The sequence below is a fragment of the Chenopodium album genome, chromosome 10, assembly GCF_948465745.1.
Source record: "Chenopodium album chromosome 10, dcCheAlbu1.1, whole genome shotgun sequence".
In the NCBI taxonomy this organism is placed as follows: Eukaryota; Viridiplantae; Streptophyta; class Magnoliopsida; order Caryophyllales; family Amaranthaceae; genus Chenopodium; species Chenopodium album.
In genome coordinates this window covers 22,354,348-22,426,436 of record NC_137843.1, presented here as the reverse complement: position 1 = coordinate 22,426,436, position 72,089 = coordinate 22,354,348, and the positions used below count along the sequence as shown (strand labels likewise).

The 72,089-nt window shown below is 37.1% G+C and overlaps 3 protein-coding genes and 1 long non-coding RNA gene across 5 annotated transcripts; 1 reads left to right on the top strand and 3 right to left on the bottom strand.

The window, feature by feature from the left end:
• Positions 1-18,242: 18,242 nt before the first annotated feature.
• LOC145563802 (uncharacterized) lies at positions 18,243-20,599 on the bottom strand. Of its 2 annotated transcripts, none has more exons than XR_014094612.1 (4): positions 20,490-20,599; positions 20,104-20,314; positions 19,063-19,145; positions 18,243-18,651 (listed from the first exon to the last, which is right to left on the bottom strand). It is a non-coding gene; the product is annotated as an uncharacterized LOC145563802 (long non-coding RNA). The 2 variants fall into 2 exon arrangements; XR_014094613.1 differs by having other exon boundaries at positions 18,243-18,570.
• A 1,324-nt stretch (positions 20,600-21,923) lies between these two features.
• LOC145565053 (putative tRNA 2'-phosphotransferase) lies at positions 21,924-33,603 on the bottom strand. The gene is made up of 8 exons (XM_081625164.1): positions 33,587-33,603; positions 32,743-32,905; positions 31,830-31,919; positions 22,948-23,006; positions 22,739-22,860; positions 22,463-22,519; positions 22,210-22,322; positions 21,924-21,983 (listed from the first exon to the last, which is right to left on the bottom strand). Exons 1-8 carry the CDS (start codon positions 33,601-33,603, stop codon positions 21,924-21,926), a joined length of 681 nt encoding a protein of 226 aa, XP_081481290.1.
• An 18,417-nt stretch (positions 33,604-52,020) lies between these two features.
• Positions 52,021-52,401, top strand: LOC145565051 (uncharacterized). Its single transcript, XM_081625163.1, has one exon. The coding sequence runs from the start codon at positions 52,021-52,023 to the stop codon at positions 52,399-52,401; it is 381 nt and encodes a 126-aa protein (XP_081481289.1).
• A 9,752-nt stretch (positions 52,402-62,153) lies between these two features.
• Positions 62,154-63,341, bottom strand: LOC145565050 (uncharacterized). The gene has a single exon (XM_081625162.1). It carries the CDS (start codon positions 63,339-63,341, stop codon positions 62,154-62,156), a length of 1,188 nt encoding a protein of 395 aa, XP_081481288.1.
• Positions 63,342-72,089: the final 8,748 nt, after the last annotated feature.

The following is a 72,089-nucleotide window of genomic DNA, read 5'->3' as shown; positions in this document are numbered from 1 at the left end:
CGGCCTAAGGCACCGGTTTGAACCGGTTACAATGTGGGGGGTTCCAATTACCCCCCTTTTTGCCACCGGTTCAAAACCGGTTTTGGCACCGGTTAACCAGTGCCTTTATTTATTTTGGCCACCGGTTCAAAACCGGTGCCATAAACTGGTTTTAGCACCGGTTAACCGGTGCCTTAAATATAGTCCCGTGCAATTTTTTTTTTGGTGGCAGCAGTTTTTGGCACCGGTCAACCGGTGCCTTTTCAATTATATATATATATATATATATATATTTTTTCCTTTTTTCTTACAATAATATTAAAAAAAAACACCTTGTTATTCCAGCAATAATAACCTGTAATTCCAGCAATAATATTAAATAAAATAATTAATAATATTATTATTATAATTACTAATAATAATAATATTATTAAATATTATAATAAGATAAAAATAATATTAAAAACAAGAATTCATATATGTATAGATATAAATATTCCCAAATGCAATACAATAAAAAAAAGGTGTTATATATATATACAAATGATAGTAAGTAAATAATGAATAATAATATATAGTTAAAAAGTTAACATAAATTTACAGTTAAAATGACATTTACATGTTGAAGGTGATAAAAGACGCCAACATATCACGAACTTCATTAAGTTCCTTGATTGTCAACGGACCATCCTTTTGTACCTTGCAAAACTTGAAGTACAAAAAAATTATGTTAGAATTAATTAATTAGGCTAAACAATATGTATTTTATCAAATATGACCTATATGACTTCTATTTATCCCATTTCCTACATTTCTTATCAAATGAACTATTTCTTTCTCAAAACATGTCAATGTCACCTAGTTTTATGTGTCTAAGCCCTAAAATTGAATCAAAAGAGCATTTTATTAAGGTTTAAGACGCTTTTTACTCAAAATGGCCCAAATATGGCCTATATGACTTTACTTTGCCCATTTCCTACATTTCTTATCAAATGAACTTTATTTATCTCACAACATGTCAATATTATCTAGTTATAGGTGTATAAGGAATGAAGTCTCATCAAAAGAGCATATTAACATAAAATGGCCCAAATATGGCCCATATGACTTCTATTCAGCCCACTTTCTACCTTTCTTATCAAATGACCTATTTATTTCTCATAACATGTCAATGTTGGGTAATATTAGGTGTCTAAGGCTAAAAATCACATCAAAATAGCATTTCATTAAGTTTTACAACGCATTTTACTCAAAATGGCCCAAATATGGCCTATATGACTTTTATTTAGCCCATTTCCTACATTTCTTATCAAATGAACTATTTCTTTCTCAAAACATGTCAATGTCACCTAGTTTTATGTGTCTAAGCCCTAAAATTGAATCAAAAGAGCATTTTATTAAGGTTTAAGACGCTTTTTACTCAAAATGGCCCAAATATGGCCTATATGACTTTACTTTGCCCATTTCCTACATTTCTTATCAAATGAACTTTATTATCTCACAACATGTCAATATTATCTATTTACAGGTGTATAAGGAATGAAATCTCATCAAAAGAGCATATTAACACAAAATGACCCAAATATGGCCCATATGACTTCTATTCAGCCCATTTTCTACCTTTCTTATCAAATGACCTATTTATTTCTCATAACATGTCAATGTTGGGTAATATTAGGTGTCCAAGGCTAGAAATCACATCAAAATAGCATTTCATTAAGTTTTACAACGCATTTTACTCAAAATGGCCCAAATATGGCCTATATGACTTCTATTTAGGCCATTTCCTACATTTCTTATCAAATGAACTATTTCTTTCTCATAACATATCAATGTCACCTAGTTTTATGTGTCTAAGCCCTAAAATTGAATCAAAAGAGAATTTTATTAAGGTTTAAGATGCTTTTTACTCAAAATGGCCCAAATATGGCCTATATGACTTTACTTTGCCCATTTCCTACATTTCTTATCAAATGAACTTTATTTATCTCATAACAGTATAAGGAATGAAATCACATCAAAAGAGCATATTAACACAAAATGGCCCAAATATGGCCCATATGACTTCTATTCAGCCCATTTTCTACCTTTCTTATCAAATGACCTACTTTATTCTCATAACATGTCAATGTTGGGTAATATTAGGTGTCTAAGGCTAGAAATCACATCAAAATAGCATTTCATTAAGTTTTAGGACTTACCTCATCAAGCTGTTGACTGTCCGTACAATGAGTCACTATGTCAAGCATGAATCTCATCACATACAAAGCACAATCAAGTCCATTTTCTTGTTGTGCGCACTAGCATATGACGAACAAATCACATTAGTGAAACATGCAAAGGAAATTAGCAAATATTTATTAACATAGATTTTGAAGATAATCACAATATCATGTAAATTACCAACGGTGATTTCCATGTTGGACCCTGAGGAGCACGACAATGTAGCTTCTTCATAACTCTGTAGTAAATAAAGTACATTCAACTTTGATTAGTCATTTGACTACTAAATTAGTTATTATTATCAATAATCATCACTAGGTAGCTATATATATTTACTTTTGCAATATAGACTTCACTAGCCACTTCTCCGATGATCGAGCTGAATTAAGGTGATAAATTGTGTTATTGGAATTACAAATAAACATGAGGCTCCAATGCTCCCTAGATAAGTTCACAATAGACAAGCAAATTGATATTTAGGAGTCAACATAAAATGAGGACAAATCGATTGAATTTGACATGGTTAGACTTACTCTCTATAACATGGGGCGAATATGAACTTGTCTCCCGCACCCACTAATTCCCTGATACTCTGTTCAACATAGTACAACACGTCACGGGGGTTGCCTATGATTCTAGTAGTGGATAACTGCTCGGGGCATAACCACCCAACTTTACAAGGAGAATCAGTTTCAGTTAAGTGCTCCTGTAGTGCTCTACGTGCATGAACATTGAATAATTAATCAAATGAAGGATAATCACCAAAAATTTGAATAACTTGAAAAAAGTGTAGATTATGTGGGCATTGAAGTACCTCATGATTGTTTGAATGAGGGAAATGTTAAGCTTTGCACCACGTAGAAATTCCTTCACATCTTCTTTGCTGATCCATGCAACTGCATCCTCATCATAGTGGAACATTGCCTTAGGAAGTGCAACTTCCATGGGATCGACCAAATGACAAGCACGGTTGTGAAGAAAGGTCATGTCAGCAGAGAGCGATTGAAGAACAATGTCTTCAACAAGTGGAGTAGGTTGCATGGGTGAACCTTTCGAAGAGCGCAACTTCGACGCTTGTTCACTATTAGACCGTTGTTCACTTAGCTTCTTGTTAGGTTGATCAATGCTTTTAGGCTTCTCCACCCTCTTTCTCTTTGAAGTTTTTCTTCCATGCGAAATCTAATATAGTTTGAGAAAGAATAAGTTTATAAGTTGAGAAATGAAGAAAATAGGCATATTATAAGTTATTTTGGCTTAAAATGGTTTTATTTTGATGAAATGGACCGATGAACTTAGAAATGATCTTCTTTTAAGTAATTTCAACTAACAATCACTTATAAATATGTAATTATGAGATGGTTTGAGAAAGAATAAGTTTATAAGTTGAGAAATGAAGAAAATAGGCAAGTGAGAAGCCATTTTGCCCAAAATGGCTTTATTTTGATGAAATGGAGCCAAAAACATAGAAATTAGCTTCTTTATGTCATTTCAACTCACATTAACTTATAAATATGTAATTATGAGATGGTTTGAGAAAGAATAAGTTCATAAGTTGAGAAATGAAGAAAATAGGCATGTAAGAAGCCATTTCGGCTCAAAATGGCTTTATTTTGATGAAATGGACCCAAAAACTTAGAACTTAGCTTCTTTTATGTCATTTCAAGTCACAATCACTTATAAATATGTAGTTATGAGATGGTTTTAGAAATAATAAGTTTATAAATTGAGAAATGAAGAAAATAGGCATGTTAGAAGCCAATTTGGCTTAAAATGGCTTTATTTTGATGAAATGGACCCAAAAACTTACAAATTAGCTTCTTTTATGTCATTTTAAGTCACAATCAAGGATATATATGTAATTTTGAGATGGTTTGAGAAAGAATAAGTTTATAAGTTGAGAATTGAAGAAAATAGGCAAGTTAGAAGTCATTTTGCCTCAAAATGGCTTTATTTTGATGTAGTGGAGCAAAAAACTTAGAAATTAGCTTCTTTTATGTCATTTCAAGTCACATTCACTTATAAATATGTAATTATGATATGGTTTGAGAAAGAATAAGTTCATAAGTTGAGAAATGAAGAAAATAGGCAAGTGAGAAGCCATTTTGGCTCAAAATGGCTTTAGTTTGATGAAATGGACCCATAAACATAGAACTTAGCTTCTTTTATGTTATTGCAAGTCACAATCACTTATAAATATGTAATTATGATATAAATTCAACGACCGAGTGAGTTAAGAAAAAAAAATGGCTCAAAATATTAAAAAAAAAGTGCACCTTCCGCCGAGGCCGGAACAGCCGAGGGAGCCGCCGCCGCTGCCGAAACAGCCCATGCAGCCGCCGCCGAGGCCACAGCAGCCCCGGCAGCCACTAGCCGAGGCTGCAGCAGCCCAGACAAGCGGTGACGAGGCTGCAGCAGCCCGGGCAGCCGCCTGCCAAGGCTGCAGCAGCCCAGGCAGCGTGCTGGCGAGGCTGCAGCAGCCCCGACAGCCTGCTGCCTGGCCTGCAGCGGCTGCCTGGGGTGCAGCAGCCCAAGCAGCCAGCTGCTTCCGAGGCCGGAGCAGCCTGGGCAGCGGCTGCCGAGGCTGGAGCAGCCCGGGCAGCCGCTCCGGAGGCCAGAGCAGCGCAGGAAGCACCAGCCGAGGCCGCCGCTGCCTCGGCATCGGAGATGGGGGCCGGTGAGTCATGCTATTTCAGCGGTTTTATTTTCAGCGGTGCAGTTAGAGAGTGCCTAATGGTTATTTAACACTAAAAAAATGAAAATAAATAAATTACCTCGTTAATCAACCTCACCCACGCACGTGGCCAATCAACGAAGCTACCTATAGCTTGCCAAAGCTTTGTTATCTCAACCTCCTCTATCGGTACGGGTAGTGGGATGTCTTCGAATCCCTCAACCACCGAAGTGATCCCAACCGAGTAATGATATGGCCCCACCGTAGCACCGGTCGTCGCTTGCGCACTACCATACGCCACGAAACTCAATTGCACACTATTTGCATGCTCCGGGGGTAGAAGTGCACACCGGGTGTCTTCTTGCACCTTTACAAAAAAAATTTATCTAAATAGGTCTTTTACTACACCATTGATAATATAACGAAATTCATTAAGGCAGAGGGTTACAAATCACCTGTAAATCTGGATATTCATGTGGTGTTGGATTATCAATCTCCCTCGAGTCCGCATGTGTAGGAGTAGGAACGTGCAACAGTTCATCAATCATGCCACCTCAGATCTCAATTAACTCAGTATTTTAAAACTTTTAATAATCCGATTGAAATTACCTCAGGTAGCACATCTTCTCCATGTATCTCATCTCCTCCATGTCTATCACCTTCTCCTTGTCCTTTTGGTTGAGAACATGAGTTGACCGGTGTAGTTGCGAGGAACGGCAAAGTCGGTAAGTTCATTTGCTTCGCCCAAGCATTGAATTCACCTACTAACTCGTTGCGTATTTGTTCCTTATGATGCCATCTTGGCATCCAACTCCCCCGGTGAGTTAACAGTGGCTCGAGATCTACCCGATTTCGTGTATTCTGAACCCATCACCTTTTGCCATCCTAGCAATGACCCTCCCGAACCTAATACTCGTCATGGATGGTATGGCCTTTCCAAAGCCATGATGAAAGGGTCATTCTCCACACTTGGGACCAATTTTCCCTCCACCAGTTCTTGAGTGTGCTCAAGCTGTAGCAAAAGAAAAAAGGATGTCAGTAATACAGTTAATGGTTTGTATAGTGATTTTGATGCAAAAGCAACTTAAAATTCAACAGTTCATAGGTAACTTACAAGTTTATCTGCCATTTTTTTGGTTTCCGGACCCTTGATGACCCATTTTCCGGTTTCCTTATCAAACGTATGGAGAGAACAAAAGAAATCACCAGCACGACTCACCAAAGTAGTGACCGTGGAACTAGAGGGTTCCTTCGATGCCACTAGAAGCGATTTAGGGTATAAACCCTTTTTGATCCACTCAGGTCTCTTTTCAGCAAATGTCTTAGCCCCCATACGATGGGTGTACTCCTTCAATGCATTTTTTTTATTTTGCTTTCGAAGTTCCTACATAAAAACAAATGTTAGTATCAGTACTACAAAAAGAGTAAAGCTATTATTCAATTGAGATTAGATTTACACAAACTTACAATGGCTTTCTTTTGAGTCTTCTGAATAACGAACTCTTCCGAGTCTTCTTTTGACACGGTCGACCATTTTTGCCACGGGAGAAGGTCATCCTCAACAACTTTCTTCTTATTTGATTTCTTCTTCTTGTAGATCCATCCATTAGTCAAGGTGGTCTTAAAGCCTCTGAATCTTTCCGCTAATAAATATTCAAACACCCTTCTCTTCTCGGCATCATTAGGAATAGAAAACAGCCTCTGCAAGCACAAATACAAACCGATTATTAGTTTCTATTTACTAACAACCATAAGGTGAAGGTTTCTTAAATTGTCTAAATGTGCCAAAAACACACTTACCCTTGTATCATCCCAAAAGGTTTGAATCAAACCCGGAGGTACTTGCCACATTACAAGTGTAATGGGGATTTTCCGCTCACACATGTTAACATGATTAGCATATTGTCGACGCCATTTGCCCCCGGGTTGGTCGTTGTTGTCATACTCCAAGACCATGGGACCGTCCGGTTTCTTAAAAGTTCTCGTCGGACCCCCTCCCTTTCTTTGAGCCGATGCCTTTACCCCCCCTCCACCACCTGTGTTGTTTTGATCTTGTCCTTCGCCATGAGTTTCAAGAGTCGGGTTCTCACCAACAATCTCACATGCTGTATTTGCAATAGGCGGTGCACGTTCATCTGAAATTTCAAATTCTTCAAGCCTACGCTCAAACTCATCTTGAGCCTGATCCTCTGGCTCACCCAAGTCAACCTCCTTGTTCACATCATAAGGCTCATCCTCGTCCTCATCCCCATACTCGTCATCATAGTCATCATCCTCAATGTCCTCTACACAATCAGGGTCATGATCGTCCTCCATGAGATATAAGCACCTGTCAAAACAAACATAAAACAATGTTAGTGTATAGTAAAGTATTAGTGAAAATGAGTACACTTAGGCAATTTCAAACTACAAACATGTTAAATATAATGAATATGAGTTGTTAGAATGATTAAATGTTAGTTCATACACAAAACAAAGGACTTGGGTTAACTAGAAGCTCATTTAAGCCATTTTCACCTACTTATGGTCCTATAACCTTGTATATGCATGATAATGAGTACACTTAGGCAATTTCAAACTACAAACATGTTAAATATAATGAATATGAGTTGTTAGAATGATTAAATGTTAGTTCATACACAAAACAAAGGACTTGGGTTAACTAGAAGCTCATTTAAGCCATTTTCACCTACTTATGGTCCTATAACCTTGTATATGCATAATAATGAGTAAACTTAGGCAATTTCTTCCTACAAACATGTTGTGATCATTACTAACTTTTAATCATACTACCTCAATCTGAAATTCCTTCGTTGTGGTCTGATCGCATATAACCTGCTTCGTTGTCTATGTCATTTAGTACAACAGGTCTAGGAACAGTGAAAGGTGCAGAATCATCAAACGCATCATATTCTTCCTCATCCTCAACATCTCCGATGCTTAGGATTCTTCTTTTGCCAGCTAGCACTATAGACCATTTTGAATCGACTGGGTCAGTTACGTAGAACACTTGCTTAGCTTGAGATGCAAGGATAAATGGTTTTGCACTATCATTCGAGTGGCCAAGATCTACAAGAGTAAAGTCCTCATATTTGACATTACGCCTGATATTATCAACCCACTTACACTTGGAAAGAGCAACCGTGAAGTTATAATAATCAAGCTCCCATATTTCTTGAATTCGACCATAGTATGACAACTCTGCATCGAAAGGTGATTTATCCTTAGCACTTGCAAACTCCCTTGACGATGCCACAGGCATTACACCACTGTTTTGGGTGGAGGAAGATTTCAAATCATGACCCTCGGTCCAAAAAGTGTACCCATTGATGTCATATCCCTCAAATGAACGAATATCACCCCTAGGACTGTACGCAAGCCACCGTACTGTATCGGTCACATTAGTATCATCCAATTGACTCATTACTCGATCACAAAACCAATTAACAAACCTCTTATTATGCAACTGCATAAGTGCCCTTTCACCTTTCGATGGAAATTCGTCACGCAAACTAGCCATGTGCTCGTCTAAATATGGGTGCACATCTGAAACATGGTGCAACACATAAAGGTGTGCTTGTAAGAACTGATCTTGGTCAGGTGACATTCGTTTCGACCCAATTGTGCCATGACCATCAAGTCTACCTTCATGTCGAGAAGTAGGAAGACCAATAGGTTGAGCAAGGGCTATGTAGTCCGCCACAAAGTTACCTATCTCCTCACCCACGGTCCCTTGCATCATACTTCCTTTAGGATGAGCCCGGTTCCGTACTTTATCTTGTAATGTACCCATGTGTCTTTCAAAAGGGTAGCACCACCTCATGAACATTGGACCGCATAACTTAATCTCACGCACCAAATGAAGAATCAGATGAACCATTATGTCAAAAAATGAGGGTGGGAAATACATCTCAAATTTGCACAAAGTCACAACCACATCTGCTTGCAAAGCATCTAGTGTGCAAGGATCAAGCACTTTGCTACATATTGTATTGAAAAACGAACAAAGGCTTGTAATCGCTTCCCTCACGTGCTTTGGTAGAATACCACGAATTGCAATCGGAAGGAATACTTGCATCATAATATGACAATCATGGGATTTTATACTTGTCAGCTTCAATTCTCTATTCAAGGTTACAAATCTTTTCATGTTAGATGAGTACCCTGATGGAACCTTAATGCCGTACAGACATGCACAAAACATACGTTTCTCTACCCTTGACAATGTATAGCAAGCCGAGGGTAAATAATTCTTTTCATCCTTCCCTTTACCCTCAACTTTCTTCTTTGACGCATCTGTGGCCTTTCCCTTTCCCTTTCCCTTGCTCTCCTCCTTCCCTTTTTTCAAAACATTTTCATCTTCTTTTCTCGGTTCCTTCCCCTTTCTAACCTTTTCCTGAGGCCACAATTCTGGACGAATCCCCATCTCTTTCAAATCTAACCGTGCACCCTTTCCGTCCTTTGTTTTGCCTTGGATATTCATAAGCGTTCCCAAAAGAGCATCACACACATTCTTCTCTATATGCATCACATCAAGACAGTGCCTAACGTCATGTTCTCTCCAGTATGGAAGCTTCCAAAAGATTGATTCTTTCTTAAACAGAGCAGCTGAGACCACAGTTTTTTCTAATTTTCCAAACACTGTTCGTATCCCTTTCACCCAAGCACAAATCTCAGCACCATTCAATGGTCTAGGCGCAGTATCCTCTTCCACTGTTCCATCGAAAGCCTTTTTTTGCCTACGGTACGGGTGATCACGCCTAAGGAACCTTCGAGTCCGCAAGTAGACATCTTTGCGAGAATGAGTAAGGTATATGCTTGATGTGTCATCAATACATATAGGGCATGCTTTTTTCCCTTTGACCTTGTACCCACACAAGTTGCCATATGCAGGGAAGTCATTCATGGTCCACATAAGGGCTGCACGCAATGTGAACATCTCGTTCTGATGAGCATTGAAAACGGAAACCCCTTCATCCCACATCTTTCTCAAGTCGTCAATAAGCGGCGAAAGGTAAACATCTATGTCGTTTCCAGGTTGCCTAGGTCCCGTTATTAGCAATGAAAGCATTACATACTTATGTTTCATGCACACCAAGGAGGCAAATTATAAATCACTAAAAGTACCGGCCATTTGCTGTGTTGGGTACTAAGAGTGCCAAATGGATTCATCCCGTCCGTGCACAAGCCAAGCCTTAAATTTCTGACTTCATCACCAAATTTCTCAAACTTCAAATCAATGTTCTTCCACTGTGGAGAGCCAGCTGGATGCTTCAGCATTCTGTTTTTCTTTCTTCCCTCTGCATGCCACCTCAAGTTTTTAACGTCTTTTGGTATTGAGAATAGACGCTTAAACCTTGGAATAATGGGAAGATACCACAACACCTTAGCAGGAGGTCCCTCCGAACCAGGATTGCAACTCATGCGCTTGTAGCGCGATAGCTTGCATCGTGGACACTCCTGCAATTGTTCATACTTATTTCGATACAGAATACAATAATTAGGACATGCATGTATCTTCATATACTCCAAACCAAAGGGACACATGAGCTTCTTTGCGTAATAGTAAGACTTAGGAATTTCATTCCCATCAGGCAACATATCACTTAATGCGGTCAACAAAGAAGTAAAACTAATGTCCGTCCACCCATGCTTCGACTTAATGTTGAAAAGTGTTAGCACGACCGATAGTTTGGAGTATTTTTTGCACCCAGGATACAAAGGCTTTTTGGAAGCCTCCGATAATAACTCAAACACTCCACCTTCAACACCATGCAACATCTTATCCACGTGTTCATCCTCGACCTCATCCGCCTGATCATCATCGGCTCCATCCTCACCATTATCAACAATATAGTCATTATTCTCGTATTCCTCGTCCACATGAATCTCACTGCTTCTAACACGCACAACAATCCGATGAAGATCCCCACTGTACTCTCCAGCTTCTCCGTGCCAAATCCTCACATGGTATTTATGCCTAAACCCACGACATAATACATGATCTCTAATGATTTCAACACTATCGACGACATTCACATTATTACAATCAACACAAGGACAATAAAGGCCTTTGTCACCCAGTTTGCGTTGATAAGCTAAAGCCCTCTCGCAAAACTCTTGAACCCTATTCCAAAATTCCAATGTATCACGTCTACCATACATCCAACCACGATCCTTCTCCATTTAGTAAATTATCTCTAAACATATATAGCAACATATAATGAATAATGTGTAATTGCTACATATTTTATGTAAATCAAATTCAAGTACAAAACGTGAATATACCATTCATATAGTGAAAAATGCATGTTTCCAAAGGGTCCTTATCACTCCAACCTAACCCATCCTTGAATGTCTACTCTCACTAGTGAATGTATGTCAACTTTCCAATTTTAAGGAAAATCCGACAGCATTTCCCCCTAGTTCTCCAAGTACACGATGTAGATAATTAATTACCCACATATGTACCCAGAAAACATGGTGAGGAAATGGTAAGCCAAGATGTTCCTTAAAATCAAAAAGAAAACATACATTCACCACCTAAGTGAGAGTACACATTCAAGAACAGTCCCAACCGGGGACTATTCAAAACTTTCTCCTAATGAGAAAGCCTTGAACGGGTATCTAGGCATATGATGATGCAAGTATTCTATATATTGTTGTATTTATTTGCAATTAAACAATACACAAGTTGCAATATCATGAATAAACTTTTATTAAATGGATAAATAGAAAGAAATATAGCTTAGTAAAGTTTATAAGTCATACCAATATAGCAAGTACAATGGATGTACACTTATGAACTACCCACTTGAGCTCAATATGTAGTCCTCAAGCTAAACTCATGCTTCAATTCACATATGAATCTATTAAAAAAAAACAAAAATTAGCAACGTCACTAATTCTCTAATATATTCACAATTCTCTAATGTATTCACAATTCTCTAATTTATTCACAACTAATTAAGTGGCAATATCACTATTTCTCTAATTTATGCACAATTCTCTAATTTAATCACAATTCTCTAAATTATTCACAATTCTCTAATGTAATCACAATTCTCTAATTTATTCACAATTCTCTAATTTAATCACAACTAATTAGTAGCAAGGTCACTAATTCTCTAATATATTCACAATTACCCATTAAAACAACCTAAAATTACACATTAAAACATACCAAAATTCAACTAATTAAGTAACATTTTTACTAATCTGTATTATATTCAAACTTACTCATTAAATCAACCTCAAAATAACCCATTAAAACATACAAAATTTTCAACTAAGGAACAAAGTAATGCAAAATTACTCTAATCTATAATATGTATTCAAAATTACTCTAAACATACAAAATTACTCTAAACATACAAAATTACTCTAATCTATAATATGTATTCAAAATTTCTAAATAAACAACCAATTTAAAAATTAAAAAAATTAGGGTAAAATTATATACATTCCTTGACATTAATTTGCTTAACAATAATTGTTCAAAATGCTATTGAAAATAATAGAATTACATATTTCAAAATAATTGTTCAATTTTTAACAAAAAAATAAAAACTTACCCTAAACTAGTTGGAGGTGGAAGAAGCTAAGGGGAGGAGAGATTGAGTACGACCCTCGGTGGTGGAGGTAGCAGCGGTGGTGCGCAATGGTGGATGCAGCGCGACGGTGGAGTGGTGGAGGCGGTGCGCGACGGTGGAGCTTCTGTTTTCGAACAATGCTGGTGGAGGCAACAGCTTTGAAAGAGAAAGAAAGGGAAAAGAGAAGGGCAGGGGAGAATTGAAAGAGAAAGGCAGTGGTTTTCGACACCCCTGGTGGCCGGTGAAGGTGGCGGCTGTGGTGGAGGGAAAAAGGGGGAGGGTTCGTTTCTCTGATGAAACAGTGAAGGAAGTCAGGGAATTGAAGCTAGGGAAATGAAAGAGAAAGAGAGGAAGGAGAAGTAAAGGCGCGTTTTTTTTAAAAGGCACCGGTTCATTTGGCACCGGTTCAAACCGGTGGCCTTTACATTTTTGCCACCGGTTCACACTGAACCGGTGCCAAATGTCTAGCCCGACTTAAAGCTGCTTCAATCTTAGCCTTTTTGCCACCGGTTTGCCTTGAACCGGTGGCAATATAGGGGTGCCCTTTGCTGTTTTTCTACTAGTGTTTGCAAAGGATGCATTATGCATGTCATGGACTATACTCGTCTATTTGATTCACGTGTTTTAAGAATAAGTGATGATAGATTTCAATCAAAATCTAATGAAATGCTGGAATACAGCTAGAAATTTCTAATTCCTAGTAGAAGGATGAGAGAAAGTACTTAGTGTATGGAGATGAATATCATTATTAAAATTTAGAAGTTGCAAGATTCATATTTATGAGAATGTCTCATGAATTATACTTACTAAACCCCTTCCATAACCAAGGTGTGAGAATCACACTAAGGTTCTTGGATTGAAGCAAGTTATGTAATTTAAGTTGTATATGTTTTGAGAAAACATATTACATAAGTAATACATCAACTTGCAGAATTATGTTTATCAATTGAAACAAAATTTCAATCTTATTTAATTATGGTTTTGACATTAAATAAAATGTCCAAAATAATTATAAATTAATGGGCTCATCAGGTTGATGACCTGATGAATGAAACCCCACAGGTGAACTAAGGGCTTGTTCACATTTACTTAATTTCAGTTCAGTTCAGCTCCAATCAGTTTAGTTCAGTTCAATTCAGCTCCAATCAGTTCAGTTCAGTTCAGCTCCTAATTTCCCTCTCTCATAAAATATTCATTTCAGCTCAGCTCAGTTCAGTTCAGCTCCAATCAGTTCAGTTCAATTCAGCTCAGTTCAGCTCCAATCAGTTCAGTTCAGTTCAGTTCAGCTCAGTTCAGTAAATGTTAACAGGCCCTAAATTCATACAGTTTTTGAGTTCCTAGTTTGAAATCATTAAATTGGACATAAATGATTTCAATGACTAGCATGTAAGATTGATTGGATAGCGTAGTTTCATGGGCTATAGAGGCATAGTGATGCTCGGTCAATCACTTGGATATGCATGAATGATGCATGATCAAACTATTGACCTATTATGAAGTTCAAGTATAGAGCTTTCGGATATATTAGTGGATTCCTTAGACATGATTGGAGCATATTGATTTCACTCAATGATTGATTTAACTGTGGAACATTCAAACGTCTTCCCGTAACTGGAGATTATAAAGAGTGTTTCCTAGTTACTTAAAGAGTTGAGTGGGAGTTTTGGTTTCCACAAGATTGGATTGAGTCTACCTATTTATTAGGAATGTGTCATGGCGCCTTGTAAAGGGAGAATTAAGAGAATGTGTGGCTGCGCTCAAATGTATTACTCAGTAATAATTTATTTTGTAATTCTAACTCAGATTTCAAGAAATGATTTGTAGTGTAATATGATTTCGACATGTGATGTAATCATATTATCAAATCGACATACATTGACTTAAGGAATTTGAATATTGCACACTTGTCTCAGACAAGTAGGAGATTGAAGGATTTATGTCTTCGTCAAGTGCAATTACTTGATATATAATGGATCAAATTAGGGAGATAATTAAGTTCGTTCTTTTGGGTTTTCGTTATCTGTTGCTAGACGTGATCAATGATATTTGGGCTAGTCAAATAGTCCAAATACCAATAGAATGGATCCTATAAGGTCACACAAAGGGTGATGGATTGAACAAAGAAAGAAGCCCATTATTGGGCTTCATGGAGTGGCCGGCCATATAGGATTAAAGGGAGAGTATTGTGGTCTTGGTTTGGACTATAATTATACATATGATGTATAAATAAAGACCTTGCCTAGGGTTTGACATAACACACTTAGCAGTTAATTAAGAATAGACTTGCTAGCAACCAAGCCCTACTCACATGCACATACTCTCTCCTCTTCCCTCACGTCCGCACACGCCGGTGGTGCGTGTGGTGCACGGTGGTGCACGATGGTGGTCGTGGTTGTTCGTGGCTCGGTTTTCTCCTCCCCTCTCCGTAGAAGGTGGTTCGAAGTGTTCGTGCCCAACTACCTAAAAATAGTGGAGGTTCAATCCTATCCCGTGGACTAAGTAGATGAGCAATGCTTGGGGCTCTATTATCTCCCTAATTGACAGTCAATCGCCTGTGGAAATCACGTATCAAAGGTATGTATTATGTGATTCTTTATGTGTTATGATTGTAGATCCTGTTTAGGTGCAAACGAATATGGTTCGTGAAATTTCGCATTATAGTACCTAAAACCCTACAGTTTTGTTCTTACATTAGAAAGGTTATCAATCTTTGAAATTGGTAACTCGAGGGGCAGCCCCCTAATACTCTAGAACAAGACAGGATATTTAACTTGTTGGTAAAGAACAATATTTACCTCAACAGGGTCCTAAGCTAGTATATCACAAAAGGTGGTACTATTAATAGCAAATTAAATAGTTAAGTCTGTATTATTTTGCACACACCATTGATAGTGGTATTGCTTTAAGCTAATTTTCCATTTTTATAAGAATCAAAATAGTTTAGAAATATATTTATTTTCTTATTATTTTAGGTAAAATATAGAATATTATATGAAGTAGTTGATTTTTGAATTGTGTATCTTAAATTAATAATGCCTTTTTCCATGTACATTAATTTTTTTTTTAATAAAAAATTGGTTATAAATTTGATTTGATTTTCTACTTGATAATTAGTTGAATATTTTTTTAAAACATGTTTTTAACCATAAGAGTAATTAGAAAAAATTTGGACAAATTGGTATTATATTTTACTTCAGATCATCTATGGTTACAAATAAGCTTACCCACTAATAACCATTTGTCCTAGCTACTTGTTGAAAATAGAGGAAGTGTAAACACGAACAATACACTAAACCAAGATTACCAAAGACAACATAAATACTTAATAATCTTTCTTTAAAATAAAAAAAATAAGTATGTATGCAAAGAAATGGAAGAAAGTACAGTAATATAAGATTGTGAAAAGAAAGCAGCAAAAATTAAATATCATAAAGTGATTGAGTAAAAAAAATAAAATCATAAAGCAAAAGGTAATTAAGTATATATTGTATTGGTGCTGTATATGCAAGTATACAATAATTCCTCTACAGTTTTTTGGCAATGATGTTAAATAATGTTTAAGCTTTGTTGGTGATAATACATAAAGAGTTCTACGATCAAATAGTTAGTGGTATCACATCCAATCTAAGTTAAGAGACTATTAAGTTATATATGTGAGCTAAGGTATCATGTGAGCTTAGAATAATTAATTATATATCGCTCCAAAATTTTTAGCTATCAAGTTATTAACCGATAAAGTAAAAATGCATTAGGAACTAGATCTATACAATTAAGGTGAAAAGTAGTCTACAAGTTGGTAAACATGGTAGATTCATCTTTTAGGAAAACGACAGTAGATGCTCAAAAGCATAAGCAAGGAGGTAATCCTAAGAAGAGAATAAACACAACAAAAGTAAACCCAAATGATGTTACAATTGAAAAAACTTGGGAGAATTCTTTATGAACTCTACATCTAGATACAAGTCAAGTAAGATTAATAGATAAATCAGGGTTACTTCATCATGGGATAACTAAACCTTAGAATGCAAAGGAGTCCAAGTTTAAGTAGACATTTTCATTAGCATTATGAAGATTAAAAAACAAGTACATGAAAATTCCAAAGAGGAAGAGGCTAGAAGAACTATTAGCTTTTATAAAGAAAATAAATGAGAAATATGAAGCTAAGAAAACCTTAAAACAACCAACAAGACATAGAATAGATACTGGTTCGTACTCCCATGTAAAAATAAATTAAAATCGTAATGCATCTATTATTGAAAAAAGAAGATTATTGGGTGTAAAACCAAAACTTTGAGTGAGCCTGTGTATGAAGATTAAATTAATATCCAAATAGAAGCTTTTAAATGAAGAAATTTAGATGATGCTTTATAAAATGAATTCAAAGTCTCCTAGTGCGCCTAACAGGGAGGATTCGCCCTGGAAAATCAAGTGAGCAAACCTTTGTCACAACAAGCTTTAAGGGAAAGAGGAGAACAATCAACCCTTGTCCACCAACCAGGCACTGACAGATTGATTAGATTTATGCGGAGTCAAAAACCTATCTTTTTTCAAGATTGTTATTCTTGTGTTAAAAAACCCCATTCTAAAACTCGATTCACTACACTTATTAGTTTATTACTTACATTTTAAATAGTTTATTTGAACCCTAGTTTCTTCTATACTTAGGTTTTTCATCGCCCTATGAAGATCGAATGTAAGCTTTTGTCATCAACAAATAATTCTCTTTTCAACTCAAGTATTTAGTATTCATCTATTTCTTCTTTTGTAATTTTATTTTCTAGTTAACATGTTTTCATCATTGATTGTTGTTTTCGCTTTTGTTATTATGTGTGAGTAGTTTCCTAATCTATGATTAAGCATCAAATATGATTGATTTGTGTGATACCTCCTTAAATTCTCCAATAATTGACCTAATTGGCATGCATGCTTAATCAATTGTGCTAATGCATACCAATATTAGATTAGGAATAATTGGTATTGTTATAATCCCATTGTTTTCATCGCAATGGAAGTTAACAGGATTGATTATATTCAATTAAGGTTTGGAAGTTCTTCACGAAAGTAGTAGAACAACGTATTAGGAAGCTAGAGTGAGTATTGAGTTTAATGTCCTTCATGAGACAATTTCCTATAAAATTGGTGCCCACAAAGTTCAAGGAAGATAAAAAAAAAATGAACAAAAAGTTGTCATAAAAAGAATAAAGCAAAAGGGAGTAGATTTACAAAAACTGATAAAAACGAAAAGTGAGTAAAAATTAGGAAAATACATGTATAATAGGAAAATACATGCATAATAACAATTATCACTAGTAAAAAAAAATGATATTTGTAACTGACGAAATTGACTTTTAGTAACTGACATTGTTGGTTGCGAATGCCACCGTTACAACTAGTTGAAATTATTTGTAACTGGCTAATGTTAGTTACTAATAATGTACTATTCGTAACTGGCTTATCCTAACCTAACACCAGTTACAAATAGTCTGTTTCCAAGTTAGAAAGCATACTATTCGTAACTAGCGTTAAGTTATGCTGGTTATGAATAAGGTATTATTTGTAACTGGCATAGCCTAACGCCAGTTACGAATAGTGTATTATTAGTAACTGGAAATTGTTAATGCCGGTTACTAATAGCACTTAATATTATTTTTAAAAAAATTAAAATGGCAGCAGTAGCTGACGCCAGTCATGCCACTACTATCACCACCCATATGCTACATATTTTTTTTCATGTGAAGCACCATAAATTATTAATCAACTCTTGTGATGAATAAAATGATTATCAATATAACCCATGTAAGACCCAATTCAATCAGACATCTAGAAATACAACATCAATTCTACAATATATATAGAAACTGATGTACTCATAAATACAAACATATCACTAATTCTCATATATAAACTTATAAAGGACATAATATTATCCTAAAAGAATAGTGATAAGAGATGTACAATGAAATAAATAAAATAGATTAATTACAATACAGTGTTATCAGATTTATAAAATAGAACAAATCTGAGAATGTCTTGTAATCATCCTCTCGTAAGCTCATTCACCCTTTTGAAGTTGCTTGTAGAATAACCTTGAAATATTATTGACCCCTGCATCCAAGACCCGCCTGCCTAATGGTTATCTCACATACCAATCTCAAAGAATCTCAAGAATTTAGCTCATTGGATATCCTATAAAGTTCCAACAATAAACACTTAAGTTTTAACTAAATCAAGTAGTGATAATGGATTTCTTTACTTTATGAATCTTGAAAAGCTTAGGCGTTGAGTATTAAGTGTGCCTAAATTCTATGTGAAAAGAAACATGTGAACTATTCATGATGCATGCAAGGAACTATAAAATGAAATTAATCAAGTTGGATGAGAAGGGGGAAAATCACCTAAATGCATCCAATACAAGCACACAAAAAATGTTCTACCAAGAGCTATTATTATAAGCAAGTTCAGAGCATAACTCCAAGAGCATTCACCTCACTAAAAGAAAATGATTGAAATAGAAAAGATGCAACATAAAACTATACAATTATATGCTCAGAATGATGGGATCAATTCGTCAAATAAATAAAAAATTATGGGTCCAACCTCAATATCTCAGGATATAGAACACAAAGTATCAAATGGCTCTCATGGCACCATCATCTCACTAAATAATCTGTAAAAAATTCCTGTTGGATAGAGAAAAGAAATACAAAATTAGGAATTTAAGGTACATACTCGTAATCTCTATGCCTGTTAGTCAAAATAAATTAATCATATTAGTAAACTAATATTAGCACAATAAGGAAAAAGAAATTCGTGTAATGCAATCACCAGGTCAATCTGAAAACTTATGCAAGTTCTTCATGAAACACTAATTTGTCTATGGCTTCAACTAATGTCTTACACTCGACACCGCAATTTCTCTGCCTCTCCGCATGAACAGGTGTAGGAGTTCATGTATGCATCAGATTCACTAATAATTTAATGAATTTCGAACACGAGCTTCAGATTATTTGGAAGCAGTATAGGCCAATTTTTTTTTCACATACTAGCTGGTTGTGGATCACAACTAGCACTCGCATTAATAAAGGTTATATCACTATGAGACATTGAGACATATATACTAAACTGAATTGCAGCAATTGACATCAAACAGGAAAAAAAAAACGACGAAATAAAGACTGAATTGCAGCAATTGACAGCAAACTGAATACCTCAATTGTGGAAGCCAACCCATCAAAACATCACCATTATAATCTTCACCACATGATAGCTACAAGCTAATTTGACCAGCCACTTAAATCAATTTCAAGACACCATTTTCATTAAACAAAACAAATACGAAGTATCTGTACTAGTAACATTACCACCTAATACGTTTAGGATTTGATATAAGACTCTAAAAATTAAGCTAGTTGCCGATAGTTAGTGGAGCAAATAATAACTAAGATAACATATTTCTATTTTAACCATACTACTAACACTATAACCATCTAACCTCATCAGCATAATCTCTCAATGCAGCCACAAATCTATAGTATATTTAACTACTCTAAAGCATTATTAGCTCTAACTATATTATGTTATTGTATTGTTCATCTTCCAAAACAAATAAATAATTACAAAGGATACGTTGAACTATACCTTATTTAACATCTCAATGAATCAGCTCTCTGCGGCACCCACCCTTAGATAGCCTCCCTTGCAACGGCAGCGTCAAGTAGGCCACCCAGTAGCAACCTGCTCTCCTTCGACATACAATGATTTCGGAATTATCCCACTCGCCAAATGATGGTGAGGAATTACAAGCTCCGGTTTCCCTCTCTTGTGCTCGGAACTCCCCCCTCATCTGCTACTATGAACCCAAATTTGGAAGTAGTAAGTAATGAAACCCCTAAACACCCATTAAATTAAATTAAAAAAAAAAAAAGCAAAAGCACAAACCCTAGAACTTTATCTTTTTATTTCTTAAATAATCGGTTAGAATTAATTAAAACATAAATAAATTAGGAGGAGATCGAGCGCTTAACTTGTTGATATCTTCCATAATTGAGTTTTGGAGAAGCTTCAGAGCCGTTTTAGAGGAGAATGAAAAAGGGTGGTTGTGAAAAAATGGGGTAATTGATAAGTTAGGTTGTATGCCAGAGGAGGAAAAGTATGAGTAATTTAAAAAAAAAAATATTCGCGAGTAGCATTTGTAACTAGCCTTAGTAAAGCCCATTACATTTAATAAAGTCAACAAAGTTTGACTTGACATTTGTAACGGGCTATTTTAGTGGCCCATACTAGTAATTGGTTAGCCCATCTTTGACATACTATTTGTAACTGACTTTGTTTGTGCCAGTTACTAATGCTAATTTATTTGTAACCCGCATTAGCTATGTCAGTTACTAATACCCTTACAAATAACATTTTTTCTACTAGTTTATATAGTTGTGCAAACCTAAGAATGGTGGAAACAAGGACTATGCATGTAAATACTTTTGTTAATTAAGAGGATAGAGATATATAGGGAAAAAGAGATTTATTAATATTAATGGACTCCATAAAGTGGGGTTGCTGATGATTAAAAATGAATAAAAGGTTGGGATAAAATGAATGTATACCTTTAAATAAAAGTGAGAACCGAGAAATAAGAATTGCTTATGAATAGTGTTTTGCCTATTTTGCCCCTCAAAAAGTCCAACTATAACTTTGTTCTTTTTTTCTTCCCTTTTGTCTATACGTCTCCAATTTTGTTCTTCATTTCATATTATTTGCATTGCTTTGACATAAAGTAGAGAGGAAAAATGTCTAATCGTTGCAAATAATATGAAACGAAGGTAGTAGCTGAATTCTCTTCCTCAAAATGTCGCACTACACACCCTCTTCCTTCTTCTACACACATTATCTCCTCTTCAGACGTTTTTCTCTCATCTTCTCATTCTCTTCCTTCTTCTAAAGATAACCATTGAAATAATGCAAGTGATAAAGAGCTGGCGAGCACCCAACCATGGCCAGGTAGTTTTCTTTCCTTTTCTCTTTTCTCTCTTTTCGTAGGCAGAGTTTTAAACAACCATAAAAACTGAGAAATTGTTGTTGCTACTTATTCTCTTCAAAATCTTCAATTTGTAGGGTTCTTTAATACAAATGTTCAATATATAAGGTTAAACTTAAACTCCCTTACTTGATGTTTAGTAATATGTAGTAAATAATCAAATGAAATCAAATTAGTTGATAATGTCATATATTGTGTTTCCAAAGTATAATACATTGGAAAATAAGTACTCAGCAAATTATTGAGTTAAAGTTTTGGTGTTTGTAGAGTTACGGGAGTATGACTCTTTTTATGAAAGGAGAATGCAACAAAGTTTTGTGCTTCTGCCCATTTTGGTTAGTTTTTGAGTCATTTCGAGTCATTTTAGGATGCGCATAAATCATTTTAAACTAACTTAAAATATTTTACCAATTTTTATCTTGAAATCTTAAGTTTCAATACCAAAATTTCTTTTCAGGGGATAGAAATTAGTATTTGATATTGCACTCTGTATAAACCAAAATTCAACTTAACAACACAATTTACAATTATATAATACACCAATTAATGTCAATGCTACTTAACCTTGTTAACACTACTCTATACCTATTTAAATGTCACTTAGGAATTAGTGACTCAATTGTTTTGCGAGTCACAAAGTCCAGCCTGCAGATGAAGAGAGTACTTGTATAGTCCAACAATAATAGAGGTACATAATGCATTTGTCTTGATACCAGGTTTATTTTAGGCCATGACCCAATTTTCTGGAAATATTTATCTAGGACAACGCTATCCAAGCCTTCTCTCAGTATTACCCTATTTTCAGACCTGTAAAACTTTATTCCATCTGCCAAGGTTAGACATGGTAAAAGAGTTCCATTAGATTAGATCACGGGGGGTGGGGGGGTGGCGGCTATGTTCGCACTAACAATTACTTTCGACAAGCCATTAGTATCCATTAACAAATATAAAATACAGGAAGTTTACCTTCCATTGCTTTCCTGGTGTCTAAGAAGATTACCATGTTAACATCACGCCTAAAACCTAGAAAATGGCCCAAAACACATCAACTGTTTATAGAATTTCTCGTATACAATATACTGGGATAATAATACTGCTCATAAAGTTTGGTAAGAGAAAAATGAGAAATAAATCAGTAAACGAAACCATGCAGAAGATTGCAAATCTTAATGATCCAAAGGAAATTGCAAAAGACATTAAAAAAGACTAATCAGGAAAACTCTCCGTATATGGTATACATACCACTTTTTACTTCTGCATCTGATGGTAAGCCACATGGAAAGTGAATGTGGAACCTGCTCATTCGCTTGAGACCGGATGTAAGAATAGATTGAAGAAGCCTCATATATGTACCATGAACACAACTACAAATGAAAGAAATTCCAGAGATTTATCTTCTCTACAGAGTAATTTGCCAGCAAGCAACATGGAGATCTGAGTAAGTGCAGTGCATATTAGGGATCACTTCAGCAGAAAGGATCAGCTTCAACAAACTCTCACTCTCTATAGACTAATTAATTAAAGAGAGAAATCACAGTGGATTAAAAGATATGGAAATGAGTTTAACAAGCTAAGAAACATCTATTGTTTCCTAAAATAAAAATGAAAAGAAACATCTATTGTTCTTTAAAAGAAAATAAAACAGCAAAGCACTTGGTGGATTTCCTCCAAGCTACTAAGACTACCTACTAGAAACCTCACATGGAATTAGAAAGCCAAGGGCCATGGTTATATAGCTGTAGCCAATGTCCATGTGGTAGAAAAAGCTTGAAACAAGTTAAGATGGCGATTTAATGGACCATGCTGCAGGTCCTTACCTATGCCAGAAGAAGACAAAGAATACCCACTAAGTTTGGTGGCATCAACAACACCTCTGCAGCACAACAAAGCAATCGCCAATTAGAGAGTGAAGTGAAAAAACACATCAGCTAGCAAGCAGCCACTTAGATCATTTAGGATTGATAATGTACATATAAAAAGAGGGGAGAGAGAGAGAGAGATGGAGAGGCATTGTATTGAGTGAGTTTTCTTGAGAGTTGTGACCTAAAGTCACTAATTAAGGAGTAGTGAACTAAACTCAATGTTTTGTGCAAACCATTAAGCATTTGGTTAACTTAAGTTTCAATCTCTTACCTCAATTCTTTCTGTTTATTGCTTTGCTCTTTGTGTGTGTGAGAGTTGTAGTAATACATTTTAAATTGCCCATTTTTACAGACATATTTTAATTATTCTAGAAATGGAAAGGCAACCCTCCTTATGGTTGGGGTCTAATAACCCACCCACTCACCCCCCTCCAACCTACTCCTTCCCTAAATCTCCCAATTCAAAACCACCAAACCTCAAACCTGATTCCTCATACCCCTCTCCCCCCCCCCCCCCCCCCCCCCTCCAAAATAAAATCCAAGTATTTCCAATCATTCCATTCCTCTTTATTACTATATATTGCTGAGGATTATATGGAAATAATCAGTCTCAAAGATGATGGAAATAACAACGATATGAACAACAACAAGAATAACCTTCAAGGCATTAACGATATCACTTTTCCAAATGCTTTATTTTGACCTTACACTACCACTTGGGTATCACAAAATTGCTTAGGAGATACAACGAAGCAATTGCAATTAGGAGTAGTCTAAAAGCAACTCAACGAAAATAAGTTTTTATGAATTTGTGATGATGAAACTTACAGAGATTAATAAACAAACAAAGAGAATGAAAAGGAAGTTGATTCTTGATTTTCATTTCTTATCTTTCATCAGATACAATATGTATATATATAAAGCAACTCACGAACAAAAATAACCAATAACTGCCCCAAATAGGTCAAGCCCGATCGGGCGAACACAACCTAGCGAAAACTATGCAATGCTTCTCCGGCACGCATGTGGGCCGACCGGGAAAATTTTGCTCAATCGGGCGGCAGAGAAACGCTATTTAGCGTGCTAGCATGCCCGATCAGGCGGGCATGGCCCTGATCGAGCAAGTTTTGCTCTTTCCCTTGTGCTTTGCTCTTGATCTAATTCTTTGTTTCCTTTAATTAGCAACACCTTAACCACACTCATTAAGCAAAAAAAACATGAATTAAGTCTCCAATACTCTAAATATTTCTACATTCCTCCCCAAATCATTTAGAGTATATAAATAGACTCATTGCATAAATATATCATCATCACAAAATACAAATTTATGCATACATTAAAGTGTACAAAGAATTGAACTTTCACTAAGTATAACACATATTCCAAGAATCAGAATCCAATTGGTTGGGGTGGGGTGGCTGAGTAGGGAAGAGAGGGGGTTTTTGGATTATTAGATAATAATCAAAAGTTGGAGTTATTCCAATTAAATCGCCTAATGTGGGGATTATTAAAGTGAATTTTTCCTTTTATGAATGGAAAATTCAATTTAGATGCACCACTCTTTTTAATTAATAAATTATCATCTCTTTCATAATACATGTACCCCCTTGTTTTTTTTATTCTCTCTTTAATCCAAAAAAATTCCCTAGTAGTTTGCGAATTCAAAACTGTTGCATTTAAAAAAATCGGAGGAAGCATTACTTGTATAGCCTCATCAGGCTTAACTTCTCGATGAAGATTAAATCTATATGATAATCAAATAGGAGTAACTTTTGTAAATCGGATATATTATATGTATAATCACATTGTAATTCTTTAAAAGATAAAAGTTACAAATATCAATTTATCAATACATATACAATTGAAAATGAAAATTAGAAATAACTCTTCATTGGTAAACTTCAATGGTAGCCCATGGATATTTCATATTTGAGAAATCCACCCTTAACCTCTGATGAGTTTTCGGGTTTAGACCATGGGTACTTCAATGTTATGTCTCTATCATAATCATGCATCACATTTGCTTCATAATTAAATGACATAATTATTTTAATTTTCAATACTACTTTATTTAAGTGTCATATACTAGTTTAAATTACACTATTAGCGTGAATGGGGAGAGTATTATGGTAAGTTGAGAACATTTGGCTAGGGGTTGAAGCTGTGAGGTCTATGAGAGTATGTGTAGAAATATTAAAAGTATTGGAGATACAATTCATGTTTGTTTTGCTTAATGAGCGTGGTTAAGGTATTCCTAATTAAGGGAAACAAAGAATTAGAGCAAGAGTGAAGCACAAGGGCAGCGAATCTCGCTAGATCGCGGTCATGCTTGCTTGATCGGGAACTTAAGTAGGCTAAGCTAGAATAGCGCTGCCGTGCCACTTGATCTAGCAGGATCCGCCAAGTCGAGCCCACATTCATGCTAGAGAAGTATTGCGTGACCAATAAGATCGGGCACTATTTTCGTTAGATTGTGTTCGCCCGATGGGCTTGACCTGCTTTAGGGTAGTTGTGACAGATATTTTTGTTCGTAAGTTGCTCTATATACATACATTTTGTATATGATGAAAATCAGAAATAAACTTCCTTTTCATTCTCTTTTTTTTGTTTATTCCTCTCTCAAAGATTCATCATCATAAATTCACAAAAACTTGTTTTCATTTATTGCTTTAGACTACTCCTTATTGTAATTGCTTCGTTGTATCTCCTAAGGTTCTTGTTGTTGTTCTTGATGATTGTTATTTCCAGCACCTTTAAGACCCTTTATTTTCATATAATCTCGAACAATCCAAAAGCTTAAGTTTTTGCAAAGATGACTACTATCAAGGAAGCGAATTTTCGTAGATAGCAAAAGAAGATGCACTTTCTCTTAACTTCTGTTGGTGTGGCTTATGTTCTTACTACCCCATAGTCATTAGAGGAAGGAAGTAAAACATTAAAGACCAAAGGAAGAGGAACAAATTGGAGAACGATGATTATATTTGTCGTGGTCACATTCTTAACGGCATGTCCGATGACTACAAATTTACTAAAATGCTTTGGGATGATCTTGAATTAAAATACATGGCTGACGATGAATCTAGCAAAAAGTTCCTTGTAATGGAATAATTTCATGAACTATAAAGAATTTTACAAAACTTTAAACAACATGACATTAGTTTTGATTAAACATTTGTATCATCTTCTATTATTGACAAACTTCCACCAACTTGGAAAGATGTTAGGCTTGTAATGGGCTTGTAATTGAATAATTTCATGAACTATAAAGAATTTTAAAAAACTGTAAACAATATGACACTAATTTTAATAAAACATTTGTAGCATCTTCTATAATAGGCTTGTAATGGAATAGATTCATGAACTATAAAGAATTTTACAAAACTTTATACAACATGACATTAATTTTGATTATACATTTGTAGCATCTTCTATTATTGACAAACTCCCACCCACTTGGAAAGATGTTAGAAATTCTTTGAAACATAACAAAGATGACAAAATGTTGAAGAATTAAGTTCCCATCTTCGGATTGAAGAGGGAATTCGAATTCAAGATGGATTTAAAAATGGAAATTCAAGTTCCATCGTTAAAATGATGGAAGATGTAACTCCAAGGATAGTCATAGGCATAAGAGAGGTAAAGACTCTAATGGTAACAAGGGCAAGAAGCCTTAAGTTGATGGTGAAGTACCAAAACCATGAGCTTGTTGGGTATGTGGTAAGCCCGATCATTTAAAAAAAGGACTACACCATATGCAAGAAAAAGATGAGCAAGAAGATGGCTCAAAAGAGGAAATGCGAGTCAAGCCAATATAAGGACAAACAAGGTACTTGTACACAAGTTTCATGTAATTCCATAAAGTTATTTATGTGTGAAACCTGAAATCCTTTGTGTAAAGGTGATTCATCGTGGTATATCAATTCAAGAACATCAAGACATGTATGTAAGAATCATTCTTTGTTTAAGACTTTCACATTGAGGTTACTAATTCTTTCATGAAATTGTTCCATCACATGACATTATCTACCGTCTTAAACTTAGTGAAATTACTAACAATGAACTTCTTGATAATTGCATATTCATCCATGCTTTTTTATTCCAGATCATCCCAAAGCATTTTAGCAGATTAATAAAACTGATAAATATCAAACAAGTCATTAGACATACCAAAAAGAATATGACGATTGTGACCACGACAAATATAATCATTGTTCTCTAATTTATTCCTCTTCCCTGTGGTCTCTAACGTCTCACTTTCTTCCTTCAAGGGTAGTAAAAACATAAGTCACACCAAGAGAAGTCAAGAGAAAGGGCATCTTCTTTTGTCATCTACGAAAACCGACATCCTCAAACTTGTCTAACTTTCAAAATTTGCTTTTAGTGGTAGCCATCTTTGCAAAAAAAATAAAGCACTTGGATAGTTGGGGATCATATGGAAATAAAGGGTCACAAAGGTGATGGAAATAACAACAATCAAGAACAACAAGAACCTTCGAGGCGTGAACGATATCACTTTCCCAAAAGCTTTATTTCGACCTTATACTACTGCTAGGGTATCACGGAATCGATGAGGAGATACAACGAAGCAATTGCAATTATAAGTAGTCTACAAGCAATTTAACGAAAACAAGTTTTTGTGAATTTGTGATGATGAATCTAAGAGAGAATTATAAACAACCAAAGAGAATGAAAAGGACGAACAAAAATAACTGGCCACAAGCATGACAGGCTAAAGTCGTATCACCAAATCAAAAGTAATTACCTAAGTCCTCTAACTAAAGTAGATAGGGAAGTAGGGTCGAATCCACAGGGAAACTAGTCTTTCTAATCCTAATTAATTAATAGCAATCTAAATTATTAGTAACAATTTGTTGTGATTTAAATATTATACTACGAAGAATATAAGTAGGGAGAATAAAATAAGAGGAATCAATGAATTAAAGACCTAGGGCATAGGTTCACCAATAAATAATATTCCAGGGTAAAACATAATAACCAATCATTAATGCATCAATTAACCAGATAATAAAGGGCTTTCGCTACGTATTACAATCACAGAATTAATCTACCGGTATTAAATCTCATCTCTCGAATCTCGACTTAACCATTTATAGATTAACCTGCCTATTGAAACTAGACCTAAACATCAATTCTCATCTCTCGAATCTCAAATCAATATTGTCAAACTCATGCATAAAAGATCAGGCCTAATCTAGTCACAGAGCATTAAATCAATCAATAGGAAATTAATATAGCATTGATAATTAACAACAATAAATTACCCCTTCATATTATTTATGGATCCCCATAAACCCTAGAAAAAGAACTACTCACACATAATTAAATCTAAACTAATCAAAGCAATAAAATAAAACATGATAGAAGGAATAAAATAAATAACTGAGATTTAGAGAAAAGAAATCGTTACCAAAGTAATCAGAATAAAGAGTTGAGTAAAGAACAAAGTATAAAGTGTAGAGAGAGAAAATAAGCTTAAGTAAAGAGAGAAAGTCTAAAAGAAAGAATTACAATAGTAAAGAGAGAATAAGGAAGTGTAAAAGAAAAGAAGGAATCCCAAACTTGCTTAACAAAAACATATTTATAATAAGCAAGAATCCTAAACTAAAACAAACTAAACGATGCTTAAAAGATCTATCAGAGACACGCGCCCGACCGGGCGCCACACCGCCCGACCGGGCGCGCCTTTTTGATCGGGCGAAGGGCTGTTGCGATATAAGTCTTCTTTGCCCGATCGGGCGCGCCATCGGGCGGACCACCGGGCGGACCATCGGGCGGACCATCGGGCGGACCACCGGGCGGACCATCGGGCAGACCATCGGGCGGACACCCTTGGGCCGCTTGGACTCCTCGTTTAGGCTAGTAACTTGGCCCAAACCAAATATCCTCTTTGGGGCTTTAATCATTCGGTCCAAATGCCTCGTCTTCACACAAGTCGAGCCCTTATTCACCGGTTTGATTACTCTAACCGATCTTGGGCTATGAAAGATGGCCGTGCTCCTCCAATGCTCGTAGTTGCTCCATAAAATCCCGGGAAAGTACTCCAAAGGTGCAATTCCCTACAAAACTCAACCAAAACTACGAAAACACTAGAAAACACATATTAGTAATAAAAGTGGCTCTAAAGAGCCAAAAACACTACTAATAATGACCAAGGGACGGGGGTAAAATACTACATAAACTAGACATATCAAAGCACGTCGACCCTATTCGGTTGCACACAATCCAGCGAAAACAACACACTCGAGCTCGAGCAGGTGGTCACGCAATGCTTCTCCTGTGCGCATGTGGGCCTGACAAGGCAGGGCGGATCCTAGCGGTGAAGTAGCACTATTCCAGCGTGCTTCTGTGCCCGATCGAGCACGCATGACCCCGATCGATCGAGATTTTCTCTTGCCCTTGTGCTTCTCTCTTGCTCTAATCCTTTGTTTTCCTTAATTAGTAACACTTTAACCACGCTCATTAAGCAAAACAAACATGAATTATATCTCCTACACTCTATATATTTCTACATATATCCTCATCCTCATGGACCTCACAACTTCAATGGCAGGTGCTCACAACTTACCATGATACCTTCCCCATTCTCATGTCTGCAAGCACAACACCACATTAAAGGGCATCAGCCACAACAGAATTTTCCCATCACCATAAAATTAGCAGATGGCATTTTCACTACCATAATAACAAGAAAAGAAACAAAAAGAGCATATTTAAAAATGCCATAACAATGATGAGTTGTAAATGGTTAAATTTGACCAACAAGACTCCTAATTAAGAGCCTTCATGGTCGATTCTACGGAGCTGAACTAATGTGACAGAGAGCTAGTAGGAATCTTGTGAACTCACAGAACTGTTAGCGTCTTAGCGGAGGGGACTGTGAGGTGGGAAAGGTAAGAGTGAGTTGGCTGTAAATGGAGATTATTAGGGGTTAGGGGCTATAGAGAGGGAACAAGAAAGAAAATTTTGACAGTAATATAAAGATGAAATTGTCGGTGATGGATTCAACAATAGGGATGAAAATTCTAAATGGATATCCGCAAATCTGATCCACCAAATCTAAGTGAATGGACAAAAATTCGCTTTAAATGGATGAAGAACGGGCTAAAGATTAAATCGGATTCGAGTGGGGCTCTGTTTCATCCGTCACCCGATCCTCCACCTACCCATATATAAGGTCAAAAAAATTTGAAATAATTATATATACTTATTTCCAATTTTTTTTTGACCTTTATACTGTACTATGTATGTATATATTTCTAAAAATTATTTAATTTAATATTTAAAAATTATAAAAGCCCCCTGTACTACATAAGTAAGTTCATGATTTTTTACTTGTTATTGTTGTAGTTTGGAATTAAAAGCTCACTAATGAATCACAATTCAAGTTAAAAATTGGCTTACATGTTTTCTTTTTTTAAATAATATATTAAATATTTCCTCCGTCCCATAATACTTGACACACTTCCTATTTTTGGCTGTCCCACAATAATTGAAACATTATCAATTTTGGAAATGGACCACTATATAAAATCATTTTTCTTTACACTCTATGAGCCCACTGCTTTTTAGGAAATACTAAAAAATTTAAACCACCCTCCCTTCATGACAATTAGCCCCACTAAGTTTTTTAGTAATAAAAGAGCATCTTTTCTACAATAAACAAATATATAAAAGGACCCACTTACATTGTTATTAAACTACGTGCTCCCTCCAACGTCCCCAGTATTATGGGACGATGGGAGTAGTTAGAGTAGGATTATAATTAACACCCGCTAAGCATCCGATCCACCCATTCCACCCGTAGAAGACGGACGAATTGGATGCGGGTGATGGGTTTTGTGGTTGACGGGTGGATTGAGTGGAGCGGATAGTGAATGCTGATGAAGCTATATCCGCCCATATTCAATTTGTTGCCATTCCTATTCAATACACAACGCTGTAATGAGGGAGATGAGAAAGGGACACTTGCCTTGAGGGATTAATGAGGTTTCATTCTTGAGTTAAACCACATCACCAATAAAAAAAAAATTAAAAAAAAAAGAAAAAAAAAGAACAGCATACAATTACCCTTCCCTCAAACATATTCCGTAAATTAGGGATTTCCTTTCCCTTTCCCTTCTTTATTTGTATCCCAAACAAACTATACTAGGAACAAGGAATATGTAGCATGACAATGCCAAAAGTTACTACCATTCACGAAACAATTATTCATTTCTACCTATATTGTATATCTTCCACTTCAAATTCTAAAAATCCTCCATTGTTTCCAGGATGAGACAAGTCAATTTAAATTAGTTTATGAAATGTAATAAAAGTGGAATCCAACAATCTAGATCTCCTCCATAAGTCTAAAACATTGAAAAAAGAAATGGGCTGATATTGACTCATGGAGCAATTTTGACAATTTATTTAAATGAATAGACAATAATACTACAACAAAGATAGCTTACCTTTGCCGTATGACCTTGGTTTCCACGTATCCACAGTTCTCCATCCTCGTCCGTAAGGCTAAGCCTCTGCTTGTTGTCTATCCTTACAGCCTAAAAATTTTGAGCATCAGTGTCAAAGTGTATTAAGAACAACATGACTAAATGATTCAATGCCAAAGACAAAAGTATGAGCTAAAATAAAATGAAATAATACAAAGCCCTGAATCTATTTGTATGTTTTTACAGAGCCAAGAAAATAAAAGCCCCAAATCTTGTAAGCTTATTTCTAAAAGAGAGCCTATTCAAATAACAAGGTTTCAAATTGGCAAAGTTTTTGGTAAATTGTACTCCGTAATAGTATACTTGTATCAAATTTTGATTATACATATATTAATGCAAATCTAATGTCTAAAAATGTATTGTATATTTTAATGACTATATTAATGTATTGTACATCACATTTTTGAGAAGTAATGAGTTAGTTTCAACACTTGATCTAAAAGGTTTAATCATGACATGTGAAAGGATTTTTTATTCTGCATAAATATTACAAGTTCACTTCAACAGAGAAAATGTGTAAATAATTAATAGGGAGTATGATGATGAAAAGTTGATCTCAGAGATTTTCAAAATCTTTTTGACATCAAAAAAATTAATAAAAATAATACATCAGACATTTGGTCACAAATAAGGGGTAGGAAGGCATAAAAAAATCCGGGAAAGATTGTAATGACACCTATAAAAGATAAACTAGAAAAAATATGTCTATGATGGTTGATAAATGGTTAATTAAAAAAGGTAGGAATGGAAAAAACTGTGACTTACACCTAAGGCTTAAATGAAACTTGGAAACATAGTGGAGCTACTATCCAATCATAAACTTTGTATCAACTTGTCTTACAAGATTAGGTGATCATCAATGTAAGAGAAAAACAGCGATAGGACTTAGTTCTCTAATTTCATAATTAGCATGTGATCTTAATTGAATACTTGACCGTGTTTTCATGTTCAGCTTCAAAATATCATAAAACTTGACACATCCATCACTACGCATGTCCAAATTCAGCTCCATTGCATCATGTCTCAATATACGTACCCTAATAAACACAAAAATGCTTGATTATGGTTCCAAATCCTATACAAAAACAACAATATTTTTACAGTCTTGAGCCTTATGGAAAAAAGGATTACAATGTTTATGATGAGTGTCATTTATGACACTATTTTATGGTCATGTTCCTTAGATTTTAGGTTAGTTCCTTTAGCATTTTAGTACTTTTATCTATATTTTTGGTGTATTGTGATTTATATCCTCATTGTGTGTTTTGATAGGTTATTGAGCCATTTTGGATGATAAAAAGATGAACAGAATAAAAGAGCCAATTGCAAATGCAAATAAATATATGCTGAGTTCCTTCGTAGGAATTAGAAGACTGACGCAGACGCAAAGGAACTTACTTGCAGTCCGAGAATTGTCCATATTCATTGCAACATGATATTTGGTTACTTGGAGAATAATTCTTGAATATTTACAGCTGGAAGGAAGATATATTTGATAAGAAGAAGATCCTATCATTTAGGAAAAGATTTGGCAAAAGATAGAATTTCATAGATTCTATCTAACTACTTTCCTTATCTTAGATTTATCTTCCATATTTTTAGGGATTTTACTTGGGGAATAATTCTATCATAATTCTATAAAACCCTAGAGTTATTCGTCCATTCATCATCCATTATTCATTCATCTCTCACTTGTGCTCATGTTTAGAAGAAACCACCTAGAGGAACTCGACATGTTTTTCTCCAAAAACCTTTCTTCTTTGCTTTGTAACATGAGTGAGTAGTTCTTTATGCTCAGTAGTAGTTAGAGGAGGCCATGTAATTAGTATTTGTGACAATTTAGTTTGGTTTTAATGATTAATAATTAATGTTTTGGGAATATTCTTGAATTACTGCTTATTTCTATGAATGATGATTTCTTATAAGTAGGTGCGCAACTATTTGTTTGGGTTTGATTTCTATTTCTAATTATTACTACTAAGTCCGTAATTTCTTGGGAATGTTAATGAAGTAGCAACCAATTGTAGAGGAGGACGTTCCACTTTATTAATTGTAAAGTAACTCTTAATCTAGGTGAAACTGTGTTCCAATAATGTCATGGTTGTCTAGGCTTGATGTTTTCCTAGTTCCTAATGCTGTCAACAGGTTAAATTTGTTGCTCGTAATATAGGGGTCATTTGTTGATTAGGGTTAATGAATGTCGTACTGAATCTAACCATTAATAAGGGAAAACAGAGGAACTTGTTCCATAAGTCAAGTTGTTCCTAGAGGGTTAATTATTTTGTCGATGATTTTACGAAGTTCCATGGCTAGAATCTGATTATCTACTGAGTGTTTTCTACATTGACTGTTTGTTCTTTAATTATAACTCCTTTTATATATTATTCCTTTAGTTATTTTAGATTAGATTTCTCATATCAACCCCCCCCCCCCCCCCAAATTGTGTTACTCTTGTGGAACTTGGATCTAGTGACTTGTTACTTTAAACTTACTTTCCTCGTGGGATCCACTCTTACTTTCCCTAGCTATTTGTTAAGGTGAATAAGGTTTATTTTTGTGTGCACTTCGACAACACACCAAATTTTGGCGCTGTTGCCGGGGAAAGTTGTTCTCTTTGGTAATTCGTTATAATTCTAAGTTTCATTGTTTTTATTTAGTTCCTTGTTAGTATATGATCAATACTCATTCTACTAATCTTGATTTGTTGAAGTTTGATCCAGAAATAGAAAGAACTTTGCGCAGGTTAAGAAAGGAGGCGAAAATTGATTTTGATTGGGAACTTGACAGATTCTTTGAGATGGCGTCGATTAACAATCAAACCATTAAGGAACTTTCTGCTCCTAATCTCGAGCAGGAACCTCTTGGAATTGTTTTTCCTACCTTGGAAAAACCATTTAAATTGAATTCTGGTTTTATTAACTTACTTCCTAAATTTCACTGCCTTAAGGGAGAAGATCCATTGATGCATATAAAGGCATTTTTCATGACTTGTTCTGCACAAAGGACTGAAGGGGTGGAATTTGATGATATTTTGTTAATGGCTTTTCCATTCACTTTGCTAGATTCTGCTAGGGATTGGTTATATCATTTAAAATCTTGATCCATTACTACATGGAAACAATTGCATAAACAATTCTTAGAGGACTTTTTACCTGCATCTATGATAGTATCCATAAGAAAGAAAATATGTGGAATTCAACAATCTTTTAATGAGACTTTATATGAATATTGGGAACAATTTAGGAGACTTTGTTCTAGTTGTCCCCAACACCAAATCAGTGAGCAATTGTTAATTCAATACTTTTATGATGGACTTTTGCCTAATGATAGGAACATGATTGATGCTGCTAGTGGTGGTGCCTTAGTTGATAAAACACCTAAACAAGCAACAAAATTGATTTCCAATATGGCACAAAACTCTCAACGTTATGGAACTAGGAATGATGTTGTGTCCAAGAGAGTCAATGAAGTTGGTGTGCACAATTTAGAGGCTTCTCTTGCTGAAAATTCTAGACAAATTTCACAATTGACTAATCTTGTTTCTAATCTTGTCTCGGGAACTCAGGTTGCTATGGTATGTAGAATTTACAATGATAATACTCACCCAAAGGAAATATGACCCATTTTGTAATACCTATAATGAGGGATGGAGAGATCACCCAAATCTTAGGTATGGGAATAAGGAAAATCCACTAGGTTTTAGCCAAAACCAATCAAACTTTAGGCTTCCTTATAATTTCCAACGACCTACACAGAACCAAGGGTCGAATTCTTCTTCAAACCTTGAGGAACTTGTACGATAGTTAGCTTTGCAAACTGATGTAAGACTTAAAACTTGGAAATTCAAATTGGACAAATAGCCACCCATGTTAACAGCTCCACTTCCCAAATTTCCAATAAACTTCCTTCACAAGCCTTAGTAAACCCGAAAGAAAGTGTCAATGTTGTAACCTTAAGGAATGGAAGAGAATTGGAGGAACCTAAGAAAAAACAAAGAGTGAACCGAGAGTTGGAACAGGAACAAGTGGTGGAACTTGCCAAGAAACTTAGACAGGAACAGTAGCAGGAACATGATTCATAGAATGCTGCACCAAAGAAAAAGGGAATTTCCTTTGATCCCCCTCTTGATTTGGCTAATTATAAATATAATCATGTTGTTCCTTTTCCTAGAAGGTTAGCAAAATCAAAGAAGGAAGATGCAGACAAGGAAATTTTGGAAACTTTTCGCTAGGTAGAAGTCAATATTCCTTTGCTAGATGCTATCAAGCAAGTTCCTCGTTATGCTAAGTTCCTGAGAGAACTTTACACTTCCAAAAAGAAATTGACAGGAACTCAAAAGGTAAGTGTGGGGGTGAACGTTTTTGTAGTTCTCCAGAAGAAATTACCTCCCAAATGAAAGATCTAGGTATGTTTTCTATCCCTTGCAAAATTGGAGAGACGATATTTGAGAGAGCCATGTTAAATTTAGGTGCATTCATTAATGTCATGCCTAAATCTGTATATGGTTCCTTAAATGTTGGTCCTTTGAAAGAAACTAGTTTGATTACTTGCTGATAGAAGTAATGCATATCCTATAGGAATTTTAGAAGATGTGTTGGTACAAGTTAATGAATTGGTATTCCCTGCTGATTTTTATATACTTGACATGGGAGATGAGGATGCTATTAATCATAGGGAAGTTCCTTTACTGTTAGGGAGACCTTTCTTGAAAACTTCTAAAACTAATATTGATGTGGATGAAGGGATCTTAACTATGGAATTTGATGGTGATATTATTAAATTCAATATTTTTGATGCCATGAGATATCCTACTGATGTGGATTCTGTGCGTTCCATTAATACTATTGATTTACTAGCACAAAGGATGTTTGAATTAAATAGGGAAGATGATTTGGAACTTGTGATTCAAGAAAGCTTGGATAAGGATTCTGTTGAGAAACATGAGATGAATTTGACAAACAACGATTTCATGGGTGCTATTAATAGAATCAGTTCATCGACGAAATTGAAACCTAATGCTCCTATTATTGATATACCCCTTTCTAATGAAAAACTTATTCCTTCTATTGTGCAGGAACCCAAACTGGAAATCAAACCTTTGCTAGACAATTTAAAATATGTTTACTTGGGTGATGGGGAAACACTTCCCGTTATTATCTCTAATGCATTATCCCCTTCCCAAGAGGAACGAATACTGATTGTCCTTAAGAAATTTAGGGCTGCTTTTGGTTGGACGCTTGCTGATATTAAAGGGATTAGCCCTTCTTTATGTATGCATCGTATTCTATTTGAGGACAATGTTAAACCTTCTAGGGAGGCTCAACGCCGGTTAAATCTCCCTATGATGGAAGTTGTGAAAAAGGAAATTTTGAAATGGCTCAATACAGGTGTAATCTACCCCATATCTAATTCTAAATGGGTAAGTTCAATACATGTTGTTTCTAAGAAATCTGGTATGACAGTTTTTGAAAATAAACAAGGTGAGCTAGTTCCTACTAGAGTACAAAATGGCTGGAGGGTATGTATTGATTATCGTATGCTTAATGCTGCTACTAGGAAAGATCATTTCCCCCTCCCTTTTATTGATCAAATGTTAGACCGTCTTGCTGGTCGATCTCACTTTTGTTTCTTAGATGGTTATTCATGTTATACTTAAATTGCCATAGCTCCGAAAGATCAAGAAAAGAACACTTTTACTTGCCCTTTTGGAACTTATGCCTTTAGAAGAATGTCATTTGGTCTGTGCAATGCTCCTGCCACCTTTCAAAGATGTATGATGAGCATATTTTCTAAATTTATAGGAAATAACATAGAGGTTTTTATGGATGATTTTACTGTGCAGGGAGATTCTTTTGATATATGCCTAACTAATTTAAGCATGGTACTACAAAGATGCATTGAAACTAATTTTGTCCTTAATTTTGAAAAATGTCAATTCATGGTGGAACAAGGTGTAGTACTTGGTCATGTAGTGTCATCTAAAGGATTAGAAGTTGATAAAGCTAAGATAGAAACTATAAGTGTTTAGGGTAAAAATACCCTAGACACTTGGACCAATGAGAGAGCTCCACGTGTCAAGGGCTGGCAGGTCATCAAAGACCACTCACCAGCTGACACGTGGAAATCTCAGGTCTTCATCAGAATTACGGTTTTCAAGGGCCCAATTCCCAAGAATCCGCACTTTGCAGCGCAGCCCACCAGTCCTAGGTCAGAGTGACCTAGGGAGGGGCACATTTCCCGACGACCCTATAGATAGGGAGATATTCCCCCATTTTGGGGAAATCTATAATCATTTATCACACACATGCTCTCTCATCAGAGAACACTTGAGCTTGGAATCCAAGCAGATACCCACCTAAATTTCCGCACTCTTTATTCCTTTTCAAGTTACTAACTTGACCGTCGGAGGCGGAGCTCAAACAACCGGAGTCTCCGTGTTTTTGCAGGTGTAGCTCGAGCCGGAACAGACTTTGTGATGTAACTCTCCCAAGGGATAAAAAACACCCAAAACATTTGGCGTCGTCTGTGGGGAGAGTACCTCAAAGATGGTTCAAGAGTCTGTACCACTTCCTGATCCCAACAATCTACAACCGGTTATTCAGCCGGAAAACACAAGTATTCCTCAACCGGTGGTCTATACAGACCAGGAGGATGATGATGATGAAGTGGAGATGCATATGGCCGAGGATGGGTCATTCATCTCCAAGTATGTCCGTTCCAGAGATCAACTGGAACGACACACTAACCAGGCGGGTCCAAGCAGGCCCTCTGCGAGGCCGAAAGGGGAAACCCAGACGGCTAGAGGATCAGCCCCAGTCACCCGGGACGAGCTCATGAAATTTATGAACTCCTTCAAGGGTGAAATCAAAGATATGATCAATAAAAACAAGGCTGGCTCTAGCAAGGGTCAGCCGGCTAAAAAGACTCCTCCAGCTGAGAGGAAGAAGCCGGTAAAGTATAGGCGGCCAACTCCTCATCCCAAGGAGAAGGAGAGGGCAGCCGCAAGACTTGACTGGTCTAAGATCTTTTTATCAAAGGGTCCTCTACAGCACACCCGGCATAATCAGCCCGAAGCCAACAAGAAATATGTATCCGACGCTCGGCACATCATTGAGCGGAGGAGACACCAGCAGCTGTTTGAGTCAGCCTCGACCTCGAGCTTTCCAGAAAGTTTCAAAGGAACTTTTGTAAGGAACTCACAATCCTTACATGAGAGTCGGACAGGCGGCAAGTCCGTCTACACCGACCCTCAGATGATGATTGGGTCTGCCTCGTGTGCACCCCAGGCGCAATACGAGCTGTATGGCCTTCAATTTATGCAGCCGCCTCCCTTCGAAGATCAGGCGGCATATAACAGCGTCCAGCCATTGGACTAGCATCTCCGTCTGCTTAAAATTGGTGAACAACCTTCTACGTTCACCAAGAATATAACCGAGGCGGCCCAGCCGGCCAAGGTTAAGAATGTGTTGGTGGGTACCTATGATGGTACCTCCAACCCAGAAGACCATCTAATGGCATACACCAACCTCATGTGTTTACAGGGCTAGGACGATGCCACTTGGTGTCGATGTTTCCCGGCTACATTGAAGGGCATTGCCTAACAGTGGTTTGGCAACTTGCCAGCCGGCTCTATTGATTGCTTCAAGAAGCTAGCATTCTTATTTGCCACCAAATTCTCAATGAACATCCCTGCTAAGAAAACAAGTCTTGACTTGAGCACCATTAAGCAGGGTGAGAGAGAAGGGCTACGCTCTTATGTCAGGCGGTTCAACCTGGTCAAAATCCATATCCAGGGACTGTCTGACGAGGTAGCATTCACAGACTTGTTTAAGGGTCTGAGAGACGGGTCGAACTTTAAGTTTGATCTCGTCAGAAAAGGGGCATTTACGCTGCAGGCGACCTTAAGGGAGGCAGAAAGCTATATTCAAGCAACCGACCTCTGTACGCTTGGTAACCAGTCGAACTCCAAGAAGTCTGGCAAACAAAAAGAAAGCCGGTCTGCTTAGCCGGCGAAGAAGAAAGAAGAGAGCAAGAAGAGAAAAGAAGTCTGGGCGGTTAGTGATTCTGACCAGCCGTCCCAGAAGAAAAAGAAAGAGTTTAAACCTTAAGTCTCCAGGTACGAGTTTAACAAGGACTGCAACTCCATCCTCATGGAGATAAAGGACCGGCTGTCTCTTGAGAAGCCGAACCCAATGAAGAGTTCCGTCCAATCACGGAACAAGAAAAATTCTGCCAATACCATGAGGAAGTTGGCCACGCCACCAATGACTGCTTCAGCCTTCAACGGGCATTGGACCGTCTGGCTGACAAAGGGATGTCAAAGTCCTACATTTCTAAGTCCCCAGGAGGGACTAAAAAGAAGAACGAAGGGCATTCGTCCAAGACTCCCTAGCCTACTAGTAGTTCGGACACCGATAAGGAGCCAGTCTACACTATAGCAGGCGGGTTCTCATGTGGTGACCCTACCATCCGGGGCACCAAAAGCCATCTTCGAAAGATGGACAAGGATAATGATGAGCAGGCGTTTGCTAGTTCCACCTTCCCAGACGTCCTGATCACTGAGAAGGATAGGGGCAGCGTCCGCCGTCCGTATGACGACCCGGTCGTCATTGAATGTAAGGTCGCCAATCAGCTGGTTGGGCAGATCCTTATAGACACCGGCAGCTCGTCGGACATCATCAGCCTCCGGTGCTTGCAAAAGCTGAAATACAAGCCCAGCAGCATGCATCAGGTAACCCACCCCTTAGTAGGTTTTGGGGGTGGGATGGTTTACCCAGTCGGTAGGATTGACTTACCCATCCGGCTGGGAGAGAAAGAAGAAGGACAACATCTGGTCGTTAAATTCTTGGTCGTTGAGGAACTGACCGCCTATAACATCATCTTAGGCCGTCCCACCCTCAACGAAGCCAAGGCTGTAATCATCACTTCCCTCATGCTCATCAAGTATGAGAGGGATGATGGCTCTATTGGTTCTTTGAACGGGGATCAGAAGATGGCCCGGGAGTGTTACCTCTCAGCCGTCAAAGATACTGTGGCCCCAGACGGCCAAGGGCAGGAACCAATAGACCTTGACAATGTCAAGGATGCCAACCCAGTCCCACCAGCAGCCGGAAAGAAAAGAAAAGCTGCTTAGCTGGTGGAGGTGAAGAAAGAGAAAAAATAACAATCACTGACCGGAGAGCGGTCAGATGAGCTCCGCCCCCAACCGGCTGGTGAAAACATTGACCTCGCTTTAGATGACAGCCGTCCAGAGCATACTGTAAAGGTTGGGACGGTTGCTTATGCTACCTTAGGTGCAGATTTGCACCTTCTTCTGAAGGAATTCAAAGACATTTTTGCCTTTGAAGTGGAAGAGATGCCAGGCGTCAGCCCGGATCTCGCTGTCCACAAACTAGCCATGGATCCAAAAAAGAAGCCCATCCGGAAAAAGAAGAGAAATCACGGCGAGGAAAGAAGTTAGGCAGCAGCTGCCGAAGTCAAAAAGATGTTGGATGCTGGGTTCATTCGGCCATGTAATTTCCCCGATTGGGTGGCAAATGTTGTGCTTGTAAATAAGCCGAATGGTACCTGGCGTATGTGTGTTGATTACACAGACCTCAACAAGGCATGTCCGAAGGACAGTTATTCGCTTCCAAAGATCGACAGCTTAGTCGATTCTGCAGCTGGTCATGCCCTGATGAGTTTCATGGATGCTTATTCCAGCTTCCATCAGATACCCCTGTGGAAAAAAGATCAAGAGAAGACGGCCTTCGTCACTGATCAGGGGTTATTCTGTTATATTGTGATGTCGTTTGGCTTGAAGAATGCGCCGGCTACGTTCCAACGGATGATTAATACAGTCTTCCTTAATCAAACTGGGAAGAACGTAGAGGCGTACATTGATGACATGATAGTCAAATCCAAGCAGCAGGCGGATCACCTTGCTGACCTCCGAGAAATTTTCCCCACACTCAAGCGGCATAAGGTTATGTTAAATCCTAAGAAATGCGTCTTTGGTGTTGAGTTTGGGAAGTTTCTCGGATTCCTGATTGATCAAAGGGGGATAGAGGCTAACCCTGAGAAGATACAGGTGGTGATTGACATGAAGTCACCCCGCACTGTCAAGGAAGTACAAAGACTAACTGGTTGCCTGGCGGCATTGGGGAGGTTCCTCAGCCGGTCAGGTGAAAAATGCCTTTACTTCTTCCAAGCAATCAGGAAGAAGACTAGATTTGAATGGGGGGATGATGTTGAGACGGCCTTTTAGAAACTGAAAGAACATTTGCACTCTTTACCAAGGCTTGTTAGCCCCTTGCCCAAAGTGACGTTATACATGTACCTAGCCGTCTCAAACCATGCCCTCAGTGCTGTTCTCCTTGCTGAGAGAGACGGCATCCAGCTCCTAGTCTGTTTCATTAGCCATGTGCTAAAAAAGGCTGAACTCCGGTACCCCATGGTTGAAAAATTTGGCCTTGCTCTGTATATGGCATTCAAGAAGCTGAAGCCTTACTTTCTGGCACATCCAGTTGTAATCTACACCGATCAGCCCCTCAAGCGGCCAATGTCTACCTTAGAGTCATCTGGCAGAATGTTGAAATGGGCTATTGAAATGCAAAGTCTTTAAATCTCCTACGAACCAAGAAAGGCAGTGAAAGGTCAAGCGTTTGCCGACTTCATTGTTGAGATGAGTCGTCCGATTTCTCCGGATAATCTTGATCGGGTTTGGAAGGTGTATGTAGACGGGAGCTCTGCGAAGAACGGCTGTGGTGCAGGCATTATCTATGAGTCCCTTGAAGCGGACAAATTTGAATATGCACTACGGTTCAAGTTTCAGGCCTCAAACAATGAGGCAGAGTATGAAGCCCTTCTAGCCGGAATCCGCATGTGTAAGGCAGCAGGGGCAACAAAGATTGACGTCTTTTCTGATTCAAAGTTGGTCGTAAGTCAGTATGAGGGTAGATATGAAGCAACTCATCCGGCTATGATCAAATATCTTCAGGAAGTCAAAGAAGAGGCTGGGGCACTTGAAGAATTCCGTCTAAGTTAGGTGCCCAGGTCAGATGACAACAAGGCGGATGCATTGTCCAAATTGGCATCTTCCGCCTGTTGTGATATGCCTCGGTCAGTCTTTTGGGAAGTTCTGGAAAAAAGAAGTATATATGAAGAACCCATTGGAATTTTGGACCGAAGCTCTACCTGGATGGATGGCATCCGGGCATATTTAACAGAAATCACGCTCCCTGATTCACCACAGGAAGCAGCCGTCATGAAGAAACGAGCAACAAACTTCTAGATGAGAAACGGGGAGCTCTTTAAGGCTGGTTTCCTTAAACCTTTATTGAAGTGTGTTACCCTAGAAAAGGGGAAGGAAGTTCTCGAAGAGTTGCATGCGGGATACTGCGCCTCCCATATAGGCGGCAGGTCCCTAGCCGTTAGAGCCAGCCGGCATTATTTTTGGCCTACTCTTGAGGCAGATGCCAAAGAGCTGGTGAAGAAATGTGACAAATGTCAGAAGTTTTGCAAGCTTATTTACTGCCCGGCTATTGATCTGACGGCAATCCACAGCCTAGTCCCATTTGCTAAGTGGGGCATGGACATCCTAGGTCCTTATACGCCTACACCAGGTGGAAAGCGTTATATTCTGGTGGTTGTGGATTATTTCACCTAGTGGGTGGAGGCGGAGGCGGTCAAGAACATCAAGACAAAGGATGTCATCTCTTTCATTTGGAAGAACATCATCACCCGGTTTGGGGTACCTATGTCTATGGTGTTTGATAATGGCCCTCAGTTTAAAACGCCTCAGCTCAAGACTTGGTTGGGAGATCAAGGGATCTCAAACTGTTTTGCATCATTCGGCCGACCCCAAGCAAACGACCAAGTTAAAGCCTTTAACAAACTCATCTCAGACGGCATCAAAAAGAAAATTGAAAGAGCCGGTGGATTATGGGCAGAAGAATTAATTCACGTCCTATGGGCCATCAGGACAACTACCAAAGGGGTAACCGGTGAAACCCCATCTCTCATGGTATACGGTGCTGAAGCCGTCTTGCCCATTGAACATTACGAGCCAACTCTCAGAGTCATGCTTTATGATGAAGAGGCAAATTGGGAGGCCATGCGGCTGGCACTAGATTCCCTCCCGGAACACAGGGGCAATGATGCCCTGCATCATGAGATATACTGTCTGCGAATGGCGAGAGCCTACAACAAGAAAGTGCACAAGCGCCCTTTGAAATTTGGCGACTTCGTGTTACGAAAAATGGAGGCAACCGGTAGTGTTAATGAGCTTGGAAAACTAACTCCCAATTGGGAAGGCCCCTACCGGATCTATGAAGAAGTAGATGGCACCTACCGCTTGGAAACCCCAGACGGCAGATTCCTGCCTAGAACTTGGAATGTAGACAACTTAAAAAAGTACTACTTTTGATAGTTGTAAAATTTTTTTTGAAAACAAAGAGTCCATTAATGAAAAGTTTCTTTTTGTTTTCAATTGTGTTATTGTTTTTATAATTTCCATTCCGTCTGGGCAACGCACAGATGGGTCAGTTGCTAAACCAACTAAGTTTGAAACTTAGTAGCAAATTTAACGTCCAAGTGACATGCGGCCAATGGCCAGATAGCTAAACTAGGCACAAAAACGCTTAGTGGCTGTACAGCCAGTCTCAACCTAGACTAGAGGCCAGTGGCTAGATGGTTGCTTTTTTTATAAATCGCCTGTCCCAGCATGGATAACGGCGTCCGGCGACACCCCTTCGGGTGCAATCGTCGCAGAGAGCAGCCTATCTGTTTGCTCTACGTACCTATGCAGACGGCAAAGATTGAGCGACCAAACTGGTCAACTCATAGCCGTCTGACCAGATTAGTCTATAGAACAATTAAGTTTTTGAAATACCGGATGTCCTAACACATCAGCCGGTTTCCGACCTGTTGACCTTTATGAGGTTTTGATGATGATGTTAAGAATTGAGCAAACTTCCATCTAATAAGGATTTTCTAGTGTTGTGATGTTTGTAGGTTCAGTAAGCGTTGGGAGATGAAGTAGGAACTGAGACAAAGGAACTTTAGAAGATCCATGAGGAATAGTAAATACAGAAGAAGAGTTCCAGTAATAGAACTTCCCGAAGTTTCCTAATAGGAACTTCAAAACGGGTGTAACGACCTAGTTCCGGTGTAATGCTGGGGCAAGCCTCAACAACCAAGGATCCGTGAAAAGATCGAGATATCAACCGAAAAAGATGGACTTCATAACTCATAGTTGTATAAAAGATAAGTTTGTTTTGTAGGTTGATGTAAACGTGTTAATGATTGTTATGCATGGAACTTATTATAAATCAGATAAAGCTTGGCAAACTAATCAATTCGTAAAAGATAATTATAAGTTTTATGAAAAAGAATTCATTTGATTTTATCCTTTAAAATCTTATTTAACTCGGTTTTATCTTTTTCATAAAATTCTATCTTTTAACTAAAACGAATTTGATAAAATTTGGTTTTCAAATAAAGCGAAATTAAATCTGTTTTGGTTTTTTTTAAAGAGATAAGATCAGGTTTCTGTTTAAAATTATCTTATTTACGAAAAACCTTACTTTATTAGCTGAGGAGCCTTTATAAATATAGAAGTAATTCAGCTAAGCAAAATGAGAGTTTTAAGCGTGAAAACCACTTAGTTCTTAAGAGTAAGTTTGCCAAAGGTTTAAGCTTTATCATTTTGGTTTCGGGTTTCATGTGTAGCTTTCCATTTATGTGTTAGAGTGAGTCTTTGTGTTAAAATTGGTTTTGGGGTGAGATTGTGAATTCTCTTAAATTCACGTTTGAGTGTAAGAGTTTGAATTCTCTAAAATTCGAGTGGTAGTAAGTCACTTCGAGTGTGACTTGGGGTGCACAGTGGAAAAAAGAACCTGAGTGTGTCTTAGGTCGAGAAAGGAACCTGAGTGTGTCTTGGGTCGAAAAAGGTACCTGAGTGTGTCTTAGGTCTGATAGGATAGGTTCTTATCAATTAGCAAGTGTCCGTGGAGGAACTTGTAAACCAAAGGTCTGTGTAATAGGTTGTACTAGGAGAGTTGCCTATTACAGTGGAAGTTGATTATAAGTCCCTATAGGGCCAAGGTTTTACTTCCAGCTAGGCACTGGATGGTTTCCTCGTAAAATTGTTGTGCACTTTAAGTTCCGTTTGCGTTTTGTTTTAATTTCCGCTTAAGTTCCGCGATTGGAACCTAATACTATTCACACCTCCTCTCGTAGTAGTTCATCTAAACTAACACGACCGAAGTTCTTACTTAAGCTTGTCATTCCAAAATTGCACAGACTTTCCCATGGGGGAAAAAAGAGTTGTGTAATGGCTATGCAACCTTCTCATACAGTCATTTACCGTCTGGGTAGATGGTTGGAACGCCTGTTGTTTGGACGGCTGTGCACTTGGGATGGGGCAATCACTATTGTGATTGATTGGCTTACAAATTTATCATGCTCTTTAAAGAATCAGACATTTCTAAGCCAATCAATCAATTCAAGTTAAAACCAACCACACAGCCGCCCAGGGGCAAGAACAGTCGGGTTCACCATTTGCTGCACGCTTTCGATAAGCTAGGTAAAAACAACAAGTATACATGCAAAACTGAAAATTCAAAAATCAAACGCAAATATAAAAAACCGACTGAGTCGGAATACTTCATAAAATTAAAACTGGCACAAAGGCCAAAAAGATTGTTAGCCGAAATCACATCCGGTGCAGAAACAAAAACTAATGTTACCCGAATCCATAGTCGGTAAAGGTACAAAAATACTCGGCCTACAAGCCGGAAAGGAAAATAAATGGCATACTGCTGTAGAAGTCGAAGTGGCTGACTCAGGGATGCTGAGGTTGCTGCTGCTCCGGCTGGTCATGGCCGGCAAGGAGGATTCCTGACTGATCTCCAACCGCTTGAGGCTCGCTGTCTTGGTTTCCCTGGCCCTCCGCCGGCTCCTCCTCATCATCATCGAAGACTTCGTACCCCAGCTCAGTTGCCCAAGCCTTGAAACGAGGCGGAGCTGCCTCCCCCAGAACTTGGGCATCATACACCGCAGTGGCGTAATCATACCGAAGTTTGTAGGCATCATAGTCTATTTCCGGGTAGAGGAGCCCCCAGGCTATCTTCAGGCGGGCCTCATTGTCTCGCTCATTCTCCTCCACCAGCCGGTGCTGCTCCTTAGCAATGGCATCGCTTTGCTGGTTCCTCAGTGTGACCAGCACGATCCCCAACCGGGTGACATCTGCCCGGAGCTTGGCGTTCTCCTGGTTAGCCCCCTCCAATGCCTTGAGGTTAGATTGAGCATTCTTCAATTGTTGCTCAAGGTCATTGGCCCGGTTAGTAGCAGCATCGTTGGCAGCCGTCAAATTCCGGATCAGCTCCTCCTATTGTAACTCTACTGCTTTATTCTTTAATTTAGACATATAATTAGCATATTCAGCAGAGTTGAGGTTTTGAGTGGCCCTCCGTTTGGCGTCATTTACCTCGTCTTGTTTCCGCCTGAAGGGGCCCCGGAGCCCGTCCACTCTCAGCATAACCTAGAAAGGATCAGCCGAAAATTTTATACTTAATAAAATAAAAAAAAAAACACAAGTGTTGAGTTGGAGAACAACTTACCTCCGCCAGCTGGCCCATTATCCGGTCAAAATCCACCACCTATAGATCAGGCACTGAATTCTTCTCAGACTGGGTGAGAGTCCTCACCATTCTCTTGGCAAATGCCGGGAGGTCTGGTGGCCCAGAAGAATCATCTGCACCATAAGAAGTACTTGGTGAGAGAGATGTAGCATAGCTGGCATTCATCCGTTGTCGGCTGCTTACCGATCCTCCGGAAGAGTCGACCATAGTCTTGACTCTCAAGAAGTCAAGTGGCCAAGGAATTTCAATATGGTTCTTACCTTGGGCTTAGGCAGTGGGGTTTCCCCCTCCCCAGTCGCTGCAGCACCACCTGCAGCATTGAGTGGCTCGCCACTCTTCGATGCCTCAAAGGCATCCGGCGCTTTCTTCTCTGAGCGCCCTGAGCTCTCACTCAAAGCCCTTAGAGCAGAGGGTGATTTGCCGCCGGTCGTAGGACGATCCGGCTTGGCCAAGGAGGTTGATTGAGAAGGGTTCTTTTTTGCGGCCTTAGTAGTCGGAGATTTGTTCAGCTCGTCTCCAGGTCTTTTGATAAGCTTGGAGATGGAGCAAGGAATGCTTTTGACGGTGCCCTGCAAAGGAAAGATTAAAAAGTTAACAGCCTGCAAAAACCCCTAAAAAGGAAATTGAAAGAAAGGTCAGACTGTCTTACCCCGCCTTTCTTGGCCTTAACGGCTGCTTTTTTAGCAAGCAGCTGCTCCTTGCGCAGTTGCACAGCAGATTTCGCCGGGGTCTTCTCCGGGTCCACCATTCTCAAGGCGTCTGCTGCAAGGGGCAAACGGAAAGTTAGTCAAAGTAATAAAAGTTAAAGTACAAAAACAAAGATGGCAAAATTGCCGGATGTAAAGTGGATCTACCCTTGGGAAACATGGTGCTTAACCCGCAGGCGGATAAAAAGGCTTCATCCTTAAATAAGTCCGGATGGGGGATCCAGTTCTTTGGCACAATAATCTGAGTCCCATCCCCCAAGGGCTCAGTTGTGGTTTCGAAGAAACCCGGGTCCATTATCTGCTCTCGGGTTCTAGAGGAGAGTACTGGAAAGGCGCATTTTCTGCCCAGGAGAGCCGATTCTTTATTATACCGGTGCAAGGTCCGGTTGTGTCTCAAGTAAAACTTCTCCTTCCACCCGGACCATTTGGACACCTTGTCCAAAGTTATTTGGTATTTGGGCAAAGTGGTAAGAGTATACCATGCCCCATGACCGCCTGGGGCCTTGCTCAGGTAGTGCATATGAGCGAAGGCGGAGAAGCTGGGGTCTATATCTTGGAGCTCGCAGGCGGCAATATAACTCAGTATATTCATCCACGAGTTGGGAGTGAGTTGCCAGACGCCCAGATCATATCCTTTGAGGATTTTCCTTATCCCCGTATGGAGGGGGAACCGGAGGCCGGCTTCTATCACCGCCTCGAAGCAGACGAAGTAGTTTTCTGCATTTTTGATGTCGCCCCCCCCAGGCCATAACTGCGTCCCCAGGCAGAACAATTATATCCCATCCCTTTCTGAAGGGGTACTTCTCTTTAGAGGCTTTGAAGCCACTCTTCAGCAAGGCTATATCACCCGGAAGCATCCTTGTATTATTCGGGTCAGGGTTAATAGAGGTCTTGGCCGGGTGCTGGTAGTCAGCCGCGAAATTATCTTGCCTAGAGCCAGAAGCCTCTGACCTTGATCTCTTAGCGGCGTCCTCGCCGCCTGTCTCCTCTTCCGCCTCTTAAGAGGAGACGGCTTCCTTACCGTCTACCTCCCTCACGTTACTTTGGGAAGATGGGGCACCATCTGATGAACTTTCTTGCTCATCCGGACCATCATAGTCCTCGTCACGAATTACCTCATATGTGGGCACTTCCCTAGCGCGCCGCCGTTTGGGCTTAACAGCCGTTTGTTTAACTCTGGTCATTGTGTCCTGCACAGACACAGAGAGGGCAGAATTCGGGGATGAGCAAAGCAGTTCCGATTGATCAGAAAAGGCACCCCCGGTTCTAGATTCAGCCGTACCAGGAGACCGGCTGAATGTCCTAGGCAGTGCCGAGTGTGTGGATGGAGAGTCCATTTTTATTTTCAAAGAGCGTATACAGACGGAAAAAAGAATGTATACAGGCGGAAAGGAAGAAAAGCTGAAAGAAGGTACAAGTAGTTACCTTACTTTAGCTCTAAAAAACTCTGAAAACTGCTACAGACGGGTGACCGGGTGTTGTCAAAGAACGCACACGAAAATCTTAAAAAACTGACGCAGACGGAATCAGAGTATCTCTCCCTAAAAATCTCTCTTTCTCTCTCTAGAAAGTCAATGAAATGGAAATAGTGAGGGGAGGAGGGGGGGTAAAATCCTATTTATAGAGGGGTGAAACGGGGCATCCCCGTCACACCCCGAATTTATTACTAGCCGTTTTTACTATTCACCTCTTATGGGGGAACACGTGTCACAAGCGCCACGTGGCCTGCCACGTCACCCCTGTGAGGGGCAAATGTTTAGGGTAAAAAAAACCCTAGACACTTAGACCAATGAGAGAGCTCCATGTGTCAAGGGCTGGCAGGTCATCAAAGACCACTCACCAGCTGACACGTGGAAATCTCAAGTCTTCATTAGAATTGCGGTTTTCAAGTGCCTAATTCCCAAGAATCCGCACTTTGTGGCGCAACCCACCAGTCCTAGGTCAGAGTGACCTAGGGAGGGGCACATTTCCCAACGACCCTATAAATAGGGAGATATTCCCCCATTTTGGGGACATCTACAATCATTTATTACACACACATTCTCTCTTGTCAGAGAACACCTGAGCTTGTAATCCAAGCAGATACCTACCTAAATTTCCGCACTCTTTATTCCTTTTCAAGTTACTAACTTGACCGTCGGAGGCGGAGCTCTAACAACCGGAGTCTCCGTGTTTTTGCAGGTGCAGCTCGAGCCGGACCAGATTTTGTGACGTAACTCTCCCAAGGGACAAAAAACACCCAAAACAATAAGTTCCTTACCATACCCTACTTGTGTTACAGATGTTAAATCTTTCTTAGGGCATGCTGGTTTTTATCGTAGAATTATTAAAGATTTTTCAAAAATTGCAACTCCTTGGTGTAATCTTTTGGCCAAGGATGTTGTGTTTAATTTTGATGATCCATGTAAGGAATCTTTTGATACACTAAAGGAACGACTCACGTCGGCCCCTATTTTGCAACCTCCTAACTGGAATTTACCATTTGAAATTATGTGTGATGCAAGTGATACTGATGTTGGAGCGGTATTAGAGCAAAGGTAAGGTAAAGTTCCAACTGTTTTTTCTTATGCTTCTCATACCCTTGATCATGCTCAATCAAATTATACCACTACTGAAAAGGAACTTTATGCTATTATTTTTGCTTTAGAGAAGTTTTGTTCCTACCTATTAGGAACTAAGGTAGTTGTGTATACTGATCATGCCGCACTAAAATATTTATTTGTTAAATCATTTGCTAAACCTAGATTGATTAGATGGGTTTTATTGTTACAGGAATTTGATTTACAAATCAAAGACAAAAAGGGAGTGGAGAACCAAGTAGCTGACTACTTGAGTCGTATGGTCCAAAAGGAACATACTTTACCTTTGAATGACTCTTTTCCTGATGAATATTTATATGTTGTTTCTGCAGAGGTTCCTTGGTATGCTGATATTGTGAACTACCTTGTTGGAAGGAACTTGCCTTCGGAACTCACAAGATCTCAAAAGGAAAAGATAAAATTAAAGGCTAAGTATTATTTGTGGGATAATCCTTATTTGTGGAATTTTTTTTCTTATCAATGCATTAGGAGATGTGTGAATGATAATGAATTTGAATTTGTGTTACGTTTTTGTCATACTTTTGAATGTGGTGGACACTTTGGACCTAGGAGAACAGCACACAAAGTCTTAGAAAGTGGACTATATTGGCCTACCCTTGTTAGGGATGCATATTTATTTTGTAGGAATTGTGACCAATGCCAACGTACATGGAACTTAACTGGTAGGAACCAAATGCCCTTGCAAAATATAGTGGTTTGTGAAATATTTGATGTATGGGGCATTGATTTCATAAGTCCTTTTTCCCATTCCTTTGGTTATGTTTACATTCTTGTGCTTGTGGATTATGTGTCTAAATGGGTTGAAGCTAAAGCTACTAAAACTGATGATAAACTATGGTAAATTTTGTCAAGAGTCGAACTCTTAATAGGTATGGAACTCCAAAAGCAATCATTAGTGGTAGAGGAACACACTTCGCCAATAGTACCCTAGGGAACTTGTTGGCAAAGTATCATGTGACCCATAAGCTTTCCACTGCATATCATCCCCAAACTAATGGACAAGTTGAAGTGTCGAATAGAGAGATTAAGTCCATTTTCGAAAAGGTAGTGAGGCCTAATAGGAAGGATTGGAGTCTAAGACTTGATGAGGCTTTATGGGCCTATAGAACTGCTTATAAAACACCCATAAGATATGTCCCGATATTGTTTGGTATTTGGTAAGTCTTCTCACCTTCCTGTTGAAATTGAACATAAATCTTTTTGGGCTATCAAAGAATGTAACATGGACTATGACCTAGTAGGAACTGAGAGAAAGTTGCATCTACAGGAACTTGAGGAACTTCGATTGGAATCTTATGAAAATGCTCAGATTTACAAGGATAAAACAAAGTTGTATCATTGTAAGATGCTAACTAGAAAAACATTTTATGTTGGTGATAAAGTTTTACTTTTTCAATCCAAATTGAAATTGTTCCCTGGTAAGTTACAATCTACATGGTTGGGTCCTTTTGTTGTTACTAATGTTTATCCTCATGGTGCAGTAGAGATTCGAAGCTTGGAAACTAATAAGATTTTGAAAGTCAATGGACATAGATTGAAGCCTTACTATGAAGGAGCTTTTGTGTTCCTCGTGGAGGAACTGGAACTTGTGAATCCAAACTAAGCAGGAATTGTCCAGCCTAGGACACAAAACAAGGGCGCTGCTTGGGAGGCAACCCAAGGATGTTTCTTTTATCTATCTTTTATTGCTTTCTTAGTTGCTTAATAAAATCATGACTGCTCCTATATGATTTCTTGTTGATTGGGGACAATGTAGAATTTAAGTGTGGGGGGAGAAACATGTGCATTTTATTAGGATACCACCTCTAAACTTGTGGGAAGGACTAACTCTAAGGAAAAACAATAAATTCTAATCTAATTGATTTAAAAAAAATAAGGATAAAAAAAATGATGTCTTTGAAGCTATGCACAAAAGATTTTCGTCTCTAGCAATTGTGACAAATAAAGTGTTTTTGAAACTTGACTTTTAAGCAATTTGGAACACTACTTTGTTGGCTTAAGATGTGGTGATGTTGGGAAGGACATTTGCTTATTTAATCCATCTAATTAGTACTTGGTGTTTCCTATGGTGACTTTTCACTGCCCTTGGTTACTGGAGAATCACTTGACTTTCTTAAAGAAATGAGGGAATAATGGTTCAAAAGAAAAAATGAAAACTGGATTAGTAATCCCAAAAGTGAGGAAATTGAACCATTGAAAAGAAAAAAAATAGAGTGATTATCAGTTTCTGAGATAAAGGAACTAAGGAAAAGCAAATTAAATAGCCTCAAAAGCATTAGCAAAAAGCAAAGTATCGAGTACTCCTTTGAGATCAATGGGTGGCAAGTGCAATCATACATGAAAGGAACGATTCATGTACTTAGGTAAGTGCCTCTTGTACGAGGAAGCACCAAGGAATCAACTGAAAGACTATAATGGTCCAACTTGACTAACCTAATTCTATGGGCCAATACACTTGCACTCGAGGACCTAGATTGCATATAAGTTTACTGTGATATGTTTTTGACATTGCTAGAGTATGGGAGGAAGTTGTATGCATAGCTTACTAATTTAACAAATAAGCTTGTGAGTCATTATGAAAAAAAAAGGTGTTTTAATTTATTGTTGAGTACTTATGAGTGAATGTCTTATACGAGAGGTCTGGTGGTATATAGACTATATTCTCTTTTTCTTTTATAAGTACTTTGCTCGAGGACAATCAAAGATCTAAGTGTGGGGGAATTGATGAGTATCATTTATGACACTACTTTATGGTCATGTTCCTCAGATTTTAGGTTAGTTCCTTTAGCATTTTAATACTTTTATCTATGTTTTTGGTATTTTGTGATTTATTTCTTCATTGTGTGTTTTGATAGGTTATTGAGCCATTTTGGATGATAAAAAGATGAACAGAATAAAAGAGCCAATGTCAAATGCAAATGAATATATGCTAAGTTCCTTCGGAGGAACTGGAAGACTAACACAGACGCAAAGGAACTTACTGGCAGTCCGAGAATTGTCCAGATTCATTGCAACGTGATATTTGGTTAATTGGAAAATAATTCTTGAATATTTACACCTGGAAGGAAGATATATTTGATAAGAAGAAGATCCTATCATTTAGGAAAAGATTTGGCAAAAGATAGAATTTCATAGATTCTATCTAACTACTTTCATTATCTTAGATTTATCTTCCATATTTTTAGGGATTTTACTTGGGGAAAAATTCTATCATAGTTCTATAAAACCCAGAGTTATTCGTCCATTCATAATCCATTATTCATTCATCTCTCACTTGTACTTATGTTTATAACTACTACATTTTTGACCTATTGCAACCCCTAATTCCGTTGCATTAGGCATCAAAATCCGTGGCATCAGGTCTACTGCAACGGCCATGTACCGTGGCATCTGCTGGCGTTGCAGTAGGTCTAATGCCACGGTATCTATGATCCGTTGCGTTAGCTTAATACCTGATGCTACGGCATAATTTATCCGTGGCAATAGATTACTAACTAATAATTATGATGAAATTGGCACCTAATGCAACGGATGAAGCATTGTATAGAGTACGTATCTACTGCAACGGTATTATTATTATTATTATTATTTATTTTTTAGAATGGAACGGTAATATAATATATATGAGTTAGTTATATTAGTTGTGTTATATTAGTTATAAAACACTAATTAGTCACTACAAATCTAAATACACTAGCAACAGAAACAAAAAATCATTAAATTTATATATAATAATTATAATGCTAATAAATACGTACATTACAAAATATTACTTGCTTGTTTTCGGTATTACACCCTACTAATAAACTAAAGTTATATGATTGATTTAATCGTCCAAAATATAAATTCCAACATATATATAAGCCTAATTTTCTAAATCTTCACAAACTTGAACTTAATAGAATAGGAGTCGCCAACATATTTGCACAGTTTGTTAGATGACTAGTCGTCTAGTCACTATACTTCATCTCCATTTTGCTCGTCATGCACCTACACGTAAAATAGAATTAAATAATAGAACTAAATAATAAAAAAATAATTTAACTAAATAATAGAACTAAATCAAGGAAACTCATAAAGTACAGTACAACAATTGTAGTATTTCATATGACAGAGGAACTGGAACGAAAACCTTAATAAAAGTAAAGCAATCTTGAGAGGCCTTTCTCTAGCCTGGAGCTTAGAAAAGCAAAGTCTGATTTAAGAGACATACCAGGGACCTCGCACCTCTGCACCAAGGTGTTAACAGTACAGTGCCCCTGACCCCTGTTCGAACACTAAGCAAATCAAGACCTGGGCTTGACATCCTTCAGCACTCAGGAAAATGGCCCAGGCATTCACTCACTCTCACTCTCACTCTCCACACACACACACACACCTATTCAATAAGAAAAAGCAAAAGGGTGGAAAATTCAGAAGAGGATAACACTGATGAAATTGCCAAAATGTCCTAACCCTAAGTTCAAAGCCATCATCTTTCAAAAAAAATAATTTAAAACCCATCATGACCTGATCATAAATCCAGCTTAAATCTAACATCATGCTGGAATTTCAGTCAATGCTCAACAAGACAAAAATTACAAGATTTGAGGCCCAATGCAAATCAATGTAAGCAACCAATCAAAACAAGCAAACTAGTAAAAGCAGACTGAACGATTAGTCAAAATTATAAAAATAAAAAAGAAAAATTATGATAAGACCAGGTAAAAAAAATCAACCTGGTCAATTGCACAAGGAATCAAACACCGAACATTATCTTGGCCAGCAAATAGGTGAGGGAATGAACTAGAAAAGGCAGGAGCTGCCTCAGTTGTTGGAAAAAATACTTTGCCAATGTGATCTTCATTAGTAAAACAATTGTAGTATACCATAACTAACTATTGCTTTTGACATATTATAAGAAAGTGATGTATGATGAATCAAGAGCTGACCGTACAACCACCAATGGCCATTTCTAAGTTTATAATGACTCATTAACCATCAGTGTTACCTACAAGAAATATCAGTAGTTATCCAACTAAATTTTTGTTTCAGCTTCACAAAAGAAATTTCATCATTATATATATGGATACTTAATCGAGTCTCTGTTATCCATAGGAAACACATGACCTCTCAAGTTTGAAGATCAATTTCCCAAAAGTAGGACTAAAGTCTAATCTGCACAGGACACACATGACCTCTCAAGTCTTTATACTTAATGTTCTTCTCACTTCCAAACAGAATTCTGAAGACATATGAGTTAAAAAGAAAAAGCAACTATTCCAATTGACGTAAACAGCTCTTCTATACATACCAGAAAGTTCTATTTATTAATGTAATTACTTACAAGCCTAAATTTTAAAGATACGTGAAAGAGGGCTCTAACACGTTTCGAGTGCTTTTCAAACCTCTATAAATAGAAGACAAACATATCCTCAGAAACAACAAAGAAAAACAAATTTCCAGTGAAGAATATTCCGAATACTTACTCATCAGATGGTCAGTTAATTAGTTTTTCAAGAATAGGGTCAGACCTCCATCCGAGGAGAAAACAGGACACCAATTAAAGGAAGTTTCAGGGATCAACACCGAGAGTCAACTCAACATTTTGGAGAAAAAATACAAAGCAGAAAATTAAATGAACTAGAAGACAAATTACATGAAGAGAGTGATAGCCAAAAGCTATCTTGTGAACTGCTATCTTTTGTATTGCTGCCTGGAACCTTTATTTAATAAAATCAAGCATGCATTCTGCCATATCCTTGTGTGTGTGTGTTTTTTGTGATTGATCCAGGTTAAAAGCCAGTCCATTTCAAATAAAAAGCAGCAGCAAATTAAAGCTAGACAGAATCAGTAGAAAATAATATATGTTACTTGATTGATTGTGGCTCCAGATTTAGAAGATTGCCCATTTTGGTCAACGAGAAGATGTGGCGCACTAGATGCATCCTTTGGAGCCGATGGAATTGCAAAATCAGGAATGACAAGATTGATCCTGGGGTTAGCATCCCGAAGTTGAGTCAAAATTGCAGTTGTTACACTTGGTGCAAGTTGTTGTACTAATTGAGCTTGCATATTTTCTAAGATTTTCGCCGGGAATATGAAATCTGACTTGTTTTCCTTTTTCTTCAAATCTGACTTTGTCACACCTTTTCCTTGTAGGCGTACACGGCTTTTGTGCTTAGGTTCTGAAATGACTTCGGAGTAAGGGTCCTTAGAGTTACTACCATCTTCATGTTGGGAAGACTCCAAAGCATCCATTTTAGCCTATATTAGGAAAATAAAGCCACCTGCTTATTATTTATCAAAACTAAATAAATATAACATAAATCTAACATGTTAACTCACAATATTCTCTGCTATTTTTTCATGGTTGGTAAGGTATGTCCTTCCCTCTGTTCTCTTTCTTGACTCCTTATAGACCCTTGCTTGAGAAGGTTCTTGCTTATCAGGATCTTGTTGTTGCTGTGAAACATTATACATAAAATAGAAGTTATTACAAATAATTAAAGGCCAGGGGTGAAAGCCTCATGTAGTACATGTAATGATTGTGAAATAAAGATTATAATGATAATAAAATTGTCTAGAAATGAGATGAATTATTTTACCAACTCATGGCGTAAAATTGCATAAGTGTTACGGCCCATAGTGTGCATATCATCTAAAATTAGGCGATTGTCTTTGTTGATCTTACTGATTTCCTATGCGATAACACAATCAAGATTTAAAAATTTGAACCACGTAAGTAAATCATAAAAACAGTAAACTGAAATAGGCTATTTAGGTCATGAAACTATGTAAATATTGCACAAATCAGTTCAAAACCATATACATAATACCTCGGCCTCTTTAGAATGCCAATATTGCAAAAGCTCTCTAAATTGAGGTTCTGAAATTGTGTCTGGCTTATGAAACCATCTTAAAGCATCAGTGGGATATGTATAGAAGTAGTTCTTCTTAGTCAAGCATTTATGAGCTTTCCAGCTTCCATTGATAGCCTGCATCACCCATTCTCTTCCAGCTTCAGGAACCATATACTTTTCCTAAACAAATCATGAATATATAATTAATTAATGGTCTAGTAACAAAATATGAAGCATTTTTTTAAAATGAAATGAAACAAACTAAAGCAAAAGAATTATATAACTACATACTTGGACATACTCCCACATTTTGTCAAGTGTGGGTAGACATGGAAACTTAATATAATTTAGTGGTGCAAGTTCAGAATCCCTTGCCACAGTACCTAAGAATTGCTTGAACTCCTGAACAATTTCTCGTGTAGGTCCAATTGTTTGGCCCAGTGAGTTTAAAACAATAACTTCACGCTCGTCTCTTGTTCGTGCATGAACCTTGGGTAGCATTGTTGGACCTTGATGCCTTTTTCTTTTATGAGCTTTTTCAGGTTCTGAATCAGGAGGTTCTTGGACAGAATTTGTGTGGCGAGACAAGAAAATAGTCAGTAATTGCATGGCTAGACATGAAAAGAGTTATTTCAAGTATAAGTAGCAGGTTTTAAGTCCTCATTCTCACCAAAAAACAATGGTAAATTTTCTGGATTTAAAACTTTTTCCGCATTTGACAGATAGTTTGGACATATTTGAAAAGGATATCTAGAATTCTAAATATCTTTGCATCACAAAATCTAAATGTTAGCTTACTAGAATTCTAGATATCTTTGCATCACAAAATCTAAATTTTACTAGAACAGTCAATTATTAAATTTCACTATCTTATTCATGAGATCAGAACAAATACTTTCTTGTGCAGACAAGCAAAGTTATTTCAACTAACATTAATAACAAAATCACAGAGAAAATAAGATATTTCCTGTGCAGTTTGTATTAACCCACATATGTAGCAATGTTTTTCCCTTTTCTCTGCAATGAACCCAGAACCTCCACCTATCGTTTTAACTTATAGCAAAAGACAGAAGAAACAGCAGCAGCAGACCAACAACAACAACATACCGAGGCCACTACAAGGTCAGGCAGATAACCATTAAAGTGCAGCAGACAAGCACAAGCACAAGGTAATTACTGACTCATATTAGCTTTAACAACAAAGCAAAACAAATTTCCACCAACTCGATTCCGAATACTGACTCATGATATGGTCAGCTAATTACTAGGCTAGCTAGTGGCAGAATCCAACTCACAATGTACTCCAATATTTCATAAATCTTGAAATAAATTTAAGCCCATTTAGTAAACAAATCCAGATATAATAAGAGAAAAACAATTCACTAGACTTTAACATGTTAACAAAAGCTGAAATAAATAATACTACGTAAAATGATTGCAAATACCTTGCATTCCTTCGCTTCCAAAATGAAATAGAACTTCATCTTGTAATTCTTAAACACCCTCATATTCATTAACAACATCATCATCATTTTCATTTAGTGCATCCGCTTCATCATTCTCACTTAGTGCATCCGCATCATCATTGTTATTCTCATTAAATGCAGCGCCATTATTCCTTGCTTTTCTTGTAAGAGAATTATTCAAAGACTGATTACTTGATACAAACCCGTCATTATTTTCTTTTTGCCTTTTCCGGAACTCAAGGTACGCTGACATAGAACCAGGAGAGCAGAACGCTCGTTTTGTTCCCTTCTTTTCTAAGATAACTTGCTGCTTCTTTTGGATGCGTTGATCTTTAACACTAGCAACCTCAATTGAGTGAATGTTCTGAACTTCATCAACTGCATGCTTCTTACGGCTATTCACTTCCACAACATCAGCCATAGTTTTAGGGCAAAATGATGATTTCTTTACCTGCTTTGAAACCTATAAAACAAAAGGCAATTATAGCATTACTAATTGCATGTAAACCGTAAAAAACAATATAAAACAGTGTGTATAAATGACAAAATAGAAGTGAACACCTGCTTACTAGCTTTTCTTTTTTGCAGAAGTGACATTGTCAGCTTCCATAATGTCATCAGTTTCAACCTCATTTTCACCATCATATTCTGACATAGAGTCATCATCTTCATTTTCTGGTATACTATTCTGCCTTGCACTTGAACAAATTAAGGCTTTTGTTTTTTCTTCAAGTATCTTATTAGCTACAAATGCTGATCCTTGGGCTTCCATTCTCTCTGCATTGAATTTCAATTTTTGAAGCCGTTGCAACTCATATTCTGTAAGTTGACTTTGGGAAGCAGGAACTTTGGGTCTACTCCGTTTCATCTGGAAAAAAAATGGAAGTATGTTAATTATGTATGTAAATATAATAAACTGAAATAAATTGCAATGTAAAATATAATAAACTGAAATAAATTGCAATGTAAAAAAAATTGAAGTATGTTAATTATGTATGTAAAATAACATTTAGTGAAGTATTAAAATAATGTATGTCAATACCATCTGAAAACTCTCTAGGAGGGACTTGAATAGCATAATGTCAACCTTCTCTATTCAAATCTTCTACATAAAACACTTGATGTGCTTGAGTTGCTAAGATAAAAGGTTCTTCTTTAGAAACGGTCTTATTCATATTAACCGTAATAAGCTCATCATCATCCTTCTATGAGTGAAACCATTGACATCTAAATAAGACAACGCTGAAATGACCATGATAGGATATCTCAATGATTTCAGTTATTGAACCATAATAATTAACATTTCCCACAACAGGATTTTGATCTTTGGAGCTTGCAAAACTATGTGTAATGGCTGTTAGAGTGACGCCACTATTTTGAGTTACGCAGTTTGCATCTCGCTTCATGGTATGAAATCTATAGCCGTTAACCGAGTATCCTGTGTACTTTTTGGCAACGTGAGAGGGACCTTTTGATAACCACAAAATATGGTCTGGGATATTCTCATGGCCATCTTTAAGAATCAAATCAACTTTCTCCCTAAACCAATCCATGAAATCCTTGCTATGGTCTTGAGCACTATTCCATTTTCTTTTCCTTTTAGCACTTACACAAATCTTGTGCTCACTGTAAAAATAAAATATTTATCTTACTAACGCACTAGAGTTAGAATAAAGACATTTAAAAAAAAATATTAATAAACCTAAATTTTGGTTACAAATCTTACCTTATATATTTCTCAACTTCCTCACAATGACAATTGAACAAGACATAACGATGCGCTTGTGCCCATGTATCGCGATCAATTATGTTTCCACGATTTTTTTTCTTTGAGGTCCTTCCTTTTCCTTTGATAGGATGTCCTACCTTAGGGAAAAATGATTTTGAGGTACCACACTCATTAACTTCAGGTGTGGCTTTGCTTGATCGCTTCAAAAATCTAGCTATGAAAGCAACACATTCTTTAGCTTGGTATCCATCTGCCATTGAGCCTTCTAGGCGAGCCTTGTTTCGAACATCTTGTTTCATTTCATGAAGATTCCTCTTAATTCCATACATACACCTTGAACTCATAGGTCCACCCAACTTAATTTGGTCTACCAAGTGTATGGGTAAATGTTCCATTATATCAAAAAAAGCAGGTGGAAAAATCCTCTCAAGTAGGCATAGAGTTTCAACTATCTCAGATTGCAATTTATTAAGATCTCGAGGATCAATAGTTTTACTCCATATACCTTTGAAAAAAGCAGAAAGTCTTATCAAAGGACTAGCAACATCTTTGGGTAATGATGTCTTCACAGCAATTGGAAGAAGATAATTCATCATAAAATGAGCATCATGACTTTTGTAGCCTGCCATTTTCCTTTCTCCAACTTGCACACAACGACTAAGGTTGGAAGCATAACCTTGAGGGAGCTTAGCATTTTTTATAACCTGGCAGAACTTACGCTTTTGCTCCAATGACATCCAAAAGCGAGATCTTGGAAATTCTTCACTACCATCTTCCAATTCTATTGGTTGAAGCTCTGGCATCAAATTAAGTTCTACCAAATCTCGACGAGCACTCACATTATCCTTGGTCTTTAGAGAAATGTCTGATAATGTCCCAATGATATTATCAAAGAAATTTTTCTCAATATGCATTACATCAAGATTATGGCGATTAGAGCAATGCTTTCAATATGGTAACTCAAAAAATATGGGTATCTTTCTCCACTGATTTGGATCATCCACATCACGCCTTGGTTTCTTTTGCTTCTTTCCAAATGCATTTGGAAAATCACGCAACATATTCTCAATATCAATTCCATTCAATGGAATAGGTTGACATCTTTCCTCAAGTTTTCCGTCAAAATTTCTCTTATCATGACGCCAAGGGTGAGATGGATCTAAAAATTTACGATTGGCCCTATACACAGTCTTACCACTACAAGGAAACCACTCGGAATCTGTTTCATAATGACATTCAAGGCATGCCAAGTATCCTTTTGTGCTCCACCCAGATAACATTGCATAACCCGGAAAATCACTCACCGTAGTCATCAATGCTACATGCATGTCAACCTTTGATTAGTCGAAGCATCATAAGTTTCCAACCCAAACTCCCACAAATCCTTCAAATCCTTGATAATTGGCTGCAAATATATGTCAATGTCATTGCCAGGGGAAGACGGGCCGGGAATTAGTAAGGCTAGCATCAAAAACTCAGGCTTCATAATCATCCAAGGAGGCAAGTTATAATAAATCAACATAACTGGCCATGTACTATGGACAATGCTCATTAAATTGAAAGGGCTAAATCCATATGTGGCTAACCCAAGCCTCACATTGTGTGGGTCATCAGCAAACTTTGGGTATAAAGAATCAAATTCCTTCCAAGCTTGACCATCAACAGGATGATGTAAAAGATGATCATTTTCACTCCCATCAACATGCCAAGTCACTCCCATCAGCCTTTTCTTGATTGGAAAGTACCTAAGAATCTTTTGAGGAATCCTATAGGTTTTTCCATTATCATTTTGTATGTCATTCACTGTGTCATTTGATTTCCATCTTGGCGTCTCACAAACATGGCAGCTTGTTGCATTTTCATGCTCTTCCCAATATATCATGCAATCATTTGGGCATGCATCTATCTTAGTGTAATCCAACCCCAACACTTTCAGAACACTTTTTGCTTCATTAAAAGAAGCTGGCAGTTTTGCATCAGGTAATACATCCCTTATAAACTCCAATATATCTCCAAAAGCAACATTAGTTATCTTATAATCACACTTCAAAATAAAAAGTCGGATCATGAAGGAAAATTTTGAATGATTTTTACAACCAGGGAACAATTCTTCATGGACCTCTTCAACTAACTTAAAAAACTTTTTTGCCTCGTCATTTGGCCCCTTTCTAAAAGCGTCACGTGCATCATGCAACAATTCTACTATGTCATCATTAAAATCATTTGGGGTTGACCCTTCTTCATTATCCAAAACAGTTTGTTCCCTTTCAAAGTCGATCCCTAACTCTGATAACTTATCCGTTCGTGGAACAAAACCATTACAAATAAGGTGATCTCTCACAACACCTTCATGACGCCAAAAACGATAATGACAACTTTCACAAGGACAACAAATTTGATTTCCTTGAGACATAGAAGCAAAAGCCTTTTGTACATATTCATCTACTCCTCGTTCATATTCACTCCATTTGGCAAACATCCACCACTCTTTAGTTCCACTATCCATACCTAAGGGTAAGAATTAAGAGGGTTATTTTACTTAATTTTTAGAATAAAAACATTTGATCAATTCACTATGAATTAAGAGAGTCACTGACAGAAACCTTTCTTTATCAGAAACTGACAGAAACCTTAACCAGGAACTGACAGAAACATTTAATTATCAAAACCAGCAACAAACAAAGTACCTAAGAGTCCTTCATGTACATGATCAATTCAAAAGTCGGAAAGAAATTGATACCTTTCATTATTCAACAATATATATTAGATATATTTGTATCCTCAGTGTATAATAATAATCAAAATTAGTGGCTTTATTTTGAAATCAGAATATCTAATTCAGATCATAGATGAAGTGAACTAAAAATGCATAAAATGTAGGATATTAACTAGAATATTCTTCCATAATATTTTCCAAATCAGAAACATATATAAACTAATGCAGAGGACTCGGAACATATCAGAAAGTGGAATTGAAGTACATGAATCGAGTCAATGGTTGTTTCAAGATAAATTATGCTGGCCAATTAGCATGAATCTGGGTGTATAATGCACACAATACATCCACACTCATATGAAGCTTTGCCAAATGAGCGACAAAATAATCTTGGGTGTACAATACACTATTGTGTACAACAGATTTTATTTGTCACGTGTATAAAACCGACACATGTATGACCTAAGGATAGTTTTCCCCAAGTAAATGTACCTAAAATGATACTATGTAGCTCTCAAGTCCAACAATTCAAGCACATGCTCGTGAGATAGTGAGCTTAACTATACAATCACTTCAAAAATACTTTCTTGTAGAAGAATTTAACATTCTAAGAATTACCCTGATACAAGCAGACAATCAATATTCTTTGGTCTGCAATATGAGCTAGTATTTTAGCAATGTTGAATATATGAACATGTCTTATCTCAGCATCTAAAAGCTGTTGAATCGAAGTTGATGAATTCGTACACACAATTACATGCGTTTAGGAATGATCTCTCTCCCTCTTTTTTTATTCTTCTGAAAGTAATTGAAAAAGCACTAAAAATGCTTTTAAAGTAGAACCAATCAGCTAGAACATTCTCTCTCACAAACTTTCCTTAGGAATGCAGAACTGAAAAATGTATTAAATAATGCAGAATCAAGACTCAGTAGAGATCATGTAGACCAATTACTAATTCAACCACCTCTAAAAGAAAATAAAATAAAACAAATCGATAACTAATCATGAACGATTCTCTTTATCTTGTCCCTTAATTAACAAAACTTTTGCTATATACCCTGATTGTGTTATCGATTTCACCAAAAAAATCTCCATGAAGATTCAACAAGTAGTACTGGCTTTTCATTGCAGTAGCAATATAAGTAGACTTTATATTGCCCTTTAAATTTAACAAACTTAGAGTTTGTAATATAAAGTCTACACTAGTAGTAATATAGTAATATAACCAGAATATATTCCAGACAATGCCCTTTGATAAGTACCAATTCACATTAGCTTATCTATTAACAGCTAACTTCACAGATATTACAGTAAATAGTGCTCTATGAGAAAATGTTTCAGGCAGATGGACTCCCTTGACACCCACCTTGGACTCCCTTGACACCCACATTCTCTCCTCTCGAAGAACTAACTAATACAAGACACACGGTTTACAAAGGCTATGTAAAATCCGAACAGCACTCAAAAAAACAAGATTTGGAAATATAATTCGTAAATACAAAGAACTAAATAATTGCATTTATATGAAATTTCCCCAAAAAAACCAACAATATTCGGTACTACTAAGTTTCAATAATAAAAAAAAAACAAAAAAACAAAACAAAACAAAAAAATTCAATATTGCTAAAAGAAACCCATTAAATTCGAGCAGAAACACCCCAAATTTCGAGCACAATATACACCAGAAAATCACAGCATTTTTTCCCCATATAATTCGAGCAGAAACAACTACAAATTCAACCAAACATACCCCAACAATGTATAGCATTTTCACAGTAAAAATTGAGGGAAAAAACCTGAAATTCGAACTCAAAGATAAAGAAAATTCCATATTCCATGGCCTCAAATACAAATTCCCAAAGACAGCAATAAAAATTTAAAATTTAATTTTTAAAATTTAATTTATCAAAGTGCAACAACAAAAATTTCAATTAAGAAATTTCTGAAATGAAGAATCGTTGTATACCTTGAACTCAAATTCGAGATATCAGCCACAAGGAAGGGACATGCAAGACGAAAATGGAACTTCTCAACTTGAATTACGCCGCCTCTTGAGCAACCAAACGTCACCTAAAGTTCGAACAACCAACCACCTCTTGAGTTCCGCCTTCGTCTACTTCGCCTTGGTTTGGAGATTATAAGTAAATTTTGAGTAATTTATGGCCTTAAAAATGGAGATTTGGGGAAAATTGAGAATTTGAAGTTTTTGAAATTGCTTAATTAAAATAGCTTAATAGAATTGGGGGAAATGGAGGATTGGGGGAAATGGAGAAAATGGAGAATTGGGGGAAATAGCTTAATTGAAGGAAAATGGAGAAAATGATAGTACAATCGAGTTCTTTTGATTTCCTTTTCTTTTTTTTCCTTATTTTTTACCGTTGGAATAGTGTATGGGTTCAAAATATTTGGGCAAAAAAAGTAGAGGGAAGCTGAAATTTTCGGCGCGCCTCCTACTTTTTCCATTACATAATCACAAACTGTTGCAACAGCTTTCCTTTTAATTGAGATATCTAGGCTGATGCAACGGTTCATTAGAGCCGTGGTAATAGCTCTACCTCTTACAACATTAATGTTGAATCCGTCACATTAGCCTACTCTATTGCAACGGCAATTAAAATACTGTTGTATTAGCCTTTATTAGGCCGTGGCATTTGATCAAAAATGTAGTAGTGTTAGAAGAAACCACCTAGAGGAACTCGACATGTTTTTCTCCAAAAACCTTTCTTCTTTGCTCTATAACATGAGTGAGTAGTTCTTTATGCTCAGTAGTAGTTAGAGGAGGCCATGTAATTAGTATTTGAGACAAGTTAGTTTGGTTTTAATAATTAATAATTAATGTTTTGGGAATATTCTTGAATTACTGCTTATTTCTATTAATGATGATTTCTTATAAGTAGGTGCGCAACTATTTGTTTGGGTTTGATTTCTATTGCTAATTAATACTACTAACTCCGTAATTGCTTGGGAATGTTAATGAAGTAGCAACCAATTGTAGAGGAGGACGTTCCACTATATTAATTGTAAAGTAATTCTTGATTTAGGTGAAACCGTGTTCCAATAATGTCATGGTTGTCTAGGCTTGATGTTTTCCTAGTTTCTAATGCTGTCAACACGTTAAATTCCTTGCTCGTAGTATAGGGGTTATTTGTTGGTTAGGGTTAATGAAAGTCGTACCGAATCTAACCATTAATAAGGGAAAACAAAGAAACTTGTTCCATAAGTCAAGTTGTTCCTAGAGGGTTAATTATTGTGTTGATGATTTTACGAAGTTCCATAGCTAGAATCTGATTATCTGCTGAGTGTTTTCTCCATTGATTGTTTGTTCTTTAATTATAACTCGTTTTATATATTATTCCTTTAGTTATTTTAGATTAGATTTCTCATATCAATCTCCCCCCCCCCCAAATCGTGTTACTCTTGTGGAACTTGGATCTGGTGACTTATTACTTTACACTTACTTTCCTCGTGGAATCGACTCTTACTTGCCCTATCTATTTGTTAAGGTGAATAAGGTTTAATTTTGTAGGGAAGGAGGATACAAGAAAAAGAAGGTTGGAGGCTGGAAGCAGGAAGCTAGGGTTTTAAGGAGGAGGGAGAATTAAAAAAATAAGAGGTCATATCTAATGGAGGAGCAAGCTTGGGGTAAAGGGAATTAAAGAGAAATGATATACGTAGTATAAGAAAAAAAAAAGGCAAGAGATCACTTTACTTAATAAGCGGTCTTAAGTTTTCGATTCAAAACCGGTTATTTAATAAAACAGGTCTCTCTTTTATTAATTTTTTATTAAAAAAAAAAAAGAAAAGACCTGTTATCTTCAATAAAGGATCTCAATTAATTTTTGACTCCCAAATCTAATACCAAAGAGACCCGTCATTTGTAACATTGGGTCTCCTGAATCAAAGAGACCGGTTATTAATATAATGGTCTCTTAGTTTGGGTCTCTTTGACCATTTTTGTAGTAGTGAGATTTAATTGTTATAGTGTTTTCTACCATGTTTAGTGAGTAGTCTCTAGTAAGGGATTTGGGTGAAATCTCAACCAAGCCATGGTTGATTGATTTGGATTTCTTTATGTTCTACTTTGGGTTGATGATTTTTTGTGCTTGAATTAATTATTGCATGTGTATTTTGGTGGCAACTTTATGCTCATGTGTTCATTCCTTTACTCACATTGAAAGATGGGGTTTGGTAGCGAGTCCTTTCTTGTGCAATTGGATTATGCCTCTTTCATGACTATGGATGTTTGGTTTCAATGAATAGGATGCTTTTAGTGTGATAATTTAGGTGAGGAATCCCAATTATTTATGCTTCATGCTAGCTCGAAACGATCGAAAGACAAACTCCACTACATTCGTGGTACATTTGTAGCAATTATTTTGTAGAGATTGTACATTCGCTAAAATAGGCACATATATTTGTAAAATGGTATATGAAATCGTATCATTTTACAATCGCCATGGTTTTCCCATATAAAATCGATACAAAAAACATAATAATAGATAGCCACCCTTTTTTGCAAATTTATAAAATTATGAGAAATCGTATCATTTACAATCGCCACTAAAACCCAAAAATTGACACGAAAACCCTTTTCTACACTAGATATACAAATATTGTTTGACAAAGAATACATAAAATATGTCATAGTTTATTGGTAAAACATTTAATATTAGAGCTTGAGGTTGCTAATAAGTGCCATATATGGCACTCGTTTGATGAGTATTTAGGTTATTTTTACCTTCTTTTCATAGCTTTCTTTCTTAATAAATGCTTAGTTTTATGCTTTTTCTCCTTAGTTTCCCTTTTCTATCTTATTTTGTGTTTTTATGGTTTTTCTAGTATTTTCTCCTTTATTTCCTCTCTTTTCGTGGTTGTAGGTATTGTACGAGGTTCAGGTCTTGATATTGGTGGTTTTCTAAGTTGGAAGATGCATTTGTAGCAAGCTTATAGCATTGGGAAAGCTCAAGATGCAAGAAACTGGATGCTCCAAGTTCTAGCTCTTGCGCTCTCAAGCCGCGCTCTCATGAAATCACGGTGTTGAACCCACCGTCAAGTCCATTTGAATCTGTCATGCTTAGTGATTATCATGAGCATATTGCATGCACTCACGAAGACCCATTTGCGAGCGTACGAGGCTACGAAGAAGTCGAAGAAACCCAGAGTCACGCGGGCGCGCAAGCCACATGCGCGGGCACGCAGCCACCTTGCACGGGCGCGCAGCTCCGTGCGATGGCGCGCCACTTCGGGTTTCCAGTTTCACTCGACTTCATTCTTGAACCTCTTATAAATGCTTTTTCATCCCGATTTTTGTAAGAAGTTTTTAGACATAATTTTTATCATATTCTTAGCTTAGTTGAGAGTTTCTCTCTCTAGTTTTTAGGGTTAGTTTAGGAGTAGATTTAGAGAGAGAAAGTGAGAGATTTCAATGGTGATTTGAGAGATTGATGATCTAAGGGTGACAATTGTATTGAAGATCTTCTCAATTATCAATGAGCATTTCTCACTCTATTTCATCATATGGCTTTGTTTAGGTTCATGTTTGTTTGATTTGATTTTGATGATTGATTGATCTTGATTAGTGTAGTTTTTCTTGATTTTTTTTTTATTCTTGATTTCTTAGTTGCTTGTTGATTAGATGATGATTCTTGAGTAGTTGTTTGGCTAGGGATTGGGAGAAACTTGTATGATTGATTGATTGTGATTGATTTGGAAATTATGTAGATTGATTGTTGAGATTAAAGTGATTAGTGTAAGTTTGCATGAGTGTAATTTGATTAGGCCTTGAGAATTATGCTAGATTGCATTGTGATTACTAATGACACGACCAATTGATTTAGGAATTGCACTTATCGATTGGTTTGGATTGTGATTCTCCTAGTTTGTTATTCGTAGAGACCACTAGTTTAACGATTAGGAGATAGCTCTTTGATTCCAATTGATAGCTCTTATCATTAGTCTTCACAACCATTAATTGGCATGTTCTTCCCAAGTTATTGCAATTGTCATGATTACTTGTTGATCCCCAATCCCTAGTGTTTTATTTGTTTGATTCTTTGTTTTGTTAGTTGTTAGTGTACCTCTTCACCCTTGACTTTGACCTAGCTAAGGCGCCCAATTGAAAGCACTTGAACATAACCGTTCCTTTGGTTTCGACCCTTGACTTACCTCTATACTTGTATTTAGGTTTGTTAAGTGATTATAAATTTTGTTTGGCTTAGGGAAGATTAGTCAACGACCTAGTTTTCCCCCTGTCAGTTGCATGTTCGAATATTGTGAAGATCATACGTATGATTATTTTATTTTATTTTGAAAAAAATGAGTGCAACATTTATAGAGATTATAATCGCTACAATAATCATCACAATTGGATGTAGCTTATCGTATCGTTTATTGAGGGCAACGCCAACGATATTGAAAACCACTACTAAAGGCTATGGCAACGGCGGATATTGTATCGAATGACCATTCATTGGGAAAGGTTTTTGTACCAATTACAATCAATACCAAAGGTTATAATAATCGCTACAAAAAGGTAGTTTTCTTGTAGTGCTCGAGCTAGAAATTCACTTCCTACCATTGAGGCGTACTGCTTATCATGTTAGTGTTTGATTTAGGGAATTCTTATGTTGTGACTTTGAATGAAGACATTGTTAGGCTCTCATTCTATCACCCATGTATGTACATGATTATCCTTGTTATCGATTATTTGGTTTGGTTGGTGTTGAATCCCATTTCCCCTAGCATTTATCCCTATAGTAGTTAATTAATCAAAATCCCAATTTGTGACCGAACTATCTTGCAATTGTTTCATATTCTCGGTGTACTTGACCCATTCCCTGTAGAGACGATCGATCCTTTGCTTACCTTAGACTTATCTTAGGTTGGTTTAGGTTGGTTGGTTTAGGGTGACCGAATTTATCCTCTACTAGTGATAAACAAAAATTATCTATCACAAAGATAAACTAGAGTATCCTCATAAAATATTAAGGATAAATAAATGCGTGATTTTGTCATAAATTTTCAACTTTGTTATTCCATTTTAGAAAGTTTATTTAATGCTTATATGTCGTCGTATCATTACCCATAATAATACGAGTAATAAAAACTCTATATGCAAGCATGCGTGCAATGATTTAAGAAAATATTTATCTGAACTATTTATTACGATTTTTGTCACACTTATATAATCGAGAAAATGTTAAAGATAAAATATTATATGAATATAAATATATTAATTCACGAATATGAAAGGATGAAAGTGGATTGTTGGGCTTGGTTTAACAATAAAAATGGTAAAAGTTTGACTGACAATATTATGAACATCAATATTAATGCGAAGTATAAAACAATATCAAATTTACTAATATATATGTATATTTATAATGATTTTGATTGTATAAATTAATTGATTGATTGAAAATGTAGAATTATTTATTAACTTATTGATTGTATAGGCATAAAATATGTAATGTAACTAGTGACCCAGGCTTTGCTCCGGCCTCCGGGTGATACTTTGAATGATTTTATTTTTATATTAAATGGTTTAAAAGATTTGTTAATTTTTTTAAAAAAATTGTGAGTAAATTAGAATTCTACACATTCTAATACTTAGGCCAGGGAGCTAAGCACAATATGCTTTATATGATTGAAGATCTTTGATAAAAATTTCACTTAGGTCTGGAAGCTAAGCACATTATGCGATGTATGAAACAATGAATATTGCTTAGGTCAGGAATTTAAGCAATATACAATGTCGCTTTTAATGAATGTTATCCTGAAAGATGATGAAGCATGCACAGTATTGAAGTAAGATTTCATGACAAAGGATTCCTAAGGGAAGGATGATATGGCTATGATGTGTGAACGAAGTGTGTGAAAGTGATGCTAAAGCTGGCTGCAAAGGTTATGACGATGGAAATAGATGTGAGAAGAGTCAAAAGATAGTGACTCTTTAGGCTAGGTAAGCTAAGTGATGTGGGTTCAAGCCCCCAAGTCTAGCTCTAGACGGATAGGGATGAGCACTGGAATTTTTTTTTTTTTACTTAATCATGCATGAATATGAATGTGAATATGGTCGCACCCTAATGTGAGGTTGCCTACATATCCGTTAGGAATCAGGCCGAACGTAGCTCTAGTCGAACTTCGCACAAGTATGTGTACACCTCAAAGAGGTCTTTTAAGGGTTGCAATGTGATTAAGCTAATGGTTTGAAGAAGATAGGGTGAACGGCACAAGACCCGAGAAAAGCCCCCCAAGTTGTGTAATTGTGTATTTGAAAAAAATTGAATTTTGCAAGATTTTTTCACTTTTTTTTTTTTTTTTTTACTTTGAATTTTTTTTCTATTTTCATTCTTTTGAATCAATGTGGGCAATCTCGGATCATGCGGTCTATCACTTACTTAGCATTCATGTTTCTCAAGCACGGTACCAAGCACTCGATGATAGACGCAATTTGAGACGTGTTCATATTAAAGACATTGGAACACTTGTCCTTAGACATTGTTTTTTCTCCTCTTTTGAACTTGCTTTTAAACATT

What these genes read in the sequence shown, in the direction of transcription:
- LOC145565053 (XM_081625164.1), bottom strand. An exon ending in GCTGAAGTGATCCCTAATAT is followed by an intron (nt 22,861 to 22,947) that starts GCACTGCACTTA and finishes TTTCATTTGTAG; the next exon opens with TTGTGTTCATGGTACATATA. An exon ending in CACCAGGAAAGCAATGGAAG is followed by an intron (nt 22,323 to 22,462) that starts GTAAACTTCCTG and finishes TAACCTTGGCAG; the next exon opens with ATGGAATAAAGTTTTACAGG.
- LOC145565051 (XM_081625163.1), top strand. Translation starts at nt 52,021, where the DNA reads ATGGACTATGACCTAGTAGGAACTGAGAGAAAGTTGCATCTACAGGAA.
- LOC145565050 (XM_081625162.1), bottom strand. Translation starts at nt 63,341, where the DNA reads ATGGATAGTGGAACTAAAGAGTGGTGGATGTTTGCCAAATGGAGTGAA.